Raw genomic sequence first — 60,471 nt, 5'->3', positions numbered from 1 at the left:
CTGAATTGACACGAAAGATTCCCAAGTACACGCACGTTTCCAGTGTGTCTGTCTCTATGGTACATCACATTCTATACATGTCCCGTTCCAGATATGTCATACTCACTACTTAATTTTGATAACGAGATTTAATAATAAACGAAAAAATAAACAGCCACTGAATTAAAGTGACTTTTCACGATAGTCCTACTGTGACCGTGACGAAATAGTGGGAACAGAACAAGTAACATGTGATATGTATTTCGAAATGTGGCTCGATTTGTCCAGTTTCGTGTCTCTCCTCTCCATGTAAGCCGTTAGTCAACGTACCGATACATGGAATCTAACTACACATTTCTCACTAAATATGGATGGATATTCCACAGCAAATTATTTCATCTCGATTTGAATATTGGGTGAGCCCTTAAATTCACCAGCCCGGACACGTTACACACACCCGAGCCATTCATCTGTGTCTGTCATATTGCTCGGGGTTTATCAGTTTCGTTACGGAGCAGATTTTGATGAAATGTGACAAGTAAGTTCAATTGACCCTATGTATCCAATCATTACCAGCTGATATTTCGGTTATATTGAACGTTTTCAATAATTTTGCATTATGACATCGCTGTGTCTATTTCGCGAATCGCGGCATGTAATAGACTTTCTGCTGTTCATTTCTGCTGGTGACATGATTAGTTAATCGACGACGTTTAAACTTTGACGATGATATTTTCTTCTTCACATGAATGCTACGCATGACGTATAGATCTTGAGTTGATGTTGTACTGTATATATGATTTAACTGTTATCGAAAGAATCAAATTGCACTTTATTCATCCGTGGTTAATTGAATGATACGGAGACAACTGTAATATAGTCTTTTGTGAATAACATCTGTACTCGATCAATATACATACGACTATATTCCTGTACTCGTATCATTACGTGTACGACTATATTGCATTTGTATCAATACAGTCATGCGTGTATTGATACCAGTACAGCTGTAATACAGTCATAGACGTAATGATACGAGTACAGCAGTAATACAGTCATACACGTAATGATACGAGTACAGGAATACAGTCGTATGTGTATTGATACGAGTACAGCTGTAATACAGTCATAGACGTAATGATACGAGTACAGCATTAATACAGTCATAGACGTAATGATACGAGTACAGGAATACAGACGTATGTGTATTGATACGAGTACAGCTGTAATACAGTCATAGACGTAATGATACGAGTACAGGAATACAGACGTATGTGTATTGATACGAGTACAGCTGTAATACAGTCATAGACGTATGTAATGATACGAGTACAGGAATACAGACGTATGTGTATTGATACGAGTACAGCTGTAATACAGTCATAGACGTAATGATACGAGTACAGCATTAAAACAGTCATACACGTAATGATACGAGTACAGGAATACAGACGTATGTGTATTGATACGAGTACAGCTGTAATACAGTCATACACGTAATGATACGAGTACAGGAATACAGACGTATGTGTATTGATACGAGTACAGCTGTAATACAGTCATAGACGTAATGATACGAGTACAGCATTAATACAGTCATACACGTAATGATACGAGTACAGGAATACAGTCGTATGTGTATTGATACGAGTACAGCTGTAATACAGTCATAGACGTAATGATACGAGTACAGCATTAATACAGTCATGTGTGTAGTGATACGAGTACATATGTAATTCTGTCCTGTGTGTGTATTGATACGAATACATATGTAATTCTGTCCTGTGTGTGTAGTGATACGAATACATATGTAATTCTGTCCTGTGTATGTAGTGATACAAGTACATATGTAATTCTGTCCTGTGTGTGTAGTGATACGAGTACATATGTAATTCTGTCCTGTGTGTGTAGTGATATGAGTACATATGTAATTCCGTCGTGTGTGTAGTGATACGAGTACATATGTAATTCTGTCCTGTATAGAGTGATACAAGTACATATGTAACTTCTTCGTGTGTGTAGTGATATGAGTACATATGTAATCCCGTTGGGTATGTATTGATACAAGTACATATGTAATTCCGTCGCGTGTGTATATATGATATGAGTACATATGTAATTCCGTCGCGTGTGTACATATGATACGAGTACATATGTAATTCCGTCGCGTGTGTAGTGATACGAGTACATATGTAATTCCGTCGCGTGTGTACATATGATATGAGTACATATGTAATTCCGTCGCGTGTGTAGTGATACGAGTACATATGTAATTCCGTCACGTGTGTACATATGATACGAGTACATATGTAATTCCGTCGCATGTGTACATATGATACGAGTACGTATGTTATTCCGTCGCGTGTGTTCATATGATATGAGTACATATGTAATTCCGTCGCGTGTGTAGTGATACGAGACAGTACATATGTAATTTCGCCGCGCGTGTACATATGATATGAGTACATATGTAATTCCGTCGCGTGTGTAGTGATACTAGTACATATGTTATTCCGTCCCGTGTGTAGTGATACGAGTACATATGTAATTCCGTCGTGTGTAGTGATACGAGTACATATGTAATTCCGTCGTGTGCTGTGATACGAGTACATATGTAATTCTGTCCTGTGTGTGTAGTGATACGAGTACATATGTAATTCTGTCCTGTGTGTGTAGTAATACGAGTACATATGTAATTCTGTCCTGTGTGTGTAGTGATACGAGTACATATGTAATTCCGTCATGTGTTGTGATACGAGTACATATGTAATTCTGTCCTGTGTGTGTAGTGATACGAGTACATATGTAATTCTGTCCTGTGTGTGTAGCAATACGAGTACATATGTAATTCTGTCCTGTGTGTGTAGTGATACGAGTACATATGTAATTCCGTCATGTGTTGTGATACGAGTACATATGTAATTCCGTCATGTGTTGTAATACGAGTACATATGTAATTCCGTCGTGTGTTGTAATACGAGTACATATGTAATTCTGTCCTGTGTGTGTAGTGATACGAGTACATATGTAATTCTGTCCTGTGTGTGTAGTGATACGAGTACATATGTAATTCTGTCCTGTGTATGTAGTGATACGAGTACATATGTAATTCTGTCCTGTATATGTAGTGATACGAGTACATATGTAATTCTGTCCTGTGTGTGTAGTGATATGAGTACATATGTAATTCTGTCCAGTGTGTGTAGTGATACGAGTACATATGTAATTCTGTCCTGTGTGTGTAGTGATACGAGTACATATGTAATTCTGTCCAGTGTGTGTAGTGATACGAGTACATATGTAATTCTGTCCTGTGTGTGTAGTGATATGAGTACATATGTAATTCTGTCCAGTGTGTGTAGTGATACGAGTACATATATAATTCTGTCCTGTGTGTGTAGTGATACGAGTACATATGTAATTCTGTCCTGTGTGTGTAGTGATACGAGTACATATGTAATTCTGTCCTGTGTGTGTAGTGATATGAGTACATATGTAATTCTGTCCAGTGTGTGTAGTGATACGAGTACATATGTAATTCTGTCCTGTGTGTGTAGTGATACGAATACATATGTAATTCCGTCCTGTGTGTGTAGTGATACGAATACATATGTAATTCCGTCTATTTTATATTTACACTTCGATGTACCATAGGATCAAAGTATTCATCTTGTTCTAGCTTGGACATCCTGGCGTCATAGTCAACAAAGTAGTTCAAACTACAAATCTAGGTACAAATGAGTACATTGTGAGATATTGCAAACGCCACATTCATAGTTACATACACGTGACCTCACCCGAGATACTACTTGCTAGTTGTGACGTGAACCATATATATTTTGATTCTACAAATTTAACCTACATCTTCAATGACCCGTGAAATAATCAGCAAGTGTTCGATCCCGGAATTCAAGAGCACCACCAATTACAGGGAGCTCGTTCAACCATGTAATAACTCGTGTCCCCCAGCGTCAATCAGCACGACGTACAGTCGATATTGACAATTTGTGAAAACGTTTCATCAATGAATGTACTCAGCTGAACGTGACTTTTAAATGCACCTACAACAAATTGGTCATTTTGCAGTTTGTGGGCACTAGAGAAATGGTCCGTTTAATGACTGCGGGCCGCGGTCACGCAAGTACCAATACAAATCGCTGTATCGTGACAACATTTTTGTGAAAAGGATGCGAGGCGTGTATTTAAAGGAGAACATTGGGTAAACAACATAATGATTCCAAATTAAAAAGCTACACAAATATGAGAGAATGCAATTTACAGTTGTTTTTTTCCCAATATTTTCATTATCTAGATATTCAACTTATTATCAGGGCTTTGTAATTCGTCATTTCGAAAAACAAACAAACAAAAAACGATTTAAAATAGTTTACTTCAGAACCATTCGAATCTGTCAAGCTCGTTATGAGTATTGGTCTGACCTCTACGGTGGTTTAACGAACAATGACAGAAAATCAATTTACTGAGAACTACTGGATCAATAGACACTTGGTGTATATCATCCACACGGCGTATAGTCCAACTCCAACAAAATTCACCAACTTATTGAAATGACACTTTTAGTATCTACGAGCTAAGTACAGAAAATGCTAACATTGCTTTAACTTTCCATCGCTTTGCATTCCTGGCATTTATGTACAGTATGCATATTGTCCAAATCCAAATCTATATACTGGGTTTTAATTTAATTTTCCCCGATAAATAAAATCCGCTAAAATTAAATCAATGTGAATATGTAATATAACAATATAACTCATTGTTTCCCTGGTGAGCTCGTGGAACCCAATAAATATTCTCAAAATGTCAAAATAGTTAAATTACATACATACAGTATGGGCGTTGCTTGGAATCCTTCGTTGCTGCTTCCAGATTTAATGATTGCATACCGTTATGTGCACGAACAATTTCTAATCGGCGTTGAGTTGAGAAATTTGATAGTGGATTATTTCTTTTGTATTTTTGTATTTGTACTTTATACTATTTTTTTTCTTTTACTGTGATTGGAAAATACCTAAGCCTGGAAAACAATATGAACTGGGAAAAATACTGACGGTTCATCTGATGAACTGGGATTTTATCAGATCGTTAATGGATCTTAGATCTCGCGATAACTGACGGACACGTCACGTGTTTCTTGAGTTTACTTGAGCAGTTGGTTTGTATTTGTGACATGTGGACCACTAACATGTTGTCTCGCCGTCAAAAAAAATTGTATTGTACTCAGTAACAGAAATATGTGCTATTTTCATCAAACACGTTGATTATTGACTATTCTAATGAAAACAAGTCCTTGATCTTTGCGTGGTATTCACATCAACCCTTTGTGCCCATTTGTTACATTCAAGGCCAATCAATCATAAATTTTATGGCCTTGTCATCACACACCATTAAAATTTATTAAATTAAAATTAATTTAGTAGTGAAAATATAGAATCTAGTTGAACAGCAATTTCGCAATGTTTTTTTTTTTTTTTATTACCGGTCATAACACAATTCTAATATGCCCATCCGGGCTTTGTACCTTTATGAGTAGTTATTGTACAAGTTCGTTTGCTCGTTGTGATATGTGGTTAGTCGTTTTTTTCTTGCGTGGCAGGAAATGCCGTAATGACACACTCGTATTTCAATCATACCGTGCGTCAACCACGGCACTGATAATAACGTCAAATATATAGGATGTCTATTTCGCTTTCTGAAATCACTCCCACTAATATTCTAATCACGGGAGCTTGCAAAATAGAGACAATTTCTTCGAATAATACAGTGAACACAATTGTGTTTGGATCACTTGTTCCCGTTTATCTGACGCATATCAATTTATAAGTCGATATATGATTGGAGGGGGCATTGATGTTGTAATCGACAACTAATCATGCATACAGCCGGGAGTCTAGATTTGTTTTGTTGTTTTTTTACTTGATGGTTTGACGTCACTTCCTATGCTAATATTCGGTCGTGACATACGTGTTTATGACATACACAAACTTCACCTTCCACGTATAATGCCATTATATTAAAACATAGCTGTCATCAATATCGGGACAGTACAAGTTCGTCAAAATCATCCTTTCTACCCGACCTATAACAACGTCTGTTTTGTCAGGTAAGCGTGTTTAATACACAGTTATTCTATATGTCGCGTTCCATTGTGGCAGCATTGTAACAGGTACTTTCTTTCTGGGGTGACACATTCGCGTACGTACACATCGCCGTTAGCCATCATGATTTCTATGCAATACAATGTATTCTCTATTTGTCTTTCAGTGTGTGCCAAATCACCAAAAAAATAATTGCAATGTAATAAGTTTTTGTTCACTGAGTGCCAGCATTCATGTGCGGTTATCTGTAATAAATGGCGTGCCAGTGTGCGTGCTAGCAACATTTGTAGCTAATATGACCACATATCGCACGAAAAGCACTGATAGGTGTTTATTATACGTCATTTCACAAATTCACGGTTTTTTTTCGATACGACACGCGTACATTGCGTACCTTTCCGACCACCGTAGAATCCTATCGGAATCGACACCCGTGGAATCGTGGTCATGCATTATTTCCCATTTAAAATATTAATTTAGTTTTATTTCGCTGCCAGACCCGTCTTACAAATAGAATGACAGAATTACGACAGGGCGTCGAGCACTGACTGGCACAATATTTACGGACGTGAATTGTTCACGGTCATGTGGATATATTCTAATCGTATGATTCCGAAACCAGACTTGTGTTCCATAGCTCGAGTGACTCACATATACGTTTACTAGATTCATTATTACTATCATGTGAGGTTTATTTAGTGTAAAAACTTCGAGTCGAGTCGCAGAAAGGTGAATACGTTATTGGTTGTCAGTAGTTTGATTACAGATCTACAATTGTCATAACGTGTTTGGTATGGGTCCAATGAGAGGTGTCACAACGCATGTAAAATGCATTGTTTGTTTACACAAAATTTAATCGCTCGTTAACTGCGTGGCGCTGGATGTAACGGGGACTACATTTTTACGAGTTGAACATAGTACACTGAGGGCTAGTGCGGTATTTGAGAGTTTACTGTTGCCGGATTGTGTGAGAGAAGTCTATTCATAACGACAACGCAGTGTGCGTGTCGGTCGCCCAAAACGCCTGTTTAGGTTGAAGGGCGGTGCTCGTCGTGCCGCGTCCTGTTCGATATAGCGTCGTACACAACGCATGTAAAATGCATTATTTGTTTATATGAAATTCGAACACGCGCTGCACGACAACCACCGCCCTTTAAACATTTCAAGTCGGTTTAAAATTCCATTTACTTTTTTTAAATAAAATCCTCCAAATGATAAGGACCATTGGATATTTCGATTGCAAATCACTCATGGATCACCAAAGTTAAAGCGCGGTGGTCGTCGCGCAGCGCGTGTTCGGACGCGGCACGACGACCGCCGCCCTTTAAATGAAACGCACGCAACCTCCAAAAACAAAACTATTGTCAACAATTAATTTTTAATAACACACGTCACTATACTCTGTTCCAGTATGGCAATGGCTGGAGAGTGATTGATAGGGCAAAATGGCAGATTTCTCGTAAACACGTCTATATAGCGTAACAAATGTTAATGAAATGTTATTCTGACGGCAACGTAAATCCTAGTAAACTCGTGATCGGAGTCATGTCTGTTTTTAGATTTGTTGGCGGGGACATTGACAGATCTGACACAGCCTCAACACCTGCACATTATAAGAACATCTGAACGAATAGATCGAACGGCGAATAACAGTAATCGTCAATTTACGTTTTCCGTAAAAATAACCCTTTTTACCAAGAATTATATAAATATCACAGTGTCCGTCATTATTATAGATTTGTCGTTACTATTTATTGCGTGTGTGCGTAATCCGGGCATAAATAAAAACGAATGGTATCAATATTGGACATGATGTGGATTTAATTGAGTTCGTAGACAGCCAGTCCTTGGTGATGTTCATGAAACGTTCACACTCTCAATATAATAATAATACAATCATAATTGATTTAATGGGTGAATTGTGAAAATCTGAAAGTCCCTTTTATCATCATTATGTTAACTACAATCAAAAAAATAATCCATTAATAAAAGAGACTGATAGTTACAATTCGGATTAGCATTATAGCAATACGTTTCATTGTTTTGCCTAAAAAAGTGCAGAAACGTAATAATTTCACCATCAACTGATTAAAACTGGTTCCGTTTGTTGTCCTTCTACTGCGCATATAATAATGCCACGTCACTACGGAGTGCGAATTCTCGCGTCTGTGTTATGCCATCTCATGCTGTCGTTTTGATATCGTATTTCCAATGGCAGGTAATGTGATTGATAGTTTGGTATGTGTGTTGATGTAACAGGTTTGAAAAAAAAATATAGTCAATTTTGCTGACCTTTAGTTCTTTTCTGTCTGAAAATACAAGTTCGATTAAATTGATATAAATTACGTCATGGCATAAAACATATTTTAGGAACGGCGTGATTTGCGAAATCGCGCCAATAAGAAGAGTGGTCGTGAGGACAGCACAGAACAAGTTATGTACATTATAGCAAGGGGAGGCTGAAATTTTGATAACAAATTTAAATTTGTCTTTTTCTTTCTACCCCAAATTCCTATCACGGAATCCCTTGTCCCTGTGTAATTAATCACAGGGCGACCTATAGACATGGTCCGCCAGAGTACGAATGAAGTCGATAGTTGTACATGTACAACCACAGTCCCTCTTTGAGTGTAACGTAACCACCAAATAAACTGACGATAACGAGTCTTGATTTTACAGAAGCAAGTGACTTTGTGATAAAATTTAAGAGAGACATTTTTGTTGGTATTGTTAATCAAAACTTCACTCAAGTTATTTCAACTCTCTGTAAATATAAGCTTGATTCAGGTAATACTATTCTAATCAAAACATGTAATCATTGTCGAGTTATGTTTGTTTGGTCCAGAAAAATCATGAAATTTAGAAAATACATGATAATTTGGAAGACAGCCTGGCGGTGAAATATTATAATATTGTGTAACGAATACCATAACCACTTAGCAGCACGATTCTCGTTCATGGAAATATTGCCCCGGGGCTCCATGTTGCTCTCCGCTCTGAAATGACGTAGCATCAAAGTAGAAATACATGTGGTGTAAAAATGTGCATTATTTCCTCTGAGCAAATCAATGGGTAAACACCAGGTGGTCATGGAACATATATTTATTCAATACTTTTAATGTTTAGGATGATGAGAATTTCTGTAGTAAACAATATCCGACAAGATTTGTTACAACTTTCACGAATTTTCTGTAACCATGTTAGTGCCAACACTCTAACCGCTGTATCGTTCGCTGCCAAAGTTGTTAATTTCGAATGTAAGTGGACAACAACAATGAGATCACAACATTCAATCTTGAAACCTTGATCGCTGAAATACAAATTATTGGCCACCATATTATTCTGCCAAGAAAATGTTGCCTAGTTTGCGAATTCAGTAATGTCGGCCATTTTGTAAAACTGAACGTTATTCGCATTGGTTGCTATGGGTGAAGCCATTTCCCAGGTATATTTAATTTTGCGTGTTGACATAACGTATGAACCAACATTTATCGTAACTGACATGGTAAATCGTCATCTTTAAATTATGTGTTTTAAAAATAGGTTAACAATGCAATAAAATATATTTTTGCTTAATGTTTGACTAGTTAAAATAGAAGAAAATGTAGCACGCAGACATTTCTTAAGAATTATTGGGCTTAGTGCAATTCAGAGTTTGTATTTCTGCCCCATAAATACTAACACAAATTTTAATAACAGTATGTGTATATATACATGTACATGTAGACACCATTTTATCATCCTGCAAATGCACGCAGTCATCGGTGACCTATTTTGACTGAGAATATATATTCACCAAGTCATAAACACCTCTTGAACGTAGGATTGAAACAGGAAATCGTTCACATTCATTCCCTGAACGATCCACGTCGTCATATCAACACCTTCGAATCATGGATTAAGACATCAAAGGACCGCCAGTCGTCGTCACGATGACACCTTTAGATTTAATCGTCACTCATTGTTCTCGGGCATATGATTCTATTCAGTTATTCTAATTACCTTCAGGTTGTTCTTACAGAGATGCGAACAGATTAAGAAATCTGATAAAATCTGCTATTACAAGATTAGAAGACGGATTTTTATTGTGCCTTTTATTTGGCCACATTTAACGTAACTGTATATGATTATCAGACAACCCTTTAAGCAGTACCCTGGTACAATAGCTGCCAATTACTCTATAATTGGGCGATTACAAAAATCAACCACATTCGACCACAGATTGTGTCCCGTGTGGGTTCTATCATCAATTTATATCTTAGTTTCCCGTTTACCAGTTCGTAGAAATTATTATAAAGTACACTACTTGACATTTTGTAAAGTGTGTTTGAGTGCAGTCTTCGTATTCGTATCGGTTTATCGCTCACATGTGTCGAACTAATCGGCTTGGGTGCGCCGCACAGCCAACCGTCTACTAAAAATGTGCGAATCGAGTGCGCAACGAATAAAAATCCGTGGTAATTTCTTTGCCATTAAAAACAACTGAAATTGCCCTAATTCGTTTCTTTCTTTTTTTTGCACGGAAATCGGAAGTCAGTTGAAATGGATTACGTTGATGGCAATGCTCCCGAACTGTATTTAGTTGCGATTGAATATTTTATTTCAGTTATTTGAAACAATATATCTGGAAAACACGCTGCTATCCCGTCGTTGTGATTTATTGTGTTATAAAACGTTGTCGCAATAATCGATTACATGGTACATATACAGCGAACATTTCGCCATTTCTATCAATACGATAGATTTCTTTATATTAGCACTAATTTAAATTAACTTTGTACGAAAAAAATATACATGATAATAATGTTTGTATTATTATTAATAGTTTATATATAGCCTATGGTGATTCACTGAATCCGTTACTTATGTGTGTTTATGGCTGATCTGTGGCTCGTCTGATAACTGTGGTGTATGAAAGTCAATGTACATTGTTAACAAACAATACAAATCATTGAGAGCGTGTTTTTACAATTGATTGTGAAACCACATGATTTTAACATGTGAGAATTGTGTACTTTCGCATTCCACAAAAATTGTCGACTTGCATATTTACCAAAAATCAATGACTGTGTACAGGGATAGGGAATTTGAATTATTGCAGTCACGGTGACAATAACAATTTATTATTGTATAATCGAATACAAAGTACATGTAATTTTGCTGTTGTATCGATAGAATGTCGTATCTATTGAAGAATTGTGGGCATTTTAAATTGTGTTTTATTGTGTCCCGATTCTTTTATGGATAGTATTCATGTGATACTTGCTGTGATGATTTATATTTCATTCTCTATTAGATATTGCTTGTGATCTCGTTGTTAAGTTGACGCTTGGCATTCATGTCACATCTTTACTCATACTTCTCTCTCGGCATCTGTTTGATTTTCATTATACTCAAGCGTCTTCGACTTTAACAACTTTTCTCTGTATATTTCTTTGCATTGCAATGCAAAATAATTAATCAGGCCGTCCTTTGAATAATTCACGCCTTACCCTTAGTTGAAAGATGTGATATCCGATTATTTGTGTGGTATACTTAATCACGTTTCAGAATTCTGGAGGTCTGCAAAATTTGATAGGGAACCCCTGACTGATATTGCCAGGTAATTAGTGATCGCTGTTGCTATTACAAGTTGTGGGGGCAATGATTTGATAATACTGAATAACATGTACTTTTAACACGTGATATGTATATTAAATGAAACGTGACAACAGTGTATATTATTCTAACTGATTATTATAGATGATTTCGGCTGGGTACGTTTGTTTATTTCTTCTACCATTTTTTACCATGCCTTTTCTGTTTGATCACAAAATTCAGTAAAGATTTGTTTGATGTTTTCGCCTCTCAAGCTTCTACGCCGACTATCGCGAACCTGTCTTGACTGACAGCAGTGAAGTGACCATAACACATAGTATAGAACGCACTGTTGAACTGATGGGCAGTCAGTCTTTGGGAGATCCCATCAACCCATGGAATAAATTTTGCCGATGATGTCTTAATCAAGGCTAGGCTTCGCTATCATTCGTACTTTCGCACGTATTTATTGTCGCCGTCACAAATTCTAATATACTAACAACGTAATTTTGTTAACTACTAATTGGCCAATGTTTTGGATTTGCATGTCTGGAGATTGTTATCTTTTTTGAACTGGTTGGATTAATCCATTTTACTAGAGGGTGAATGTCGGCTATAATCTGACAAATGCATAATCTAATCACAGGACTGTGAGCTAATCAATAAAATATCCATGCGCACGTTTCTTTCATTTGTTGACTCTTATTGATTCCTTTAACATCGGTGATAAGTTAGATGCGAGTGACTTTTTTGGCACCACTTTCAGTTCCTCTCTTGACTGGTTGTTTCAGCGTGCTTGATAACACAAAAAAAAACGAACAGCTTCTCTCAATTTCATCGTAGGTTGCTGCCGGTTTAGAGGTGGGTACATTCTGTTAAAATCCCGATGAAATATCGTAAAGTTTTATATTGAAACGATTGTTTGACAATTCATAAAGTACAGTCACCGGTATCATTACGTTTCATCTATTGATTCATTTAATCCTGTATGTGGCGAGTGGTGATGCCTTCCACTGGTTACATAAGCTGTGCATTAGTGTGTGATGATGGTTTCACTTGCTATTCGATTTAAGTTATGACATATTTATTTGGCTGGTTATTTATTTTGTTTTCATGTATTTGTTCAGTTATCATGGTTCTACTAGCTTGCCATAATGATCCAACCATAAGATGTTCAATTTAGTAGATTTGTTTTTTTTCAATGTTGCTAATCTCTACTGCTTTTTAAAATTAAAGCATTAAGTTATTGTTGTTAATCAGCTAATTTATTTCAATCATTATATAACGATACGTTTTTAACACTCCCCTTCCCACTTAGTCTGTGGTTAAAATTGTTCGTCGGCGTAAATGGAAGGTTGATTCTTGCGGTGTCTAGTTTGTCCGTGGCCGCGTAGTAGAGTGCATAAATAATTCATTAAAATATAGTTTTGTATAACAGCCTGAGTAAAATTATATATGTACAAATATTTTCTTTTCCCCCGGCACAAGTTCTTGCCTATCACGGAATCCCCTGCATTGGCGTTCTTGACATATTTTACAGACAATGTCCAATTACTGTAAAAGTTTTCCGGCGATTTCCCAGTGGGGTTAAATCCCAAGTCTATTCTCCATGCCTGACCGCAATGTTTTAACGAAGAATGTTTGTTTTTTCTTCAGGCCGTTAATTTGATAATTTGCAATTAATTCGTACCTCGTAGTAATTGGATGTGCCTTCGGGCGTGTCTGTGGTCACAGCAATAAACTGTTGACTTTCAAACGATCAAACATGACAAATAAATAAATCTTAGAAAATGGACGATTTAAATTTTACCGTCATCAATGTTTCACACCTTCACCGCATTATCGCACTATTTCCTTCCTCCTATGGGTATAATTTTCTCGGATCATTATCTAAGATAGAACCTGTAGTATAGTATATGGAGAGCTTTTAAAGAGGCACAACCATATTTTCTCCAAACTATTAAACCATGGCTTTGTAGAGAACAAATGCGGTCTATATACTGATTTGACTATATACTGTGATGCATTTTTTAGCTGTTTGACCATTTTAAAGAATTGAAGTATACTAGTTCTTGTCGATTGTGTGTCATACATTTTCTTTGTATTTTTGAACTTGTAAAATCCCTAAATAACTTCTACCATGAACATCGGTTTTCGTATGTTGTTATTTCTACTGTGTTACTGCAGATCAATATGACTAGAAAAAGACTGTTCCACTCGAGTGGGTACGTAGTCATCAATCGAATTCATTGTTGCGGGGCAATGACATAATTAGTATCAATAAGAGACAGACGGGGATTCATTTTAAAAAGCTGGCATGTGCAATTATAGCATGTTAGCTCAAAATCTAAAAATAGAACATTTGTTACGAAACCATTTTTGTGAGAATCCACGCATTTACATGACGGGCACAATTAGCAATTTGCATACTGTGAGATCCGGATGTGAGTAATGTCCTCGACCTAACGTATATGTATTGTCTTGTTTGTTTCCATTGACTAGCACTGCTTTTCAATCTCACTGCATTTGGCTTCACAATGCACTACTCGTAACTGATGTTATATATATCTGGAAGCTACATAGTCAAATATCATCAACGACATATTCATACTCAGGTGAGAGAATATTTACTGCTGGATTTATTGGTATTATTGTATGGATTCAAAATTACCCACAATAATATCTTGACAAATTCCGCGATCTTTCCGTGTAAACATAATTGGTCATGAATGATTGCTTTTCTGTGGCATTTTAAGAGTTATTCCTGTCGACGAATCATGTTTGTGTGGTCTTTCAACTTAACTATCTGCTAGGTTTAGTAGTTGTGCGAAAATCCACTTTGTTTGGTTCATAATATATTTGGATATATAGATATCACACAATTCATATAATTATTGCATTCGTTCTACTGTACGTCATAGAACGATTGTCCCACTTATACTAGAGCACCCATCGTTTCTATTTCTCCTATTCTTCTCGACGCTACAATTTGGTGACATGCCGAAAAAAAGTAACATTTAGAGTAAAACAAACAAACTGATACAGCGTGACGGGAGAGCTAGTGTCTCACTAAGTAGAACCCTGAAGTAGGACTATAATGCATAGGCAGTATAGTAGACCATACTGTTAAAATAATTGTTAAAACATAGAATGTAGACTTATTATTACAGAAAGTAGTCGTATCGTTGATATGATTACGTAACACGGCATAAAATAAACAAAACACTACCAAGAGTATTCGAAAATATGTATATACCAACAATATCTGACAATAGTATGGTGATTTGAACAGTTCAATGTATAGTTGGGTGACCGTTTCAGCGAACGATGATTTATAGCAACCTTGACAAGGATAGTTTATCTTGTAATCACCGCAATCAATCGGGTAATCCCAACTAGGTAATTCGCTTTAATTTCAAAACTAATGGAATAGAGATAAAACCACATTGATGTGACCATTAGTAGGTGATATCCTCAATTTAGTCTTCCCGCTGGGAATATCAAATAGCTATTTCTAACACCAATAACAATTAACAGAAATCAAAATCAAATGTAGAGCAATTTATTAATGAAGACTACAAGGTCAAAGGCCGGGTTCAAAAGTCACCCTCTCCCCAATACCTGACAATCAAAATCATGTGTTTAATGTTCTCACCTGATGTTCGGCCGGTAGATGGCGCTTCTTGGAATTGCTCTCGCTGTGACAAGCGCACACACGAGGGTTTGTGAGACGACACCGTATGCAACCTGGCAACACGCAAGTCTAGCGGTATTGGCTTGCTAATTCGACGACTAACCGTTCATACCCCTTGTGCCTCGTTCTGCAAATCACACATATGGTTGTCAAACATCGCCACCATCTTTGTCTGTGTGTCTCATAACATTATACATTTGATTTTCAAAATTTGCATATAAATCAACGCAGCGTACCAAAACATCAACTTTCCTCACATCGTATTGGTCGAAATATTCTCGTTTTCGTCTCTGTGATAGGAATTCGATGAAGCAACAGCAAACATTTCTTCACATCCATGGGTGAATTTCACCGTGGAATCTCATCACGTCCTGAGAAACTGCTCAGAAAATTACTTTAATTTGAGCAAATTTCCGTCCAGACGACCTAACACGTTGTACAGTTGCTTCACATTTGTTGTTGGCGCCAATGTAAATGACAGGCTATCGACTCGAAAGGTGGTTAAATTGGTTGTGATTCGTAAATGTTTGCGTAATATCGTGCGTTGCGCCTTCCTTCCATACACGACTCGGAGAAGAAACCTTTTGAATTGAACAGATATGAGAAATAGGCGACCATTTGTTCCCGTGAACAAATTCGTATCATTAGTGTACGTATAAAAGACAGGAGTTAGTTACCTGGTTACCACATTTACAAACAGAAGCGAGTATGGGTAAAAATTACGTAATCGGTAAGAAAGAAACGTCGATTTTTTTCAATGAATGAAAATGGAGAAAAATAATTCGCCATGATACTAATAAAGATTAAATTAAGTTGATAAAGACATTGTGCAGGGTGTGCGTTGGCCGAATTCGATACGTAAACACGTGATACACTGTGCCAGAACGCTATGACGTCATCAGTATTGTAACTCCTAAGTTCTTTACAAAGGATGCCGCATTTATTTCAATGTACTAGTATTTCCTAAATCTGCCCGATCACGTACAATACAAACTACTTAGCCACTAACTTGTACCAACGTCGAATGTTTTATTCGCTTGTAGAATTATCTCTATTCGAACACCCACCATCTCTTAAAATAAGTGAATACTTTATTATTTATTGAATGTAATCGTAACATGTTGGTGTTTTTTTTTTCTTTTCAAACGCAGTTGGTTAACAACAACTCGACAAGCTGACACTTGTTAACAAATGTGAATTATTTTGGTCTCGTGTAAAACAGTGATAGTTTCTTGAAATACAGCACAATAACCCCCACGCGCTTTTCTTTGTATTGCGTGTACTTTCTTCGATTCAAAACGCATGCGCACTCGATTATTTATTTTATTGACGGAATATTGTTTCTGCATATCTTTATTGTTAGTAGAGCGCGACATTGCTTTCACTGACTGCGCAAACTACTAGTATGTGTTTATATACCTTTCGATCACAGTCAGCTGGCGCACACGTGATAATAAAATAGATACGATATTTACTATATGGGGGCCGCCATCTTGAATGCAGCGAAAACTAAATAAGAGACAAGTTGTGAAACGTGTTTTTCAGATTCCTACAAATCAGGACAAAAATACCAATCTTTCACAAAAATACGGTCCGTTGGGGTTATATTAAGCCAACCGATAACAAAATTCGGCCTAGTTCGTCGTTTTTGCGTGGAAAAATTCCTTGCATACGAACACCTAATTACGCGAAGAACATAGAACACTAAGCCGGGGTATTTGAAACTAAAAATTTGCATTCCAGCTCAGCAGCCAATCAGCGACGGCCTAACGGTGTTTTATTATTTTATTATCACGTGTGCGCCAGCTGACTGTGCTTTCGATAACGTTTTTTTACACGCGTTGTTCATTCAAAACTCTTCAATTCTGGCTGAATAATTAACGGGGTACACACTAAATTATTGTACATACATTGTAACCACACCCGCAGCATTAAGGGAACTATCAGCAATTCACTAACGCTGAGGCGATAACGCCAACTTAACACCGTTTCATCTCGCCCGCGGGAGTACAGAAAAATGAACGAGAAGACAAGTTCAACGAAGCGGAAAATCGTTGTTGGAGACAATCTCAGTTGATGTGTTCCTATACAGTTTTTTTAATGAATATATATATATATCAGACATTGGACTGTTTACAGCTTATGGTAACGGTCGACACTATTGGCTTTCATGTTCAGTAATTATCTTCAAATGACCTTCGAAGATGATTGTGAACTGTTTCTCCTGTTCTGGGAGATAAAATAAAATGGCAGTATCTATTTTGTAGATATTGCTGTTTTGACTACTTTGAGTATAGTTACCTCTATGTTCCCTACAATTACGCGTACTAATGCATTCCAGGGGCCCGGCACCTTGAGTGCACATATTGTTGTGGCCTGGGAATATGTATATTAGTAGTAACGTGTATTGACTATTCCCCATCAAATACAGATTTTGCGGTTACGATATATTCGAAAAAAATATGATTGGATCACGTCACTGAGTTTGTTGATGAGTGTTTCTGTGACGTGGAGTATGAGATTTTAAAGAATACCTGTTTAGCCCCCTTGTATAACACTTGTTAAAAGACTAATTTCATAAAGTCATGAAGTATGCTTCACATAATTCGGCGCCATTCCCCTCCAATAAATTCCACGCACGCTACTGGAAATATCATGTATGTCATACCTGTATCACGTGATTATGTGTGACGTGACGTTTTGTGTCACGTGGTTTATCTTCTCAACAAGTTGTAATAAGATTACATGTTATTACAGCCAGAGTGATTCACTTGATTGATTGGACGGAGAACAATAACATAAAAGACATTATTCACCCCAAATGTACGCTGACAAAACAGCTCTTGACACGAATGACGCATTTGCAATAAATCAGTTATTTCGTAATTCTGGGGACGACATAATCGCTTCGCGCAAAGTTCGCGCGCCTCAATGTTCTTCTCAACTGATGCATCGATTTGAGATTTCAATCGAAAACACTCAACGTGAATGAAAAGATTGAGTTTTTTTCAACTGTCCTCATTCAATTACGTCTAGTCGCATGTGATATATTGTAAAATAAGTGAGATGACAGGCAGATAGAAAGTACTTCCGGCCTCTCACCCATTCAATCACTGCCAGATAAATACGTACTTCCGGCCATTCACGCATGCACATTCAATCATACGCCCGTCACACCACAGTGCCGACGGGTAATACGGAATTGAAGACGAAGGAAACCAACAAATAACTGAGCTCCGAACAACCAACTAGTCGTACGCAACAATATAAGATCATAGGTTTACCGTTCAACAGTTAGCTTGAACGCAAAGTACCCTGGGTCACGATTCAGGATTCGTGTTCTGCTACCGGCACGCGAAGATAGACAGAATGCCTGAACGTACCTTTAAGTTGTGTCTTTAAGACAAGCTGAACTGAATACCGAGTATTTCTATGGTACCGTCCCTTCACTTCCCATGTTCTCGTCAATTTGTTTCTCTCTTTAAAAAAGTATTAAGACAGTAAATAAAAAAAAGAAATTTACGATGGCGCATAAAAATCTCATCTATGTACATAAACTATCTATACGATATTGTATGTATTATTAATGTTTACGGCCTGGTCATTATTTATGACATATGTATCATGTTAGATGGAAATCATATAGTTAAATATTTGTGTAGAGTTGAAGGAAGGAACTGGAACGCAACGATTAGCATAATTGCAGCTTGGAAACTGTGTCTGGCCAATACGGTTATTTAAGACAAGCGCCACCACACGTCAAAACCACCAGGTTGACAAAAAATGCGTTTCTTGTCCCATGTTGCCTTATTAGACAACGAACGAATCCATTTTTTTTTTCACGAAAACTGTTTTCATATTAGAGTATATCATTCCATGTACTCATCTTACCACAGCGCTGATCGTGAAGATATGCTCCCACGTATCAACACGCGTAAATATGCAGAATATTCAATATTGTTCTGTGCTATTATGTTACACTGTGATGGATCGTTGAGCTTATTGGGTGACTAAAGCCTAGTTAATATGAAGAATTTGAGACATGGAACGCAACGTATCCATCCTCGGCTCCTCTTGTCGCAATCACCCAGTGTAATCACTCGTGACATGTTGGCACTTCATTTGCAGCAGAGCACTCGTGGTAAGTGTATTAGAAGACAGATATGCCGCAACATAATCTTCCCGTCACAGTACATATTTTATTCATGGAAGGAATCGCCAACGATGAAAACATATGCATTGATCAAACTAGATTCTTAGTTTGTCAGAAACATGATTCTAGTTCCGTTTGTCGTCATAGTCTTCCCGCTAGCATCATATTTACGTTCATTCATGTGCAGCGCTCTGCAATTCGAGAGTTGGGGATCTATCTTTAAATTCTCGCGAGATAACAATCCGAATCTGTGAGACTGTCACTACTACGTTGTTCGGGGCCACTGACGTACTCGTAATTATTCGTCACATTCTTCACTATTCAGATAACGCTACTTAAAAGTTCGGCATTATATTTTTGCCTTCGAATTAAGAGTGATGGAAAATCAGACAAGGGGTGTGTTTTATCACGCGAATTACAAAATCAAATCGTGCCGTTCAAACTAGAGAATTACAGTTATCCAGAATTCAGGAGTTACGCGGTATGACTTGAGTTACACCAAGTTGTGAAGTAATACAATATGACTTGAGTTATACCAAGTTGTGAAATGATACGAGATGACTTGAGTTATACCAATTTGAGAAGTGATACGGTATGACTTGAGTTATACCAATTTGAGAAGTGATACGGTATGACTTGAGTTATACCAATTTGAGAAGTGATACGGTATGACTTGAGTTACACCAATTTGAGAAGTGATACGGTATGACTTGAGTTATACCAATTTGAGAAGTGATACGACATGACTTGAGTTGTACCAATTTCAGAAGTGATACGGTATGACTTGAGTTATACTAATTTGTGAAGTGATACGGTATGACTTGAGTTATACAAATTTGAGAAGTGATATGGCATGACTTGAGTTATACCAATTTGAGAAGTGATACGATATGACTTGAGTTATACCAATTTGAGAAGTGATACGATATGACTTGAGTTGTACCAATTTGAGAAGTGATACGGTATGACTTGAGTTATACCAATTTGAGAAGTGATACGGTATGACTTGAGTTATACCAATTTGAGAAGTGATACGACATGACTTGAGTTATACCAATTTGAGAAGTGATACGACATGACTTGAGTTGTACCAATTTCAAAAGTGATACGGTATGACTTGAGTTATACCAATTTGAGAAGTGGTACGATATGACTTGAGTTGTACCAATTTCAGAAGTGATACGGTATGACTTGAGTTGTACCAATTTGAGAAGTGATACGGTATGACTTGAGTTATACCAATTTGAGAAGTGATACGACATGACTTGAGTTATACCAATTTGAGAAGTGATACGACATGACTTGAGTTGTACCAATTTCAAAAGTGATACGGTATGACTTGAGTTATACCAATTTGAGAAGTGGTACGATATGACTTGAGTTGTACCAATTTCAGAAGTGATACGGTATGACTTGAGTTGTACCAATTTGAGAAGTGATACGGTATGACTTGAGTTATACCAAGTTGATACGGTATGACCAGAGTTATATTAAGTTGAGGAGTGACTAAAATCGAATACTGAAACGATGGATTGACACTTGAGCTGTTACACCAATCTTTCCTGGAGGATATTCAATTTGAGGAGTTAGAACTCGGACTGTTTGAAAGTGGTGTTTTACAGTCTAATTATTCATATAAAGTTCTAATGTTTAACTCGCTTACATAAATTGATGTATCAGGTTATATATCCCAGTATATTCCGACATCGATTCCTCATACAGATTCTTTTCTATTATATGGACGTCTTGTTGCAGCAGTGGTGGTATACGGCGGCAACCACGCCCTGGTAATATACTAGTATACAGACAACGGCCCTATGTTGCGGTAACGATAAATAAAAGTACAAATGTGATGAAAGACGTAAACATAATTTTATCCTATTAATTGAATTGTGGAACTCGTCTAAAGGTGTTCCCCTTGCGAATTCACCCTGGGAGTAATTATTTTGGTTTATTGCGTAATTCTGAATCGAGATATCTCGTTTCAATCCGTGAAACCAATTTCCTCGAAACTTGCCAACTTTTATTAGAGCATTCCATCTATCAACTGTTTCGATAATTGCTATTTTTTTAGAACACAAGGTTAGAATGTCAGCTTGCGTGATTCTAATGATAACGAGGCAAGTAGCTCGCTTGGTTAGCCTCTCTGATTGGCGGATTTAATGTCATGTGATTATGTATGTAAATCGGTGCGATACGAGTGCAAATGACAATTTCGTGTTATTCTGCTATGATGATTACAAAATTGGGCTTACATTTGTTTTTAGAAAACGACAAGAGTCCAAGATTTCATGTCATGAAATTGTGTTTTTTTTTTCATATTCGACATTGCGCTCAGATCACGCTGAATATTTCTCGCCTATATTATATTGCAGATGTTCAGTCGTGCAAAACTCCATTAAATGGAATACAGCAAATAGTTGCAATGTTCTTTAACGAGAAGCAACTGGTAAATGTCGAAAAATTACCGAGGTTTTTGGTAGATGCCATGGTGTCTTAGTCAATGTTAATTCGAATCAGCTATTTCTGACACTTCTCTGGGTAGATATAAAGTGATATTCCAGGTTATAGGTACCGTCTTCTATACTAAGCAGTGCCATTAAATACGGCGCAACAGTTGGAGAACTTGGACGCCGCATTGCTCTTGCTAACCTGTGAATTGCATTTTTATAGAGGTAATACAACGATGTTGATTACGATGAGTCATAGATCCTATCACAACACCGGCAACTTTGAATTCTTAATTTCCCGTCGTATTCAGTAAAAATACAAATGCCTTTTAATATTTGCCGTTAACAGTTGATACGCGGATCCTAATACACACAAGTGCGATATAATCAGTTCTGACTGTACGTGTGATCGTATAGACGAATTGGTCGAAAATTATCGTTAAATCCACGGGCGCTGGGCACCAGATGACATCATGAAATTATGTTTGTTTCTTTGCATGTCAAAGTCTTAAAAACGTGTCTCTTTTAAAAAGTGGGGCCAGACATTTGTTCTCTCGAATTTGCTCATGATAAAATGGTTCGAAAATACCCAATTTACGAGTATGCGCGGAAAGTTTTTTACATAGGAACTGCTCAAAACTAAAGACAGGACAATGCAATCAAATAGTGACATAACGAATACCATTTAAAGGGTGGTAGTCGTCGCGCTGCGCATATGCAACATTTGTGTTGATAAACATTGATTTTCCCACAACTCAATGCGTTCTTCAAATGGTAATCACAAATATGAGGTTTGACCTGGGTGCACCTGCACTAATTACCGCCGGTGATTCCTTCGATGCCTTGAATAAAGCCTGGTAACGTCTCAGTTTGTACCGTCGTTGATCTTCCCAACAGTCAAAGTCGCCATCTTTTTTATATGAGACCCATATATCTCGCACATGCGTGGCGCGACGACTACCGCCCTTTAAATTTGAAGTTTTGTTGTTTTATTGAAACTTTAATCGTGAGAACAAGGTTTGAACAATTTATCATAAATGTCAGAGAACCCCACTGATCGGCATGATGATCAAGTCGAGGTCGAGGTCAAAATTTTATCATTTTTTCCGGATGACTTGACATATTAGATGAGTTGTGATTTGACGAAACCTTGGCCCCAGTGCGTGTTTTCAAATGTCGGCGATCTCTACGATTACACTCAAACGTCAAACCGTGCATCGTGTCAAACATTTTTGCGATGTCTTCGTAACTCCCCGTTGTCACGGCGACAATCAACAACCATCTTTCTTTCAAACAGCAAGCTTTTATCGGCGACGATTTCATTAATGTTTTCAACTTTCGCTGTTACTGGGAATGTTTTCTCTTATCCTTATCACGATGAGTATAAATCGTAATAAGCAATGTGGTTCGCTTTTTATAGCGTAGCTTCTGTACACTACGGTAAGAAATCCGATTGCCAGACAGCATGGGGTTATTCTTTCACTTGAATGTGGACTACATGTAATCTTGCAACATTTACATGAGATGGGCAACAACTATTTTCCAAAATGACAATCGAGTATCGTAATTAATTGATCGCGTTTTTTCATCCTTCACTGCCAGTGAAAGCCGAAAAAAATATATGGGAATAGTGAAACTATTGGCAATGCCCAACGGCCATTTTCCACAGTCGTGGTAAAATAGCTGTAGAATGCGGTGATGCCTCCCCGATGTGATGGACGCGACGACGAATTCAGAATAAAAATGAAAGCCGTTCATTATATGAGGCGGGTGACTTAAGCTCCCCGTCTGTTGCCGGATTGAAGCCAAACTGCTCATGAAAATAACGCACGTCCCTTTCGGATGTGCATTTAAAATATGGTGTATGCAGGTGTGAATTTGAGGACAAGAAATGTATGGAAATATGTCAATACAACCCCAAATGTGAGTTATATTCTATCTAATCATCGCTGATCGACTATTGGTACCCAATGATGACACGCACGAGATGAATACCCCAATCTAAAACCATCTCTTCACCGTACACGCTGAAATAGATTTTATCCACTTCCAGTATCTGTTCATATAGTAGTTTGGAAATATGTAATCCGTGTCTATATATTGTTTCTAATGTGTTTGAACACTTCACTCGTCGAAGCCGGTATCCATGGTTACACAGTATGCAACAGCTGAGACATCCACTTAGCATTTTTGTCTGGTGTTTTTGAAAAAAAATGTGGATTTGTAAACACAATGTTGTATAACAACATGCCTGGAACGGTGAACGTGCTCGATTTATTGAAGCTCTGTGAACACAGCTACGAGAGAGAGAGAGAGAAATCCTATAAGAATACAGAATTCTCGGCCCGTACTTGAAATGGAATAGCCCAGCGCCGCAGCGGCGTGGTGTTAGCCAATCAGAATAAGGTTGTGCAAAGCTCGATTGTAACTCCTCCCTCGCTGCACGTAAATCATAGAAAAGCTAGCTAACCACACTGCAGTATATGATACATTGCGAACACGCAGCTGAAAACATTCACTCTCACTGCTACCTTAGTTATAACTGTCCAATAATTGACACACTGCCATTGGATCCTGCAATCTGACTCGGTGTACTATGGAGTAGAGGTAATACTCATCAACGGCCGTACTAAATGTATGGTTCCCGTGTATTTCTTATTCGTACTTCTATCGTCTTTAAATCTTGAAGCAGACTTTTTACCCTTTCCCTTGAAGCAGACTTTTTACCCTTTCCCTGGGGCTGTGTATGTACCGTTTTTCGAGCAGTGTATGTGTGCGTTGTTGTACCTAGGTATTGCACTGTACTAAATAATGTTTCAATTTCATCCACAGTTTCACTGATTTACGTACATATAATAGTTTGTAAAAGAAGGTGAGTAAACAATCGTTTGTTTAAGAATGGTTTCGAGAGCAAAACAAAGTCGATTTTATTACTCGGTGACTTTAAACGCATTGTCCTGGGCTGTTTTGTGAGCACGACGCGGTAATTAAATTGCTACCATGATGTTTTATTATCGAAAAAACAAGTTGTATGCTCGTATACGTCATTTTCTTTCATTTTATTTTAATCTCAATGTTGTTGGTAAAAATGGCATGAAGCCTCAACAAAGTCTGCTGTATTCTCGCGGTGGATGTTCTTTTTTTTCTCACCAATCATTTTTTTAAAATTGTAATTCCCTGCCATTCCATTACCCTCACACAGGTATACAGTGATCACTCATCTCAAAAACAGCGTGTCTTCATTGCACAGACGGGACAAAGGCGAGACAACAGTGTGCCGGAAACGACAAAATACACGCGCGGCAAATTGTAGTGATTTCTTTCTCAAGGAGAAAATAACCGAAGAAACTCACTCACTAACTTGCTTTCAGATTGTGGAAATTAAGTTTGAGCTAAGAGCTTTGGTATTTTCCCCCCGGAGGCCGAAACATGACAAAAAAGTATCACCTAGTCCGCGTGTAATTGTTTCACTGGCGTCACGTTTGATTGCCGACACAGTGATTTAATTAAACAGAGAAGCGACGACATTACTAACGTAAAAGTACTTCCGTCGGAGACAAGCAGTTTGTCAACTTTCGTCATCGCACTACAATAATTTATTTAAAACGATGATGAATAAAAGTGAACTCAAGTATATGACTTATTCAGGCGTCATGGAAAACGTGTCCGCGGTTATGGATAATATTAGCCTGACAATTTTCGACAGTCTTGCGACGTCTACGACGTACCCAAAGGACGATGGCACCTCCGGCTACACGGACTCCGCTCAGAACGGAGCAGTCGGCAATTGTGCTACGTGGAACGGAACTGGGAATTCTAGCATCGATTGTTCACCTATCATGATTGATCTTATATATCATCCGATAATATATAAGGTAGTTTGGCTTCTTTGCTGGGGACTGGTTCTTTTATGTGGTCTCGTCGGTAATATAATGGTCGTCTTAGTGGTGTGTCGTATAAGTCACATGCGCACCCCAACGAACTGTTACCTTGTTAGTTTGGCGATCGCCGACTCGTTGGTTCTGATCGTCGCTTGCTTGCCTAGTAACGTGGAACTGTTTCTCCCTTCTAATATCTGGCCTTACGGGAACATTGGATGTAAACTATCAATTTATTTGCAGTACGTAGCTATTAACGTGTCGTCGCTGTCTATCACGGCGTTCACTATCGAACGCTACATCGCCATTTGTCACCCCATGAGGGCTCAGACCATCTGCACTGTGTCCCGGGCGAAGAAGATCATCGCAGCGCTGTGGATATTCGCGATTCTCTACTGCGTCCCCTGGCTCTTCTTCGTGGAGACAAAACCCCTGACCCTGATTACAGGCAGGCAAGCAGAATGGTGTATGTACTCGAAAGATAGGTCGACCGAGATTTACACGTTTATGTACATGGTCGACTTGTGCGCTTTCTACGTAACTCCCGCGATACTATCAGTTGTTCTGTACGGACTCATCGCCAAAATACTGTTCACTAACACAGTGCCGCAAAACGCCACGAGGAACAGTTTTCGACATAAGCATAAAAATGGTGTTGGAAAGAAAGAGGGTAGGAGGAAAACCACGAATTCCCGAAAACAGGTAAGCTAATATTTCAATACAGTTACCGTGTTTTCAATAAGATCCTTCAGAAACACACACCAAAAAACAAACACACACACCCACACGATTCACCATATAATAGAATGTGAGCGAAGATGGAGATGGTAATGTCATTGCATATCTGTTTTTTTTTTCCAACCTACCATCTCGCCCAGGTTGGACAACCCATAAAAACGGTGGATGTTACTTAATTAGCATGACGAGAATTGTCAATCGAGTTGATATCTAGGGCTTGTGCGCAATTACGTGTAACACGTTCTAAAACCGATAGAGGTGGGTTGAATACCGACAGCATGGATGCCAAATCAAATGTTGATCACGTGTTTAACGTCACGTGCGTTGGATGCTGGTGTGTGGGAGTGCTCAACCAAATAATGTATGTTTCATTAATCTTATAAATATAAATGTCACATACACCCGTATTATAACTTCATGTTGTCTGTCATTTTATGTTTCGTGTGAGCGGTACACAATCCCAAAATTTAAATTGTTTTTAAAATGGGGACAGATGGTCGGTGTTAATGTAAAATAGACCCACGTGGACCAACTTTCACGGGAAATGTTCCGAAGGGAAAATATTGCATACATACTATATTTTAACCGGTGGGTCTCACATGTTCAACGATTCGTATAATTGGTATATGTCCGCTTGGTCGTAGTATATACATTTTCATGATTTCATTCATCAAACCGTCCCATAATTTAACGTTAATTAATTAATCAATCAATTGTCGTATTTATATTAGCTGCGTGCCTGGACTGTGATGGCACTAATTAGCTGTGCCAAGTTAATTGCAAAACGGCTTCTTCATTTTACCAACTATGTTCTGCGGCCACTGGGTGTTTATTTTTCTTCAAAAATAACATATTTGTACAAAAATCACCACGTAATAATGTAGGAAAAAGTCCTACACGTATTATAGGTAAGATATATAATAAGAGCCCCGCCCACCATATTTTCCGTATTGGGTGTGCGCTTGCCCGGACTTATCATCTGCACTAAACGATGCTCGTACTGTAATGAAAACAATGATTGGGGCCTCCTGTCTAATATCTGTCCCGTTGTCACACGGTGAGTAATTACCAAATTAGTCATTGCCGGGCAGACATTGTCACGGTTTTTATTGTGAAAGCGATTCAACTACTAGTATACCATTCTTGTAATCCCCCAGCTTAACTTGCAGGCATGTGTCGGACTCAAGTAGCATTTACTGAAAGCCGGAAACTTACAAATACATTCCTGTAAATACAACGCTGTGTCTTGTTATGCAGTCTCCACCGTCCATCGAAATCTGAGAATGCGATCCATTGCGATCCAATGATACCAATTTACTGTAAGAGAAAGCACCCAAGGAGGATTCTATTGTTTGTATGTGTTTCGCTTGAGGTTCAGGTGGTGAACTTGTATAAGCCAGCTTGGGTGGTTTTGAGATATGGCATCTTTAAATGAAACTCTGAGTTATGTAGTCAAAACATTATGCACTCGGGATGGGTACCCCATTATCAAAGTCCCATAATGCTGACCATCACGCTGATCATATTCAGTAAAGACGGAAGATAGAAACCGATCTCTCAATTTGTTCATGGGGGTGAGGGGGGGGGTCTTATTTCTGCACGATAACGTATAGTATATAGGCCACGCTTTTCCTGTCATGGCCTGCCCCTTAGCCGAGTCAGTTACACCCCAATGTTTATATGTACTCGGACCAGGGGTGTCTTGCACTCTGGAAGTGTTTTTTTTTCATTCATGATAGAAAACCGAAATATGTAGTTTACAAAAATGTGAAACTACTACGTCGCTACAATGACGAAACTGTACTTCTAGAACAAGGCTCTAAACAGAACACCGGAGCATGGCATAAACAAACCATAATTCACTATGACGAAATATCGAATATATGGAGAATGTTTCATGTGATTAGCATACACATTAAATTGTTTGGTTGTGGTGTTCGCAGGGAGGGGGGAGGGGTCACGCGCACCAGTTATTTGACGGGTTTGGAATAACAAACAATAGTTACGCGGAGTTATTGGCAATTGGGGCATCCACCATAATTACTTTTTATGAATAATCGAACTGAACATTTCAAACAAAGTAACTGGTAAAACATTTCTTATTCAAGTTATTGGTTGATATTGATAACTGAAACTCCAATGTATTTATAAAATATGAGATGGGATTGGCATCTCTCCCCATCTCTTCATCTCTCTACCTCACCAGGGTAGTCAACACCAATCGCCAAAAAGTGTAAATGTGCACATCGTATATGTATAACTGTTACCAAAGCAATAAGTAGATGTTGATATCACTTTGTGTTATTGCGCATGCCCTGGACGCACGCAGTTGGAATGATGTTTGTTTGTTTTCGCCAGGCTGAACAATATCAGCCATGCGAAAGAACCGAACCGTGTCCGCTACGTCCAATGAAGGACAATTTCTTCGGAATAATACGACTTTAATCGCGCGGGGGGGGGGTGGTGGTGAAAAGAATTGATTTGATACTGTGTGTACTTTCTGCTCGCAAGTGACAAATCACGCACACATCATAAATTCGCGCTTGTCGGTGCTTTGTACGCCTGTTCCTATCATGTAATAGGAATCAGTTTAATCATGGTTACTAGAAGTAGTAACCGTGGTTTAATCTTCAAATCGGCCAATTTAACACGGATGTTTAATCCTGATGCGGATTTTGTGACTGATCACTTTGATAAGCTCTACGTCATGATTACGTCAGATTACTTTTAGTTTATTAGGCAGGGTATCGAGAATTTTAATTTTTATCTAGATTATACTAGAGTATTTTTTTCTAATGCATATAACAGAAATGCACAAACGAGATTTTTTACATATACAAGGAGTTACTAAAAGTACCAGCAAATTGAGATTTGTTTACACTTTAATTCAGACCAAGTAACGGAAAGTAGTGAAATGAAACGCACCTTGTACAGCACAATATAACAAGACAATACAACACAAAGCAATATTAACGAGGCTTCAACTTGGAACAATCGATTTTAATACCGTTATTTGCCTCACACGGCGAACTCGTCTCGTAAATCGCCTGAAGGGCAATGTCTTGTCATTGAAGGATGGCCAATTTATATTACAATTGTTGTGGGGGAAATACCTTGAGCGCTGTCCCGGTATTAAAACTCAACATGGTTGACAGTTTTACTACAATTCATTATGACAAACTAGTCAGCCGATAAGGTTCATTCATCGATCCTATTTGTTGAAGGGACGGTCGTTAAGACTGAATCCCTCCCCCAAAGATTTTGCGTCTCTAGGAATCCATCGACATGTGACGTAATGTTTCGATAAACCAGAAATCTCTTCTCGAATAAAAAAACAAACAAAGGAACACTTCCCGTTAGTAAGAGGTCATTTCGCGGGTTAAGCGCTGCCAATTAACGGGATGTGCATCGCATCGATTTAATGACTAACGCATGTTTGTCAGGATGGAAAAGCACGCTATTTTTAGCGACTGTTGTCGACCTTGGCGCACGATCAAACTGAAGTCATGATTATGTACCACATAGACATGGTGTAATAATGTTGCACCCTTTAAACACGAATATAAGCACACCCTACTATGTGTAAACAACTCAAATATGTATGTGAAGTTATTTCTTTACGTCTTGCAATTTATCAATATATTACGGAAATCATATGCAGGTATAGTTCTCATTAAAGAAGGGAAGTCAACGTAAGATTACGAGAATTCAAATTCGCACATATAATTCAGAACACACATGATCAAGTTCCGAATTGTTTGTTGATTATTTTGTTACTTCAAAATACCGTTGACTGCGCTGAAGTGGCATCCAGGGGTCGCGCGTAGAAAAGAAGAGCAACCCAAACGAAAATCGCCTTCAATTTCGCAGCTCAAGTGCAAACTGTTATCATTGGCTTGCTTTATAAGTTGAAATAAGGACGCCATTGACCTGGTTTATTTGAAATATAGAAGTTCAATCTTTTCCCACTATACTAAGGGGTTCGTGCAAGAATTCAACGAAATATCGATCCGTAATACAACGCTGCGAAACTCCATAGAGTAGATGTGGATCTGAGGAAAATTCAATAATAGTTCTCACACAAGCACAGTCTGTGTAAACACTGCATCTTGGCTGCTAACACAACGATACACATAACTCCATCTCGGGAACGATTCTCGGCGCCGTATGAAATAAAAAGCCCTCCGGCCGTCAAACGAATATCTGTTGTCCCGAATTCTGGTGTCATGCGAACTTGAACTCTTCGAAAGATTGAGAAACGAACGTTTCATTATAACTTACTCTATGCACTGATTCATGTATGTGTCCATTACGTGTCATAGATTCCCAGGGCTGTCGTTCAAGCCAAGAGAGATGGGGTTGTCAGAATACGGTTGAATTTATTATAGAAAGGTCACATGCCCCGTATCATAAGGTGCGTAAACGCACTAGTACGAATCTCTGAAGATAAAGAGCCCACAGTGCGTTTTATTAGAGCCGCTCCTTCATTCGTAGTTATAAATGCATTATTGAAACGTGTGTATTGTACGTACTGATAACACAGCAAACTCAGATGCTTTGTGGGTTATATTAATTCAGAATTCCGTTGTCTCAACAATGAAATCAATTACTCTGATAAAACTTCAAAAAACAATTCTCGTGTCGTGTTGATTACGGCCACGATATTATTGTCGTCACCAGTTGTCTCGCATCCCCCTGACAACGGTTAGGCAACATAACACAAACAGGTTATTACACCGGGAATCATAATTCTATATGGCGGCAAATTATTTACACGTTAAAAAGTTGCAACCCCGTGATTCAGCTGCATTCTGGGTAAACCGAAGTGAGCTCAATCACCAGCGTATTGCACGCACTTTATATAAGGTTATTACGAGGATACCTCGAAGTATGCACGAAGACAACCTTGAGTACGACGGAAGTATCGACCGACGCACAGCAAAGGTCGATGCGACGGCGTACTGTCTGAGTGCGCACTTTGAGGTATGCCCGTAATAACCTTATTATTATACATCTTTTCCTTCCAAGGATACATCATGGGAATGCCGAAATTCAAAAAGTTTAGAACAGAATCAGCGAATTTCTTTGTGTTGAGTCCGGTCAACCCTGGTGGCAACCATTTTTGTTTTTATTATTAGAGGACGCTTACGCGCGTAATCCAGTTTCCATATTTGGAATTCGCATTTCCTAATATGGTAGAATGAAAATACCCGAATGAAAACACATTCACGTGTAAAAATAGTAGTGGAAAGTAATGTGTACATGCCATGTAAAAACTGATACAGGTATATTTCATGCAATCCGCGTACACATACATTGTATAACACCATACTGTAAAATATGACAAACAATCCATGCCCTAATAAGGTAATAAGAACAAATAATTATATAATAAACTCGTACTAGTATAATTAGACCCAGTTTTCTGTCATTGCGCACAGTATGCAACTACAAGGCATTTTGATCGAAATGTCATTATTGGATATCACACTGTTAATGCCAGAGTTCAGGTCAGACGGGTTGCTTCAACACCTTGCTTGTACCACACTGTAAAAATACTAGCAGCATTGGAAACTGCGATTATAACTAAATTCTAAGGGAAGAGAATACGTGTACTGGTTGTTAGGTTAGGTTACTCGGGTCCCTTGTGTGCTTTTGCGTTAGGCAGTAGTCAACCTAGGATTTTTCAACCAGTAATTTTTTTTCACAGAAAGCTGATGAAAAGCAACTTTCATATTCACTTAATTTACGGTTATTTGCGATGAGCTGGCTGTCGTCGTCCTTGTGTTATCAGTATTGAAAGTTATTCTGAGTCATATTATCCATAGTTCATTTACCTTTGAAAGTGATCGAAATGTCGTTTTCTTTTCCTACCAAAATTTGAATAATGTAATTCCCCAGAAGAGATTAGCCTAAAAACATCGAATTTAATATCCTTTTCGGCGGTGAGAGCCGATCCGTTTTATTGCGTTAATCGTGGATTAGTGATTGGATTAGTCGAAGCATACGGCGATACACTTATGAATTACAATGTACACCGTGGTGAGTGTTTCAAGTTCGCGCAAGAATGTCGAATTCTGTGATCGCATAACAGCCCATAACATTTCTCTATTTACTGCGAACACATTGGTTCAACAGATCCACAGTTGAATAAATGTTTGTATTCGTTCTGTAAACTCCAGGTTTTCAAACATGTAATTCGTCTCTCTCAATTCGACTCGGACTTTCTAGTCAAACCTATCTGATCACACGTTTCGTACACACAAAGGCACGCACACGTAATGCCAAAGTGCTTGTCAAATAAGCATCTTCGCCGTCGTGTTGATAACGTTATCTTGAAGATAACGCCACTCCGGGAAATTGACAAGAACGGACGTATCGATAAACGCACAATGCGGTGTGTATACCTTTTGAAAAAAACTACAGCATCCTATTAATTAAATAAATTTGCTCATTTCTTTGGTACGAACACACGCTAACCGTTCTCACGGGTTTGAGTGAAACTGTACGAACGCTGTTTGTATTCTACGTGTATGGATATCTCGATATAAAACGAATCAGCAGCAATCGCAATAGGCGGTGACGCAAAATACGGATCACGGTGTAGAACTACATTTTTGCGGCGCGTGGCTTGCTGTAAAACAGTATGTAAACTGTCTTACACGATTGATTGTCTCCGGATGCATGGTATTCATGGTTTGGTTTCACCTTGTATCTAGTATTTACACTTACATGGTTACTAACCACACAGGGTGGGCGCCACTATATTTCAACACATGCCAGGGGAAAACGCGTGTGTTTTAATAACTAGAACAAAATGAGAAAGTACTTTGCCAGTGAGGTGATGACACCGGTTCAGTGAATATTGAATGCAGGTTCTTCACATTCACACGCTGGTAAACTTAAAGCGGGGGGGGGGGGGGTCGTCACTTGCGCATGCGTCAGATGGCCATAGCGTGTCATTGTTTACAAACAAGCGTCTACCCATGAGCGTTTTGCGTGTGTAGTTATCGTCGCTTGGGACTCAATTCCCGCGCGTGCGCAGGTGACGACCCTCCCGCTGTAATAAAGCTGTAACATGTAATACAGATATTGCACGACTATGTATATGCTTAGTCCTCTCAACAAGAGGGACGTGGTCTATTTCAATCTATTTCAATCAATGACGGAGATAACTTATGGTGCGCTCATTGAACGTCAAGCCGAGGGCTGTCACGCAGGACATTGGCCTGGTCCGGATCGACTCATAGGGCTATGAACTAACACAGTCACGGTTTTCCACCATTTCCCGATTTAAGTTGTCTAACGACTAAACTATACTTTCGGAAGTTGCGCGTTTCACACCTGTATCTAAAGGTGTACCCAAATTTTGTTTCAGGAATAGCAATGACTTTTATTTTTTCTTTGCGATCTAAACTATATAAAGGAATAACCACAAAGTTGAATTTTTCGTAGCACCGATGAGTTGTAACATAATATTTTTGATCCAGTGTTTTTGGATTCACTTGTTCATTTATCCACCTTTGGTTTGGTACGCATTTTACGGTAGACACACTTACGTGTACACATAGTGATGACGACGATGACGTGTACACATAGTCGTGGAGAGCAAGCCACCGACTTATACCAAAGAGATGTCACACATATGTTGTAACTCCCGATGATGAAGGTAATCTCATAGTGCTAGACATCAGTAACTCAGTGCGTCTCGCGAGACATTCCACTCAGCTTATCAACGTCGCCAGGTATCATAAGGCGATGCTATGTATGCCAGAGCGGGGATGTCTATTTTGTGTGGAGTATCCTATTTCGCATGCATTGCGTTTGTTGACGGATCCCAATTCGACCACACCGACTGGGTTTCATGCGTTTGTCTTCAAGGTTTTGTTAGAAGAGACCGAGCCCTAAAAGTATCACTCCACGAATCTGTTCACCAAATATTCAAAGACTACTGGTATCTTGACTAATATTCCAAAACTTACGGTACCCCTAGATTGGTGTACCATTTTTAATAATATGAAAATGTCCACTATATATTGAACAAATGTTATGGTCAGTTTATAGATGAAATTATATATTGGGGCTTTACTTCCCTAACGTGTTGTACTAAACTGTTGACCATCATCACTGCATGTTAAAGTTTTTGTTCAACTATGTCAGAAATAATTGCTTGTCAATACAACATAGTTTGGCTAAAAACTACTGTATTAAAAAAGCGTGTGCGCGTTCGTAAACGGGACGTGTTAAAGCCGGGGAGTCGTTCGTCGCATGCGCTTGCCGCAGAGTTCTATTTCTACGAACATATCTCTGCCACTACGCGATCTTATGCTTGTCGTTGATTGGACGATGCGTCAGAGTGGTAATCAATCTCCTTCCCATAGGCCTTTGCGCTTTACGCAATAGTGATAAGTAACGCGCATCGAACTGTGCGGAGTTCGAGTGGTAATACGCCCACCAAAATATTGCCATACAGGTGTTCGATTTTCGAACCCGGCGAAAGCGTACGCGTTGTTTGTAGATTCTGAAACTCATAGTTGCTGTCGACATAGGAAGTAAAGTAAGCAAATAACACCGAATAAACGGCAAGGTAAAGACTATGTCTAATTATAGTAAATACGTACTGCGTGCGTGACTCGAACCGGCGCTCGCGTACGGCACCTAATCGCCTAGCTTCACGCCACTACACGTCTTCCCCTCGGCCACCGGGCATCCCCAAAAAAAGGATGCTTAATAACCGAGCTTATTACGTGCAGAGAACGTGAAACCCGTCCACGCGATACGCGCCACACAGCATGGCCAGAATGCGGCAAAGGCCTTCAGATCTGGCTGTAGTAGGATGGTGAAAGTAATGGTACAGCATTTTAACAGTGAATAAGTACTGAGAAATAATTTTTAAACTCATAGTTGCTGTCGACTAGGAAGTAAAGTAAGCAAATAACACCGAATAAACGGCAAGGTAAAGACTATGTCTAATTATAGTAAATACGTACTGCGTGCGTGACTCGAACCGGCGCTCGCGTACGGCACCTAATCGCCTAGCTTCACGCCACTACACGTCTTCCCCTCGGCCACCGGGCATCCCCAAAAAAGGATGCTTAATAACCGAGCTTATTACGTGCAGAGAACGTGAAACCCGTCCACGCGATACGCGCCACACAGCATGGCCAGAATGCGGCAAAGGCCTTCAGATCTGGCTGTAGTAGGATGGTGAAAGTAATGGTACAGCATTTTAACAGTGAATAAGTACTGAGAAATAATTTTTAAACTCATAGTTGCTGTCGACATAGGAAGTAAAGTAAGCAAATAACACCGAATAAACGGCAAGGTAAAGACTATGTCTAATTATAGTAAATACGTACTGCGTGCGTGACTCGAACCGGCGCTCGCGTACGGCACCTAATCGCCTAGCTTCACGCCACTACACGTCTTCCCCTCGGCCACCGGGCATCCCCAAAAAAGGATGCTTAATAACCGAGCTTATTACGTGCAGAGAACGTGAAACCCGTCCACGCGATACGCGCCACACAGCATGGCCAGAATGCGGCAAAGGCCTTCAGATCTGGCTGTAGTAGGATGGTGAAAGTAATGGTACAGCATTTTAACAGTGAATAAGTACTGAGAAATAATTTTTAAACTCATAGTTGCTGTCGACATAGGAAGTAAAGTAAGCAAATAACACCGAATAAACGGCAAGGTAAAGACTATGTCTAATTATAGTAAATACGTACTGCGTGCGTGACTCGAACCGGCGCTCGCGTACGGCACCTAATCGCCTAGCTTCACGCCACTACACGTCTTCCCCTCGGCCACCGGGCATCCCCAAAAAAGGATGCTTAATAACCGAGCTTATTACGTGCAGAGAACGTGAAATCCGTCCACGCGATACGCGCCACACAGCATGGCCAGAATGCGGCAAAGGCCTTCAGATCTGGCTGTAGTAGGATGGTGAAAGTAATGGTACAGCATTTTAACAGTGAATAAGTACTGAGAAATAATTTTTAAACTCATAGTTGCTGTCGACATAGGAAGTAAAGTAAGCAAATAACACCGAATAAACGGCAAGGTAAAGACTATGTCTAATTATAGTAAATACGTACTGCGTGCGTGACTCGAACCGGCGTTTGTTATTCGGTGTTATTTGCTTACTTTACTTCCTATGTCGACAGCAACTATGAGTTTAAAAATTATTTCTCAGTACTTATTCACTGTTAAAATGCTGTACCATTACTTTCACCATCCTACTACAGCCAGATCTGAAGGCCTTTGCCGCATTCTGGCCATGCTGTGTGGCGCGTATCGCGTGGACGGGTTTCACGTTCTCTGCACGTAATAAGCTCGGTTATTAAGCATCCTTTTTTGGGGATGCCCGGTGGCCGAGGGGAAGACGTGTAGTGGCGTGAAGCTAGGCGATTAGGTGCCGTACGCGAGCGCCGGTTCGAGTCACGCACGCAGTACGTATTTACTATAATTAGACATAGTCTTTACCTTGCCGTTTATTCGGTGTTATTTGCTTACTTTACTTCCTATGTCGACAGCAACTATGAGTTTAAAAATTATTTCTCAGTACTTATTCACTGTTAAAATGCTGTACCATTACTTTCACCATCCTACTACAGCCAGATCTGAAGGCCTTTGCCGCATTCTGGCCATGCTGTGTGGCGCGTATCGCGTGGACGGGTTTCACGTTCTCTGCACGTAATAAGCTCGGTTATTAAGCATCCTTTTTTGGGGATGCCCGGTGGCCGAGGGGAAGACGTGTAGTGGCGTGAAGCTAGGCGATTAGGTGCCGTACGCGAGCGCCGGTTCGAGTCACGCACGCAGTACGTATTTACTATAATTAGACATAGTCTTTACCTTGCCGTTTATTCGGTGTTATTTGCTTACTTTACTTCCTATGTCGACAGCAACTATGAGTTTAAAAATTATTTCTCAGTACTTATTCACTGTTAAAATGCTGTACCATTACTTTCACCATCCTACTACAGCCAGATCTGAAGGCCTTTGCCGCATTCTGGCCATGCTGTGTGGCGCGTATCGCGTGGACGGGTTTCACGTTCTCTGCACGTAATAAGCTCGGTTATTAAGCATCCTTTTTTGGGGATGCCCGGTGGCCGAGGGGAAGACGTGTAGTGGCGTGAAGCTAGGCGATTAGGTGCCGTACGCGAGCGCCGGTTCGAGTCACGCACGCAGTACGTATTTACTATAATTAGACATAGTCTTTACCTTGCCGTTTATTCGGTGTTATTTGCTTACTTTACTTCCTATGTCGACAGCAACTATGAGTTTAAAAATTATTTCTCAGTACTTATTCACTGTTAAAATGCTGTACCATTACTTTCACCATCCTACTACAGCCAGATCTGAAGGCCTTTGCCGCATTCTGGCCATGCTGTGTGGCGCGTATCGCGTGGACGGGTTTCACGTTCTCTGCACGTAATAAGCTCGGTTATTAAGCATCCTTTTTTGGGGATGCCCGGTGGCCGAGGGGAAGACGTGTAGTGGCGTGAAGCTAGGCGATTAGGTGCCGTACGCGAGCGCCGGTTCGAGTCACGCACGCAGTACGTATTTACTATAATTAGACATAGTCTTTACCTTGCCGTTTATTCGGTGTTATTTGCTTACTTTACTTCCTATGTCGACAGCAACTATGAGTTTAAAAATTATTTCTCAGTACTTATTCACTGTTAAAATGCTGTACCATTACTTTCACCATCCTACTACAGCCAGATCTGAAGGCCTTTGCCGCATTCTGGCCATGCTGTGTGGCGCGTATCGCGTGGACGGGTTTCACGTTCTCTGCACGTAATAAGCTCGGTTATTAAGCATCCATTTTTGGGGATGCCCGGTGGCCGAGGGGAAGACGTGTAGTGGCGTGAAGCTAGGCGATTAGGTGCCGTACGCGAGCGCCGGTTCGAGTCACGCACGCAGTACGTATTTACTATAATTAGACATAGTCTTTACCTTGCCGTTTATTCGGTGTTATTTGCTTACTTTACTTCCTATGTCGACAGCAACTATGAGTTTAAAAATTATTTCTCAGTACTTATTCACTGTTAAAATGCTGTACCATTACTTTCACCATCCTACTACAGCCAGATCTGAAGGCCTTTGCCGCATTCTGGCCATGCTGTGTGGCGCGTATCGCGTGGACGGGTTTCACGTTCTCTGCACGTAATAAGCTCGGTTATTAAGCATCCTTTTTTGGGGATGCCCGGTGGCCGAGGGGAAGACGTGTAGTGGCGTGAAGCTAGGCGATTAGGTGCCGTACGCGAGCGCCGGTTCGAGTCACGCACGCAGTACGTATTTACTATAATTAGACATAGTCTTTACCTTGCCGTTTATTCGGTGTTATTTGCTTACTTTACTTCCTATGTCGACAGCAACTATGAGTTTAAAAATTATTTCTCAGTACTTATTCACTGTTAAAATGCTGTACCATTACTTTCACCATCCTACTACAGCCAGATCTGAAGGCCTTTGCCGCATTCTGGCCATGCTGTGTGGCGCGTATCGCGTGGACGGGTTTCACGTTCTCTGCACGTAATAAGCTCGGTTATTAAGCATCCTTTTTTGGGGATGCCCGGTGGCCGAGGGGAAGACGTGTAGTGGCGTGAAGCTAGGCGATTAGGTGCCGTACGCGAGCGCCGGTTCGAGTCACGCACGCAGTACGTATTTACTATAATTAGACATAGTCTTTACCTTGCCGTTTATTCGGTGTTATTTGCTTACTTTACTTCCTATGTCGACAGCAACTATGAGTTTAAAAATTATTTCTCAGTACTTATTCACTGTTAAAATGCTGTACCATTACTTTCACCATCCTACTACAGCCAGATCTGAAGGCCTTTGCCGCATTCTGGCCATGCTGTGTGGCGCGTATCGCGTGGACGGGTTTCACGTTCTCTGCACGTAATAAGCTCGGTTATTAAGCATCCTTTTTTGGGGATGCCCGGTGGCCGAGGGGAAGACGTGTAGTGGCGTGAAGCTAGGCGATTAGGTGCCGTACGCGAGCGCCGGTTCGAGTCACGCACGCAGTACGTATTTACTATAATTAGACATAGTCTTTACCTTGCCGTTTATTCGGTGTTATTTGCTTACTTTGTAGATTCTGGATGCTTTTACAGTGGAAAGCTATTTTTTTACTTTCCGTGGCACAAACGGAGTGGCAGTGGCAGTAGTTAGCTGTCAATACCACGAAGTGCTTTTTTTTTGCTTATATTTCTTCGCATGGTAATCGGACTGGTGACGATCCCCCCACTTTAACCATGGTCAATGTAAATAGATCGGTGTGAGTTTTTTTTTTTTTTAAATGGGTTTCAACTCACACGAGCTTTTAATGTAGATGCGATTCTAATAGCGAAAATATTGTAATGTATTTGTACGTCATATATTTCTAAACTTATCTTCATTATTTGTTGCCTTCCATATTTATTAGATTTCCTCAGTCGTACCTTTGCTGCTCTAAATGTTCTAAACCAGCGTTTAGTGCAGAAGATACGTATCAGGCTTCTTATTGAATGTAGCAAGAGGAGGAATTATACATATATATAATTAGTAATATGACATTCTCTCTCACCTAATTAAAATATAACTATAGCAATGTATATATTTTTGGAAAGCTATATCAGTAAAATAAAACTGACCGCAGTCAGTTAGAGTGACTGTTTGTTCAAAATATTAGCTTACCGAAGAGCCACGATTTGTTTATTTGTGCATTCAATCACTCAATCATCCAAGAGATCGGACTCAACTTTTGTGACAGGGGACAAACGTTCGCGTAACTCAAAGACAGATACTGATATGGATATAGCTCATTATATTACAACAACACAAATATGACATGTAATCAAACATGGTCACTTATGTGGTATACATGAATTCTTGGCTCCAATCGTGATCCATCATTGAAATTCTTTTCGGGTCTGAATCCCCTGCGTAAAATGAGAACCATCGCATTCTCCTCGTACATCCTAGCTTTCAGAATATATATAAAATATTGTTTTTTAGTGCCACTGTATAAACTTATTACACACTTATATAAATATTTAGTTTTGAGTGCAATAACAAGTCTTACTATCAATACAAATAAAAATACAATACTTTAATTAGTAAATTATGAATTATTTATATGTTTTGCATAACTATATTGTGTATCAATGTCCTAATAGTACCTTCAAGTTGATATTTCTTTTTTCGAAAAGCAAATTGTAATAAATATATGCTCTCATTAAATCTTTCATAAACCTGTCTGAGTTAAGCCTTTCCCATTTATGTTGCTCTGTCGAACTGATGGAAATCATTTAACGTTTGGCTAAGAACGCAAAAGTATTCTATCTATGCTCTATTATATATGTACCCCAATACTGGTATTAAACGTCTGGAACCCAGGGCACAATGAACATTTAATTGTATATCTCCTCGAAATACCCAGTCAATAGAAAAAAAACAATTCATTTTAAAATCCCCTTATAGCATCTTATCAACGCCAAAGTTATTTGCCCTGCTACTAAATATATTATGCCCGGAACCAGTAGACTTTACGCATCGTTATAGAACACTATTATTCTGGCGATATGGCGACATTAAAACGACTTCAGTTGCTGCTATTGCAATTTATGACTTTAGGGAAGTTCTAAATCAATTTAATAGACTGCAAATAATAGGAATTGCTGCTTGTCATACAGTTTATGAATCACATCCATTAATATTCGGACGTGAATGTTGGATCACTCGAAGACATCAATCACATATCCGCTCGCTGTCTGAAACGTTATTGGCCTATATTTTGACGGCGTTGATTGGTTCACACACACACACACACACCATGATATTATGTAAAAATAAGAGGATGTTTCAAACTCTGAAGTTTATCATATGTCTTTTCAAAATTCGAGTATACCAGATTGAAAACATGAATTTCTATTTGGTGTTTGAATTCTGGATTTTTGTTGTTGTAACCGTAATACACACTACCATCACATACCAAAAATACAACTCATTGGTGTCTTGAATTCGCAGTATAATTATAACGTTACATCTTAAATCTCGCCGATTTTATGGATAATGATATTTTCATCAACGATAGAATTCATCATATGCAGGATCTCAATGTAAGACATATGCTACTATTAGTGACAATGTCGTAGCCGATGTTGCCGATACACACACACATCTACCATACACGTGAAAGATAACAATAAAAACAATGATATATTTTCACAATGTGTTTGTCGATTAGGGTATCAGTATGAATATCGACGAGGTTTGACAGTCAAGGTCCCGATCGTACATTCCACTAGATACTGAATTATCGCAATGAGAACCCGGAAATCGATTAAATAAACAGTGGTCGGAAATGAAATATAGAAATAAATTATTCATAATATGAAAACATCACGACTCTATTGATTTTACCAAGTAGTCACACTGCAATGTTATTCAGAGGTTAAAATGCTTCGAACATATAAAAGTAAATGTACGATAGATCGATATATCGGGATACGAAAACACTTGTGATAATAATATCTCACAAAAGAATCATTGTCTTCTATTCGACCCTACATAATGTGTTTATGTAGGTCAAAGGTCACACACAAACAAAGGTTAGCTGGAAATACTTTTAGTATGTTAATGCAAGTAAGTAGGCACGTCGTTTGTTTGCGCACTGGTCAATGTAAATAACACAAGAGATGATTTTACACCCTGATCACGTGACTGGGTAATAGATAAAGACATGTTGTGCATTCCCATACTATAATGATTAATATTAAAAATAATTCAATTTCACTATTACTAAATATATACCGTACCAGAATTCTGGGAAGCACACAACAGTACGATTACGATTCCCGAAATAATACAAGGTTCGGAAATCTGTTCGTCTAATATATGTAATTATCACATATATCTCGACAGTTCCGTGTATCAAAACAGTATAAAACATTCCATATATCTATGCTTCGTATTGAAAATCCCGGCCATCTGCGGATTTGTCCATGCAAGTACATTGAACTTTGGAATTTCAAAATACGCTAATATCTCAATATGTGGCTTTTCACTATAGCTCTTAAATAGTTGCCAAAAAATGTAACAATTCGAATATTTTTGGTAGTTTCAGATGTGCGTAATGTGTTGCACCATTTATTCCATCTTATAGTGACAATTTCTGATGTATTTTGCAGAGATCACGGATTGAATAGACTCCAAAATTAGCAATCGTGTTACAAATTATATTATAAATATATTGATAACGCCGAAAATAACAAATATCCTTCAAACACTCAAGATCAATAGGTGTCCACGAACCAATGACGGTTTTTTCGTTTTTTCAAAGAAAACACCGATATCATATACAAAAAAATGTTGCCATCGCAAAAAACGATAATATCATGAGAAGCATTGATATCCGAAGAAAATTATCGATATAACAAAAAAGACTGATATCGCAAGAAATATTGATATAACAAAAAATGCTTATGACAAGAAACATATATATCACAAGAACCTTCGATATCAAAAGAAACAGATATTATAAAAAACATTGATATCTCAAATATATCGATATCACAAGAAACTCTTACCAAACGCTTACTTTCAATTATACAGTGTAATTACCATATATTATAGTAAACGTGTTCGACCACACGTTACAATGATAAAAGTAATTAATATTTTTATAAGTTTTAATTATCTAAATCTTCATACTGTTTGTAATTATACCATGACGCCGAGAAGTAAGAGTTGGTAGATAGATCAAGCTTACCATGCCGCACACACACACAGAATATTAAAAAAGCGACGATGGGTCGAACGACACATTTCACGTTTTTTTCCTGTACTTTCGATAACAGTGCTACTATTTACTACCGACACATTTAACGTAAATACGAACTAAATGTATGGGAAACACTGCAGGTAGTAATGGTCGAGCTCGCTGTTCTTCAGCGTGCTGTTACGTACGGGGAAAAATACAATATTTAAAATCCGTTGTTTTTTTTTTTAATCTGACGCAAGATTTGGTTGTCATGAAAGCTGGAGTGGAATAGTTATCACACGTCACTGAACGCGAACGCACGCAAATGTGTATTCATAGACCTTAGAAATGACTCTCTTTCTTAGGTCTATGGTGTATTGCAGGTATTTATGTGTTGATATATACACAGAGACAACTCAATCACTGAGAGATAAACACCTATTAAAACGAACGTCTGGTTCCTTTCTGCACGGTTTTTGTTATTGTCGGAAGTGGTAAGAAACAGGCCATTAAGAGATTTTCAACAGCGACATCTGTGCTTCAAATATATATATCATGCCGAGTGCTTAGTATAAACCGTAACAACACGTGGTGACGACATCGAAGAAGGGTCTGTGAATGATGCTTATCATCGCTGTCAAAGTGAGCCGAGCACAACCCGTGATACAAACACGCTGAAGCCGTGAAATTATAATCCCATTAATAAAACTTCATCAGAGAAAACAAACCGAATTCGCGCTTGGGTGATTTTTAATGACAGTCAATCGAAATCTCTCACGATTCTCGAGACGCCAATTAAAGGCGAGTGCCAAGTATGTGTTTTATAGAAAGCATGGATACAGCAATGTCGTGGTAATGAAATATAATAATTATGTGCAAGCTTTTAAAAAAAATGTGTTATAAATTCCACGGTCTTTGCAGTAAATTTATAATAATGATGATGTTCCCTCAAGTCTTCCAACGAAAATTGGAGATATCCTATGCTTAACTATAAGTAACAATAAGTAATAAATTCAATTCAATTTGAGCTGAGTCTATACTCAGGTCATTTCGAGTTCACCCCGCCGCTTTCAAATCCAAATTTTAACTTCACTTGAAGTTGACCTCGGAGATAAGTTAAAGCAGCCCCATGTCACATCGAGTAAGGTGATAAAGCAGTTACAATAAAACGTGTCTTTTATGATGTACATGACTTCAATCTGCCACCACCACAAATTGGTTGACTTAGCTTATTGGTAGACTCAGCTTTCTCGTTTTGAAGATGTTATGCAAATTAGATAATTGTCATGCAAAATGACGTTACTGAATGCATTTATGTTGAATATTTGATTAACATCAAATACATTTATACATTTCTGTATACTCTATTTCAAGATAAAGTGTATTCGCGTCGTGAACACAGTACCCATTATCGTCCAGACTGCCATAACCAGTTCGGTTTAAAAGACAAAAACTTTCATTACCTTATTAACGAGTGATGACCATAAAGTCTGGGACCCCTGTATCTGACCCATCGCGGTATTTTTGGGGGTATTGTTGTACGATAACAGCACACATTAAAAAAAAATTTGCAATGTTAAATTGATTTCAGACTGCATTCTCCGCGTAATCTAAACAGATATCCGAATTAAAGTCTTCATAAAAAAGAACTCGTCTCCCGTTTCTTCAATCGAGTTCATGGCAGAGTCATGACATGCCCTCGAAATTGTCGACACAATTCGCTGCGTTCCGATCCCTTGATTTGACGAAGACAAATACGTCGGGTACATGTTTTCAATGTTATCTTTATATTATTTCTGCTTCCGTTGATACACGTTTTTTAAGGAAGTTCTTTTTCGTATTGTACACTGGCATGTACTTATAATTATGTGGTATTTCGAGATTGTGGACGAACTGAACGGGTGAAAAAGCGGCGTTGGTTTATCGGGAAGACCACGCACAAACATACGCCAGCACGAGATTTGTCCTAACATGTTAATTTTGTGTAGCCTCGTCAAAGAAACTAAATTTGAATATCAATAAAATAATTAAGTTAAAATGCATTAGCCAATTACCAACTTATTGTAGCGATTTAATGCATTTTGTGGTTTGAGCGTCCTTGCAGGGAACGGTAATATCTCAATTAATGTTCCACTGACCTCTGTAATTATATATCAAAAACTAACGGCACATGGAAAAGAAACATGTGAATAACAAATGAGAACGTTTAACAGCCTGAAATCAACTCAATTTGACAAGCAGATTCAGAAATACATTAAGAATATTTCATAAATAAAGGCATTCGATATGCACACCAATAAGTTTTCATAATTACCAATTACATGTGAATATTAAAAAAACAAATTTGTTATATTCTCGATATTTTTGAATTTCATTGGTGTTAAATTATGACTGAAAGCAGCTGAATGAAATTACAAAACATGTAGCGTAAATAACTTTAATAAATATGATTTTACTTTGGTAACAAATAATGTATTTTCTCCTATACAAACGAAGTTTTTATCATAGCGTTTAGAAAGACCAAACGTATCCCCCCGTCAAACAAACCTTTCTGTGAAGTCGATTGCAGTTTCACCGCCAGCATGCGCCATCGAAGACTAGATGACAGTGTAAGTCTAACACATACGAGCATCACGTACCTATATTAGAAATTTGGAAGGGTATGGAATGTGAGTTCTGTATCATCCACTATTTGACGTTTCTAGTACAATTCATGGAATATGATCGCTATATTTTATTTGTCTTCGGTATGGAGTGTCCATGCAACATACCTTCAATATATGAACTACGTAACAGTTACAACAGAAAGAAAACTTATTTTTCAAGTAATTTGTTGTAACAAATGAAGCGTGTTCGTAGTGTCTGAGATATCAACCTACTAGTTTGGCCACCCTCATTAAGTCAGTACATACAGATAAGCTATATACGCATATACAAATCCTTCAATTAGTTTAAATATAAGCTTCATTTCATTCTATTGGCGAATGTTCCCTTCTTAATAACCAAAACAATTTCACCCTGTGAAAATTCATTGTCAGTAATTGCATTTGTAAGCCGGTTAAATCCAGCCTGTCATTTGATCTCGTTCGCCGGCATGAATAACATATACAAGCCGTCGGCGTTGCAGGATTCCAAATCGTACACGAATGACTCCTTTAAAACCACTTCTCAAAAGCTCGTTAACAACTAGATGGATTTATATTTAATGATAATCTCTAGGATCAAAACCTCATCTCCTTGTTCATTTTCACTTTTTAAATATTGAGAAGATGGGAAAACCGCTGCGGTCAGCTACGTCATTTGCGGTAAATTTGATGGACAGGGTGATGATGACTTGATTTCAATAACATGCACCACGGAGCAATGATATGGAACGGCGTCGATGATGGCTTGATTGATCTATTAGTGTGAAGATTGTAAGTCTTTCGGGATTTAGGTTTACATGGCAGCGGCCGTTTATCATCTCCATCCACGCAGTATATGTTGCGCCGGTCCGGTCAATCTAATCGTATAACAGTCATTCTCCTAGACTGGCCAATCGTTGCCTATATCTGCACCAATGTACGATGTATGCAAATGGCAAATGTGATTGTGGAAAGGGCTTTTCGATCTCATCGCGCATTCAAAGGAAATTTCTTAAAATCTAACAATGAGAGGAAGGCGTGTAAAATGTATGCACACATAACGCAACAAATGTTTTTTCAATATGGGCACTACCTACGTGCTTGTCAAAAATGAATATTGTCCAAACATAAAACACGTACTATACTACGAAAAATGAAACGTATGTGGCTTGCTATATAATAATACAAAGAACTCAAATCCAAATAGGTACTGAAAAAACGTTAATCATAATAAGAGACTTCGGTGGTGAAAGGTAAGTATTTTGTTAGGATGCGCTGAATTACTTGGGGCTTTCATTCAGCGCAGTCTTTCGATAGCATCAACACAAAGAGCCGACGCATTATTACTTGCTCGGGGCCTTCCACTACCTATCAGGTTTCAATTTTAGTACACGGTAGCGTTTATGAAGCTATTATATTCCGTATATTTTCCAAGCCATATGTGAATAAAACAACGATAACCCCAAGTTGAATTACCTACAATTCAATCAGTTAAACCTTTCCGAGTGTGGACGTGAATAGTCGGGACCATTAACGCGCTTCTTAACAAAAACACAAACTGAATTTATAGAGGTCATTAAAAGTGTCTACAGAGATTCGATTGTTGCAAAGCGAGTTCCGTACTTGAACATGGGGGTTTCTATTTAGAAGCGAATATGTATTTATCTGTTGGCAGATGGTTGCCTGATTAGCATAGATCGTGTTGGCAATCTGGGTTTTGCAATTGAAAATTCACTGTTATAATAGCAAGGATGAGTTTGAACGTTCATTTCACTGAATATATAGCGTATCCAATAGAGTAAAACACTAGTATTTCACTAAACTTTGATCATATTCACTGGGTTTTAAATTCAGTAATCTTCTAGTGCAGAAAATAAGTCCCATTGTAATTTTGCATGCTCACGTGGGTTTAATTTTGCAGTTAGGAGCGAAAATAGTGAAATTATAACACATTGATTAACTAATGCATTTACAGTTTTTTTTCATATTCAGTTCCAATCTAAGGGAAAACAGATTATATGCTATGCTAATACATGCCATATTGCCTTCTCTATACAACATTGAAAATTGTCGGAATCAGGAAAAAAACATCATTTACTCTTTGAGCAAAAGCATGATTGACATTTTGACAACTAATAACACGTTATTGTTGATCCGATTCATATCGTGCCCAAAATACCTGTCATTAGTCTGGCGATGTGACGTCATCAACAATTATTGGATTACACCTATAATTGACTGTAATGGCCCAGAAACGATTATATTTTAATGATATGCGTGTGAAAAGAAATGAATCCTTTAACATGGATGACAAATTCCAGTATCAAAAACGTGGTAATACAATCATGATAGTATTGGACTTCAAAAGAATACTACTGTGCCAGACATAAAAATGTTCTAAATTTGTTTCAAAAAATCAACAGAGAAAAAGCATTGATCCGCAACATCCGCCCGGTACATAATATTATGTTGGCTTTAAAGCTACGTTTATATAATTGAGAAAACAGTAATGCCGTCTCCGGTCTAGCAGTTCGCAGATTTACAGTCAATGATATTCTTTGGCGATTTATCTGCGTGAGTACCATGTCTAAACGTGACCGACATGGAAACTGCGATTGATCAACAAACTGCGACCGTTGCGAAGCCTGATAAACGACAGGGGAATTCTTTTTTTTCCATTCCCGATATACGCGTCACAAAACATTACTGCTCATTTACAACAACATTTCATTGTAGATTACGCACGACACGGCGGATTACGCATCATTATTACCTGAAATGGAATTGAGCTGTGGGGAATATATGTGCATGCATTTGAAGATATGCATCCCAAATTATATCATTTATATGTGAACGTCGTCGATATAGATTTGGAATTTACTACAGCCCTAATCCGCCAACTGACATTACATAATGACTGTCATGCACAATCCACGGTCACACCCGTGAGAAAATGCCATATGGATTTCAAAGCACGCAGCCAAGAAGTGATGTCAGGTGTTTCAAAAGAGTGTGTTCGTCTCCCTGCTCCCCATCCCATGTGACACCAGTCATATAAGATTGTCATGAATTACATCTAGCATACAATAACCAAAACACGTTGTAGACAAGTAATTGAGACTGGTTCCATTATGGTGTACAGAGGTTGAATATTGCACTAGTTATTTCTTTCACCATGCCAATCCAAAGATAATCGGATATTTCAATCTAGGAACATTGAACTGAACTTAATAAATCTTGTGCATCACAAACCACCTCCATATTGTACGATACTGATAATATTTGACTCGCCTTTTGGTTGTTATTATAAAAACAAAATGTAACGCCCTCAATCGCCCAACACTGCACAGTTTGGTTTATTTTGATAGACAACGAAACGATTTTTTAAACACGACATTTGCATTCGTTCAATTGCATGATATCCATGACAATACCAAATTTCAGACCCATGTGTTAATATAGCCAAAACCAAATCAAATATATCCAAGAAATGATCATAACAAGTGGCTGTTCAATTTTAATAGCAAGTGACCAGTTTAACTGACAGGAGCATGTCAATATATTTGTAATGTAAACCAATATTTTGCATAAATGGCATTAATGACTTTTTTAAACGCCCTTTCAGTCTGAAAATAAAACTTCAAACAGAGAATTTCAATAAAACACAACCGTACCCCCAACTGATCTGTCTGCACTGCGGAAAACTATTCATTAACTTCCCCTGGATATTCCCTTCAATACAATGTACCAGAACCCTAAACCATTCTAAAAAGACAAAGTAAAATTTTCTCTTTTTTGACAGGTATTCATTAAGATTGTAATATGTAAGCTTTATCAAATGCTAATACATGCCACATTGCCTAAAACCGTCACGAGGCTTGTCAATTTCCCTCAATGCATCCATCCACGAAATGAAACGCCTATTTAAGATAGATGTAAAGATCTTACTTAAATAAAACACTTAGACGCGACATATCCCTCTAATTCTCCACTGAACCAACTTTGAACAAAGGAATGACTATAGCTTCAAACCAATCCTCTGAAAAACACCATTTATCCACAACTTTTAAAAGCCACTTACTGAATGATTTACAAACAATGACTTACTTTGCCGTCTGGGTCACCAGCCTGCCCGTAATGATAATGAGTGGTGAGGTATAGTTGTTACTATGTCTGTCGTTGTAGTCGTCGTCGTCGTCGTCGTCGTCGTCCGGCGTTGTTGTTGTTAACAATGTCTTATAGCTAGGATAACTTGGTTATCTTTCCATTTCATGTATAATGTCGATGTATTTTAATTGTAGCGTGGCTGGTTTATATATTTTGGGAGATATTGTTGAAAATGTAGAGTATTTTGTAATTGAAGATTGTAACAATATCTTTTCCAGATGTTTGTATCTGAGCGGAAACATGACACCAACAATGTCATTGGATACTGATATGGTCAACTTGGGAATAGATCAATTTAAGCTTAGCTTAAAAGTTCCAATAAAGGGGACAAAACACATTTATATATATATATATATATATATATATATATATATATATATATATATATATATATATATATATATATATATATATATATATATATATATATATATATATATATATATATATATATATATATATATAAATAAATAAAAATAAATAAATATACATGTATATATGAAAGGCTAATAAGCACTTATATTATTGTAGGAGGGTTGTTAACGTTTAATTTGCCCGATCATTATTTTTGGTTCAGTACAAATCACTCATAGTGACATAGTTCGAAATGTCATTGAACTAATAGGTAATATAATATTCTCCAAACTGTGTTATTTAGATGGTATAATAACACGTTTTCATATTTCCTACAAAATTGTACATGTATTTTCCCATTAACATGATAATATGAGATTATATATTTTTTTATTTTGGAACTTGTATACATGTCAAGACATATTGTACAAGTGACCATAACTTCAACACATTACAAATCGTATTACCGGGGAATGAAAAGAATAATTAATTTTATAAATAATAACATTCCCGTATAATACCATAATTTATGTATCTCTGACATGCCTCGCTAGTTTGTAACATCGCAAGCCACTTCGCTGAATGTTTAGTTTACGTGTGATTGCAAAACAGTCACCCAAAAACACTTACATAACACACGCTACAGTCATTCAACAAGGGACTGTGCACGCATAGATACCACAGCTGGTGAGCCATTGCATCTTTCTCCCGACCACTGATGCTGAATTACAACAAAAAACGACAGAAGACGTAATTTGTTTAGAAGGAGTAAATATACTCCTCCTATGTTCGAATGCTATATTATGACATACTTTTATGAAATTTACATGTGTGTTTTTCACTTGTAACCAGCTCAGGATTGAGATCGGTGAAATATGCCCAGGCATGGTAATGTAGAAACACGTGATAAAATGATTCATCTATTTCTGGATGGGAATAGTTTGCAAGCTATCGGTCTTCATGTCTGGAGCACCAAAGCTACCTTATTGCGATTGTATGTCACTTACGTATAACTGGTTTCGATGTACAGCAGTAAGTGCTGATAATGTAGAAGTCGTCAATAATCGCAAAAAAGTGACAAGCCCTTGACGGGAACTATGTTTGAAATGATCGACGTTTCGGTCACTGAAGGCCATGGATGTTTTGAGTATTTTTCAAGTGAGTTTAAATAATGTATTTCTTGAGTGTTTTTAGCAAAACTATTACGTGAGAGGGTTGGGCCAGATTTGCAATTGAAACAACCCTTGCCGTTTTTGATGTGAGATTAATCGTAATCCTAATTTTGAAATTGTGCGAAGTAATACAAAAATGTGTTTAGTCAAATGTACGTATGACATATGCACAATCTTCTCAGAAAGACGAAACAGCAGCGACCGAAAAGTCCGTCTTTGAAAAGACATCCTGTTAAATATAATATACTAAAGAACTACTTGAATTATTCAGTTCAAAAGATAAACCAACTCCCCATCGAACAACAAACTGAAAATAACGTTAGGTAGATTATCGATTATAGATTATCGATTAGATATTCAGTGTATACATTCTGTTGATGAAGGAGGCGTGATTGGGCAGGTATATTTACCGAATCAGCAACATCAATGTAACTTTAGTACTCAAACCACCTTATACGCCTGTGTACTATTAACCTGAAAAGTAAAAAAGAAGCTGAGTAAAAATGAAACTTTCGCTTTCCGTTTCACAGTGTTGCTTCAATTTATCACTTGATGTCGCAACATTTGTTTTGCCATGTGTAATTGCTGTGGCCTAGAGTTTGATAAAACGGTAAAGACTGTACCATTCAGTATTGCTTTACTTGTATTGGGAAAGTGACCACTCTGAGTTGTGAAGAAGTTGTAAATTGCCTCCACCATTTATATGTTATGTATATTTGAGGGAATGTCAGACTCTGTTCTGAAGTGTTGTGTAAGAACGTTTGCTATATTTAAACAGTATACATTTTCACAAAACACGAGAACAATTGTTAAATACAGAAAATATACACATTTCATACTCATTTATTAGTCATTTTGCTTTGTTTACAATATTATCTCCCATCCCATTTGCAAGTGGAACGTTTCAGTGCGAGCGACGATGGGATGGCAATGTTGCAAACAAGCAAAACAACTGACTGAATGGCTAATTAGAGGTATTCAGTTATGCTGCACCCGCAGTAAATGCACGGAAATCAAGAATTTCTGGAATCGGGATACACGTCACTTTGTTTTGCTGATCGGATCTAAAATGGCTGACTGGCGGACATGTTATCTGTTATCCACCCTAAATGAACATATCATTTGCAGGTTGTTTTACTAACTGACAGTGACGAGCAGGGTGTTCTAAAGTTTAACTGTTTTTTTTTTAAATTGTTTTTGTTTGCGGAGAAATTTCATCCAATAGTGGTTAGTTTAAGGACAAATGTTCAAAAGTTGTGACGATATAATATCTGACAACCGCGCTTCTAAATCCTCCTTTCTGTTAAAGGAAATGTTTGAACAGGACCATCGTAGACAAATCGTAACTTAAAGTAATCATATCAAACTTCGTTCCGAATGTGAAGTTTATGGTGTGTAAGAAAGGTTAACTTTTGAGTTGACCAAAATAATTGTGAAATTATTTCGTTTTTATGGGGGAAAATACAATGAGTTGTGAACACACTACATATTTTGGAATTTCATTCATCTGCTTTCAATCATAATTCAAGACAAATTAAATGTGAAAATATCGAAAATATAACAAATTATGTTTCGGCAATCGGTAATTATGAAAATTATTATTGGTTTGCATATGGAATGCATTTAGTTATGAAATATTCCTAATATATTTGAAAAAACTTGTCAAAATCAGTTGTTTTCGTTTTTTTTTCAAAAAATGTCGAAAATAGAAAAACTTCATGGTAGTGGTAAACTCACTCGTAAGCAAACTGGTCTTTTCATCTTTTAAAAGCGTACATTTTTGTCCTAATACAGTAATATTATAAAGCTGTATACTCAGTAATATGTTCAGATATCCGTGTCACCGAAAGTGCATATTTCTGAGGGTGTATATATATTGCCTAGTAAGACACATTCGCTTTTAGTAAACATACATTAAACAAAATAAAAGTACTTTAGATCACAATGACCTCGCATGAAACTCGCAGACCCCCTGCCGATTTACCAAACTGTGACGATGATTGGCACAGTGTCCTAATGAGTTCGTTAGTTTACAAATGGTATTTTATTTGAACTTTGTATACTAGTACACGATTTGTTGCGATATTTAAAGCGGGAGGGTCGTCACCTGCGCACGCGCGGGAATTGAGCCCCAAGCGACGATAACAACACACGCTAAAAACGTAAAGGCTCAAGGGTAGACGATTATTTGTAAACAATGACGCGCTATGGCCATCTGACGCATGCGCAGGTGACGACACCCCCGCTTTAGACCTCACTCACCGTGGTAACTTGCAACTGCCGTAAAAAGGTTGCAGTTTCTTTTAAATACATATTTGGGCTAGGCGATACTTACGGTCTGTTAATTGAAATCATTGCTGTCTCCCCTGACGTATTATTTGGGGCTAATTGCAAGTGCGCGTGCAAACCAGTCTCCCATACACAATAACATGTGTTTAGGGGGCTGGTCAAACAGTAAACAGTCAACTCCGGGAATCAATCTCGCATTGCATTGTGGGATGCGTATGTGTACGGAGTAACGGCGGTCTTATCTAAATCCGGACTTTTTAGTGTTAAATTTAGCTTTCCACTTTGCACTATTCAGACTAAGCGTTGTCAACCATATCTGATTGTAACAATCGAATTAGAAGCGAAACTCTAATTGTGTGCGTCAGGTCTATTAAACAGGGGGCTATATTTAGCTTGTCATTTCAGTGATATCACGTGCACTAACACGGTTATCTTAATTCGCCGGTGTTTTCTTAATGTCAATCTCAAACCACGTTTGATTTGACGTTTATTTCCTAGCAGTGCTCGTTAACGGTGACTATTGCACTTTACATGGATAAGGTTACCACATTCACTTCCGTCGCTCCCCGGGCACATCATCTCTTTCAATCAAAATGAATTCTGTTATGTCCTAAGATATGTTGATTTGTATTAGGAATTTGATTTCATTTTGTTCTGGCTGAGGGTAACAACGCTTTCCCATAAATAATATGCTAAATATACTAAAGCGTCACCGTCCTCACGCAGCGCGTGTTCGAATAGACCATTTTCCGTTCACTGCGAGAATCACGCGCTATGCGTGAAATCGAACGTAAAAACAGAACAAACAAAGGTCATAGCGTCGTAGTGGCGTCAAACATCGCGTGAGATTCGACAAACGCGAAAGTATTTTGGGGACATTTCCATGTCAATAATGTGCTGTACACATTTGATGATGGGCAATTTCGATTAAGTGAGGATATTCGAATGCAATATTCCTCTGTCGAAGATCGGCCGGTCGATGTGCGCTACGAAATAAAGAAATTCGAGTTCAAAATCAAATCGTTCGATTTTTGCAGCAGACATTCGACGCGCGTCTTTCATGCATCTCGCGAGATCTCGCAGTTGTACGGAAAATCACCTATTTCAAATATTAAAATGAACGAGGCAGCGTGATGAGTGTAGCGCTTTGATATATCAATAATTTAAAATATTATGTGTTCAAATAAGTTCATATATTTGATTACAAATGACAGGATTACCATTAATGAAAAACATACAGACAGATACAGCTTTACGCATGCTGATGATCTTTTGGGGGTGAAAACAATAAAAACGTGTTTCCAAATTACGTATGTTGACTTCCTTTATTGGACTGAATGAGAAATGTACAATGTTGACTCCCTGTCTTGGACTGAATGAGAAATGTTGAATGTTGACTCCCTATCTTTGACTGAATGAGAAATGTAGACTCCCTATTTTGGACTGAATGAGGAATATAGAATGTTGACTCCCTATCTTGGACTGAATGGAGGCTATATAATGTTGACTCCCTATTTTGGGAGCGATTGAAAGTTGAATAGCTGAACATATCTTCGCGTGGTTGACGAGGTTTTTTTTTTATTTCTGAGACTACAGATACCGTCGAGGTACAGTGCGAAGTGGAACACAGAATGTAAAGTCCGGTTTATGATAATGGATGCCCTTATTAATGACGTCATATCATTTTCTTGTCAACAGGTAATCAAGATGTTAGTGGTCGTGGTGGTGTTGTTTCTGACGCTGTGGGCGCCCTATCGCATATTGGTGGTTTATAACTCGGTTGTCGACAAACCTGACGAATACTCCAATGCGTGGTACATCGCTTTTTCCAAGTGGTGTATCTTTCTCAACAGTGCTATAAATCCTATACTTTACAACTTCATGTCGATTAAGTTCCGTCGTGCCTTCATACGACTATGTGGCTGCGGTAAGAATCCCAATCTTCACCGCTCTAGCTTTAGATCGTCTTCAATCAACACCGAAAAGACATCTTTGTGAGGAGCATGCGCACAAAAAAAAGAGAGAACCCACCTTATCTTTAACCAACCAATGAAACTCCTTGTTTTTCCCTTATACCAATAAAAAAACTGCTCAGTGATGACGTCAGTAAAAGATAAGGCAATGACATTTCGTGAAAATCCTAATAATAAATTATTTGTATTGTTCTATAAAGTCGCATGCAAGTTCTTGCTTTGCGCAGTCTATTGCGCATGACGCCATTACGTGCGTCTCCATATTTGGACCAATGACGAATTCTTCAGTACATATTGCGCAATACAAGAAGTCGCCTACGTCACCACGTTGTTTGGCACATTGTAATTTGTTATTGTACATATCGATGCATAGTTCTTGTTACTCTTTGAGCATAAATGTGTCGTTCAGTGGCAAACAAATCAGTACATCTTGAAATACTCTGTCATTACCATCCACCCTATCCTACCTATCACCCTGTTACGGTCAATGTTCCACTGTAAAACCTATATCCTTGGTGTAATTAACATATTGGTGGTGATTCTGCGCATGCTCTATCACGTGCATATTATGTATTCATTCATTCATGTATTAACCGTTAGTATGAGATGCCATAAATTGCATGCTTATTTAACGTCAATAACCTAACAGGAAATGCGGCACTGCACGCTGCCAGCTGATTGGCTAGTATGGCATCCTCGTTCTCGTAATCTCTTACTCTTTTTGTAACCTTGTGTTAATTATTCATAAATTTGGTGTGCATAAAACGGATGCTTTTGTGTGTGTATATATACAGATTGTAACCACGTGATCAGTAGTAGTAATGTGTTCTCCAAGCATGGTCGCATCACTACCTCACTACTAATATCGTGTATCATTCCGCAGCTATCATTTACAGTGCTGGAGTTCAATAATTTTATACTGTGTGCATATAACCAAGTGACTTGAGGTCTAATTACGTAAAACTTAGTTTGCCACTTATTACTACACATCGTGCTGATCACTAAACTGGCTGCTTTATTAATGCCATCTCACCCGCTCGCACCTTGACGCCGCGCTACGCTAACGCGCTTTGGTGTCACGTTCACTGAATGAAATGTAACTTTATATGCGCTTGAACAATTTCAAAGAAAACTACAGCAATTTTAAATTTTAATTCATATGTTCAGCGTTTCGAAATTCGTCACAATGAAACAAAGTATTGGTGATGGTAATAATAATAATAATAATAATAATAATAATATTAATAATGATGATGATGGACAAACTTGTTTTTGAATAGACATTCGATATTGCTAACACGTTTGCAAAGAAGATACATTGCGTAATATGCTCTCACGGACATCCAAATATGAATGAAGAAATGAACTGGTTTTCTTTGTGAATACAACCGCACTCAATGTTTTAATGCACGAGTCACGCTGAATGAAAAAAAAATCTGCACGCATGGGGATATCAACTTGCAGACTTGCACCGGATGCTTGCTACCAAATTTGCCAATTAAGGTTGTAATGTCACCTATAACATCGCTTCTGCAAGTATAATAATTTTTTTCTATGTAAACATCTTCAAATAATTCGTTTAAATTAAATATTGCAGAGAGCAAATCGAAGGCGCAATGGAGGACGCAGACCTGGAATTCAACTTCCGTCTTTCAGAGAATGACGCCCTCACGCCATAGAGATGAAATAAAATTACAATGTCGAACAATTTGCACTAAATCGGACACTTCAACGAGCTCATGATATGCGCTAGACAACTTATATTTACCTAAACAATCATCTATACTAAAATCCAGCCCTCAAAATAAATAGATTGTAAACAAGAACTATGTTGAGTATTTTAAAATAATATGTATCACCATTTACGACATTTACGACACTACTTTAACTATTAATTAATGTATCATTGTACATTTTATTGTTATTGACAAATATTGTGATTATGACGTCATATTATATCGTACATTCTACTATGTATTGGAACGATAAAAGCAAACACCTGTATAATATAGGTGAACGAAGCAATCATTGGTATAGAGGTGGTTTTCTCTTACCCACAATGCACCGTGATCTCGACTGAACCACGTATTTTGACTATGCTAGAAACACGATGCAATTTAGAGTTCAATATTGTTGTCAAGGAGATTCACAATTTATAAAATTACACATATGCGTCACGCGAGATTGTGGGAATTTGGGGAAACACCCAGCGTACCATGTATTTTTTTTTTTTATAAACATCTCATGAACCCCCGATTCTCAACCGCTTGCTCTAATAGGTATACTCTTCGGATCAAGACCATCCCGCCAAAATTGTATCTATGTGGGCACCCACAGTCTCCAGCACATCCCTCCTACACCTGATTCCGACTACGACTCTCCTCAACCACCACTGCCATTACCACCACCGTCACCTCTATCTTCATCTGTCTTACGATCTATCTCTGAAACCACCAATGACAAACCGAGAATGTGGACCGTCACGTGATATGAACGTGCCGTATTGTACGTCTTGTCTTTTCTCCTCCATCCCTTCTATGCACGTTTTTCAACGTACCTGCCTGCCACGCTATGATTACTGTTTTTACTTTCTTTAGAACGCATGACTGCATAATTATACTACTACCTAATGACATCATCAACTCCTCATAGCCATCTGTTCACATCTGCCATACGTCTAAGTTCCTCGTGTTAAATGCACATGGAATGGAATTTGTCAACAGTCTGATAATATCACAGCCTAACCATGTATATTCAGATTACTTTTTTGTTATTCTTGGGAGAACTTTCAGACTTTTTTTTAGCTCCAGATCGTTCAACTCAATTTGATGCACTCAGTAATGGATGAAATTCCAGATATACTATTGCCTGGCCTTCCTTCCCCCAATATTACTTTTAGGATTGATGGTTTAACTGTTTGACATATCAATTAACAAGCGGGATGTTCAGATTAATCGAATTGTTACGTGGTCGCAAATACAAGCTGCACGACTAGTCATTCGTTAAAGTATGTTCTTGGCGTATAACTCATAGCTTTATGCGACATTCATAGCTTCAGACACCCCGGTGTATATTTCAGCTTAAATATTAATTGTATATGATACATGAATTTCAGAGCAGGAATAAGTCGCCCACGTATAAATTCAATTACGGACACAGACTTATCATTCCACGTGCATTTTATAACAGACACATGCCCTTTCTGGGCGACAGCTTGTCTATTTCCGATAACGTTACAGATCCATTACATTAATTTAGTGATTTACCGGTATTTTGATCGATTGGTTTAAACAATCAGTTTCCATCGTTTTATGTGGATTTTTTCAATACTAACTAATGTTACTATATTTTTTTTGCCATGCATGATTTTAACTTATTAACGCATGAATGTACGTGCTCATCGGAATTCAGCATGCAAACTTGTATTGTGCATGTGTATTGTTAGTTAGTGTTCAGTTTTGCACTCCTGTATCAGAGACTCAAGTATAGATAAGCCTTTTTTTTAATCTCACCATCACTATACTTAATTGTCACATTTTAGGCGCCAGATCAGAGGAGTATTTATACACCCGGACCGAAACTGTAACCACGCGTACAACACCAAACAATCAACAACCAATGGTGTCGACCGCCTACAAACCTGCCCGATACGTCACCGTAGAAGATGACAATACGCGCGCTTGATTGATTTAACATTTCAGATTTCTGCTTAACATTTTATGAGAACAAATTGAATTGAAGCGAGATATTTTTACTGATTTCATCCAACCCCCACATACGATAGATTTTACTCAGAGCCAACAGAGAATACTAGTATATTCCAGGTGGTATTGTACACTCCACGCACGCGCAGATGCCGGTGAAAATGGAACACAGGCACAGCCTCGGTCAACACTACTTTATACAAACAAAATAGAACATTTCAAATAAAAAAAAGAACGACGATACACTAAACATAGGTGTTACTAAAAAAAATACACTAGTGTTGACAATTAGACAATTGTAGACAATTAATTTAACACAAGTTCATGTTCATTGTACAGCAGCATTATTGTAACCGTATAGCTGGTGAAATGTCTTATTACAATCAATAAAGTCATCATATATTCAAGCCTAATCATATTCACTTGCTGTAGTATATTTTTTATTCGCACTGTACACTGTATCCATAACCAGACGAAAATGGCCGCTAAAATCTCTTCGACAGTGAGAGAGCACGTGACTATTCTTGACCGTCGAACAGTGGTCCATTCTGTTCCGCCATCGCGTCATAACTGCTCAAAATACCTCGGTTACAAAGACAGGCGAATGCGATAACGAAAATAGAACACAATTTGAGGTACAAAACATTCTTCAAACAAACAACTGACACCGACCTCTTTCTTTAGTCGAGCGCCCTCAAACACTTCCTGTTTTTGAAAAACTGAAAGAGAGGCCAGCAGCTATCTAGAAAGTACTGTTTTAAAGGTAAGAAACACTGTGAATTTTGACTTTATTTTTATTTTGACCCAGTGCTAAGCTGAAAGATGAAGTCTGCACTAGGTACTTTCTGCT

At 38.2% G+C, this 60,471-nt stretch overlaps 1 protein-coding gene across 1 annotated transcript; it reads left to right on the top strand.

The window, feature by feature from the left end:
• The first annotated feature begins 25,198 nt into the window (after positions 1-25,198).
• LOC100329007 (thyrotropin releasing hormone receptor) lies at positions 25,199-60,034 on the top strand. The gene is made up of 3 exons (XM_002730897.3): positions 25,199-26,549; positions 55,643-55,871; positions 59,459-60,034. Exons 1-3 carry the CDS (start codon positions 25,578-25,580, stop codon positions 59,599-59,601), a joined length of 1,344 nt encoding a protein of 447 aa, XP_002730943.3. The 5' UTR covers positions 25,199-25,577; the 3' UTR covers positions 59,602-60,034.
• The last annotated feature ends 437 nt before the right edge of the window (positions 60,035-60,471 follow it).

The sequence above is a fragment of the Saccoglossus kowalevskii genome, chromosome 6, assembly GCF_978046115.1.
Source record: "Saccoglossus kowalevskii chromosome 6, keSacKowa6.1, whole genome shotgun sequence".
Taxonomy (NCBI): Eukaryota; Metazoa; Hemichordata; class Enteropneusta; family Harrimaniidae; genus Saccoglossus; species Saccoglossus kowalevskii.
This window is presented reverse-complemented; position numbering and strand designations above follow the sequence as displayed.

Coding starts and splice junctions, on each gene's coding strand:
- LOC100329007 (XM_002730897.3), top strand. CDS start 25,578: ATGATGAATAAAAGTGAACTCAAGTATATGACTTATTCAGGCGTCATG. Junction 26,550..55,642: donor CCACGAATTCCCGAAAACAG/GTAAGCTAATAT, acceptor TCTTGTCAACAG/GTAATCAAGATGTTAGTGGT. Junction 55,872..59,458: donor CATACGACTATGTGGCTGCG/GTAAGAATCCCA, acceptor GTCACATTTTAG/GCGCCAGATCAGAGGAGTAT.